Below are 72,089 nucleotides of genomic sequence, written 5' to 3' on the forward strand. Positions count from 1 at the left end.
CGTTACTATATGTTTTTTCTTTTTTCTAAAAACATCTTAAAATTTAAAAATGATCTTGTTTTTGTATTTTTGTTCACACATTTAGCAAACGACGCAGTCATAACGGCGGTATTTCTTTGCCATGTTTCGGCTAAGGGCGATTCTAGTAGTATGCATTCTGTTGAAGTATATTTGTAAACTTGATTCGGAAAAGGTAAACAACATATATGGACCCCGTCCCCCTACAGTTATATTACAAACTGTTGCATCTTTAGATCTCAAGACTATGCAAGGATCATGTGATCACCATATTGGCTTCCCTACTTATAATACACAGTGTAGAAGAATGAAAAAAAAAGTAATTAAGTTGCAAAGTATCTGTGGTTTATTTTCTAGTACAACATACATACGATCAACTTTTATTATTCCAACGTCCTTTACAAAATTTGGAACTTGTTGAGTGAACAATTTCACAAGACAAAAATATGAGTCAATTTTTTTGTCAATCCAACTTATTTAAACTACTAACATTGTGAAATACCCCTATGGTTATTTTACATTTCTCAAACTATTAAGCTCCGAGTTTTCCACTATTAACGCCATATCAAACTAATAATAAGTACATATGACTCGTCTTTTTGTGTCGCCCTTTATACGAAGAGGATCATTAGCCAATTCTTTTTCCTTGGGTACGTATCATCCAAGATACCAGCCAAGTTCCGTACTTTATATATACATTTTGTGTGTGTGTGTGTGCGTGTGTGTGTGTGTGTGTGTGTGTGTGTGTGTGTGTGTGTGTGTGTGTGTGTTACCCATCTGTTTTTTTTTACAGTAGTAATACTATATATGACCAAGCATTCAGTCGACATACGTCCCATATAACATTTTTGAATAATAGGAAGAAACTATATGGCTGTGGAATCATGTCTCCAACTCTGCATGCTGTCACACCTGTGTAACACTCACTGTCAAAATAATTTAAATATTATGGCATAATTATGTCCAGCTTGTTTGTAAGCTAGAAATATAGATTTTTTTTTCAGTTTGTAATTATGTTGTGCCTTATGTGCAGGGTTAATTCTATAATTGAAAGATACCAGAAGGTTAAGGAGGGCCAACAATTCATGAGTCCGAGCGCTGAGGCTAAGGTATAACTCCCGATCAGTATTTCTCAATAATTTAGCTAGTCATGTGGTTACTGTCTTCTTTTGAGTTCATCAAGCCCGTTCTTTGGATAGTTCTACTATACTTGAAAGTACATAGTCATCTTCATGCCATGTGGATGCCATGAGTGCATTTCTTAATCAATTGCTAACTCACCTTAGTTGTAGCAATGTACCTTCTCATAGGGTAACAAAGATGGAAATTAACAACAAGAGTGTACAATGATTACTAATGCGCAACCAACCATTAGGGAGGTCATTTCTAGATAGCCATATCCTGTTTGGAATGCCTTGGCTCCCCCTAGTAATTTTTCACTAGTGTCCAAAGGTACCCCAAACACTTTATCCTCTTTATCTTACCTTAATTTCGTCACTTGTTGAGGATTTGTTGTCCTAGGTGGTGGCACTATCGAGCTTCTCACAATAGTCAACACATTTTCATTTTTTATGCAACAATAAGGGTACAATGTCGTATCCCAATGTACACTTTCAGCTAATAAATTTTCAAGTTGGATTGATCGGAACCAAACCTCATTATTGATGAATTAAAAAATTTATTTAAAAGAAATCAACTTTTGGTTTGACAAACTAGAAACTTGTAAATATTTGAAATTCTACTTCGTACCAAAAATGGAGCCAAATTTAATCGTCCAACATAGTGTTTTTGTGCATCAAATCAAGCTTACTACAGGTTCCAACTTTTGCAAAACAAGTCAAAGGCTCCACACATTAAAGCCAAAAAAACCAAATCACCATGCTAGCTTATGCGATGGTGGTTAGCCGTGCTAGATGCTCTGGATGATAGCAGGGGAAGGGGCACAAGCCATCATGCACGATGGGGTTCGGTCAAGCAATGACGCAACTAGTACAGTGAAGATTAATGAGGTAGCAATGTGTGGTGAATGTAGTACAGTGAAGAGCCGTGATGCTCTTGTAGCTAGAAGATTGACTCGGGTAAATAAGATGATATGTATATCAAAGTATATGAGAGAAAACACCATCTTACTTATTTCTCTACAAAAAGCCGACTTTTGTAAACACCTCGATTGCTACATACAACGTCTTAGCACCAGATTCTCTAACGTGCTATAGATTTATAGTGCACCGGGTAGCAAGGATCACGACACAAAGAGGATAGACTTTCCTTCTCTAAATCTGAATGGATATCATTCCCAACATCTTACACGAAGGATCACAATATGTTACTAACGTCACTAGAAGGGCTAGCAATATTTATGTACATATTTTTGATTAATTATCTTTGCTTTTGCAATTCCACTGAATAGCTAATTCATTGTTTCGCCAAATTAGAATACACCAATTGCAGTATAGTTTATCTTTGTTCTATTTAAAATTCTAAAGCATAAACTATTGTTATATACATGATTGCTCATTAACAGTTTTGGCAAGCGGAGGCAGAGCGTCTGAGGCAACAACTACATAACTTGCAAGAGGATCATAGGTATGACAAGTAAAATTATATGATGTATATATCAATAGTAATTACGAAAGAAATAACTAATGGTTTTGCATCGGCAAAAATATTAAATTACGTACATTCATAGCCATGATAGGTGTAATATTCATATATACTCAGATTACAAGGGGGGCACATTTGCAATAAATTGCTAACAATTATTCCAGGCAGTGCCAGAGCATATGTCGATATACAAGTGTTTCCTCCAATTGTATTACTTCAAATTTAAAAGTAAGGCTGGAAAGGGATTAATCTATCATATTTTCAAAAATATATATCATATTTTTTATGACTCCTTGTATATCCGTAATTGAAAAAAATGTGCATTGTAAAATAATGGGCAGTCTATACTTGTATACTTTTTCAAAAGAAAAAAAGAACTTTTATTTGAACAACAATAAAATAGTGATAGAAAAAGGTTGCTCCAATTAAGAATTTCTTATATCAGAAGTTATACTAGTAACAACAGAATGCACTGTAAGGAGAAAAAAAACTACAAATTCTCTATTTTTATTTATAGAAAAGTGCACTAGCTAATGTATGTGTACCTTCACTAAACCGCTGCAGACAGTTGTTGGGACAAAATCTGCCTGGCTTAGGTTCGGAAGGCTTGAAGGATCTAGAGAATCAACTGGAAACAAGCATACATAACATTAGGCTAACGAAGGTAATGCTTAGTGCTCATAACCACTTTGCAGAGATCATGCAAAATATGCATGTAGACATCATGCATCAGCAGTGCCACTAACTGCACTGTTCTTTTCCAGGACCAACTTATGATTGATGAAATTGAAGAGTTAAACAAGAAGGTATGCTTTTACCATTGCGACACTAGCTACCACCATATTACAAGGCGGTGCGTTTTTCGTCTAAAGAGCCTAATGTTTTTGAACTGCAGGAAAGCCTCGTGCACCAGGAAAATATGGAGCTACACAAGAAACTGAACATCATTCGCCGACAGAATTTAGATTTGCAAAACAAGGTGCATGAGCATAAGAGTCCCTCCTTGCAAAAATAAAATAAAAGAAAGAGAGTTAAAAAGAGTACTCGATCCATATTCCACAAACATATCTTCCATATATGTGCATGTGTATTTGCCATATTGATTCCATTTTTCAGTTAAATGGCCAGGTGGAACTAAACGAGACAATTACAAGTTCTTCTTGCCAGTACAACATTGCTGCTGAGCTGATCCAGTTTGTGTGCAACTCAGCCATCCCCACATGCAGAAAGGGATGAGCAACCAGAATCACCAACTCTGTGGTACGGTAAAGTTTATGTTTTTTCCAATTTCTTTGCATCTGAAATTATTAATCCAAAGGAAGCACAGAAGCTGACATTATGAGCAACCTCTCCCTGCAATGCATGCAACAGTTTATAACTACCAGCTGATGGATTCATAAATAAGAGGCTGGAAGTTTCTACTACAAGGACGGCCAGATGGTCGAGGATTGATGTGCCAATTCTGTTCCAGAATCAAGTGTGGAAGTTAATGTTTCCATTGGGAGGGTTGATGTGCTATGTCTACCAATGCATTGTAAAAATAAAGTACCATTGGGAGATTTGCAACAGGCTCCATGTATTTATTTTTCATGTTATTAACAAAGCAACAATAATATGCTGTGTTGAATCCCGGATGCATAAACTTGCATTTAAATAAAAATAATGTAACGTAAAAAAAACATGGTGGTTAGAGTTCACTGTTGCAGGCAAAACCTTCTGCGAGATTAGGGGTACATATACATCAAAGGAGGTTCTCCATATATATACCAGGCATCTGTACATTACCATTTCATTTCAAAGGAAAACCATTCCTCCAACAAGGGAGAGGAAGTCAGCAAATGTTGCCATTTTTCTGCGTGTCATGAACAGTGAAGAAAATAACATGTTATAGCATTCTGAGCAATGACTCACTAAATAAATTGATGTACAATATCTCGCTAATAGCATGTTATAGTGTGATATAGCTAATAGCGTATTTTAAGGGCCACGCTATTTTGTCGTAGCACGCTATTTTTTCATTGGTCATGAATAGGAATAGGTGGTAGCTGAAAAGAGGGCTAATATAATGTGCACGCATGAAAAGTGAAAGAAGATCGATAGACCCTCTCACATGGTTCTAGCACATGACAGTGTACCTGTTGAGGCTCCGTGATCTGCTAGATGCTTTGGCACATTGATTTACCAACTGATGCTTTGGCAGTTAGGAGGTCACATGTGATGGCACATTTTCCGTACATCTGTTTCCGTGCTACGAATATAAGAACAGCTTGAGCGGTTGTTTTCGGATGCCGAGAGAGGATAGCAAATGAAAAAGAGAGGAATCTATCGCCATAGCACATTAATGATCTTGGTGATACCTTTTCAGTCTATCACGCGTTCGCTTTCACTTTCGCTTGATTGAGCACTAAACCACAACCTTAGAAAATTGGAATGCACTTTAATTTGGAGAATCGGCTACCAGAATCAGCATGACGCGCTTCCGTTATATGTTTTTCCACACGCCCTTATTATTTTCTCGGCCGGCCGGGTTCCACTTTTAAAACAATAACTGAACAGTAGAAGTTAACAGTTCAGCGGATGAATTAATCCACTTGTTCTCAAAGCAAGTATTGTTACGAATTTTTGACATATAGCTAGCCACACCTGCAAATAAAATAAATAATGAGGGGAGCCTTGATGAGAACTCAAATAAATAAAGAGGGGAACTAATCCTTCAAAGTAGAACTACCACACCACTTGTCTTCTCAAAAGTTAGTATTGACATATAACTACCACATCACGAATCTGACGTGCAAATAGACATCTCGCCATGAGTTAATTTCCAGCAGGCTGAATCATCAACTTCTGTTGTTCCTACTTTTCTCTCTATTTTTCTTTATCCCATTTTTCTCGGTCTATGATAAAAACTACTTCCTTGGTCCATAATAAGTGTTGCAGTTTTAAACTAAGGTTGAACTAATCTTAGTTCAAACTGCTACACCTATTTTAGACCGGAGGGAGTATATCTTATTGAAAATAAAATAAAAAAGATATGTTCCCGAAAAAAGGAAAAGAATATATATCATTCTAAAGAAAAAAGAATGAACCCCTGATGCGTGAAATAAATGAAATGAAATTAAGAGCAACATACGTAGACAATGGCCTACGAGGAACTAGATTAGAGCAATTCCCCTCTATATGTCCGGGCGGACAACCTGGACCAAAAGCAGCCACCCAACCTTATCAACAAACCCGTGCACTTTGTCCAACTGTCCTGCACCCCACATATACGACCCATTTGTGAGCCGGATATGAGGTGGTCCGGACGCGGTGGTTACGTCGGATCAGCCTGCATTGGCCCAACCCCACCTGAGCAAAACCCTAGCCAATCGCCTACTCATTCTCTTGTCTACTTCGCTTCCAGTCCTGTCCCCGTGTGGTCCCCTTCCTCCCCTCGCCACCATCCATCACCACCATGATAGGATTGTGTAGCGGCTCCTCCGAAGCCGACCCCATGGATTGGGATGCCTTGGTGGCAAAGTCGGACGGCGAGCTGTCCATCCGTGTTGCCCTCCGTCGGTAGCGGGTGGATAAGGGCGGAAGCTCTAGCCCCTTGCCCTTACTAGTGTGGCTCCTCCAACTACACACAAGATTGCGCCAGCTCATTGCGTTCTACACCCGCCCCAGTGACCCGGCATGGTTCTTGCAGCTCCCCAAGTGGGATACATGGGCAACTGGCGAGCCAGGTCAAATCTACCTGGTCCGTTTGCATCTTCTTGCTGATACACGCCGATTCCCCTACACTCTGACTCGTAGGAGGAGCTCGTCAGTGGCGTCATCCGCTGGTCCTTGACCACGGCTGAGACGCATTCCCTCCGCCGCCGGAGACACGAAAATGCGAAAACATTGTGGCTCAACATCGAGGAGTCTGAGCGGATCACGAAGGAGAAAGCGGTTGTTGCCACTAAAGTTGTCGGCCTCCCACGGGAGCAAACCAGCGCCACCTAACATCTATCTGGCTTCCCTCCTCATCTGACTTCTTCGGCTCTAACAACAACTGTAATGGGTTTCCATCCGCCAACTTTGATGCCCACTACCACAGCTCTGGAGACTACAAGGGGAAGGGCTCGGCGAGGAAGTGGTGAAATTTACGAAACTTAAAGTGCGAACGGATGACGGGCTCCAATGAGGACTTAAAAAAATATAGTTCTAAATCTAAAAAGAATCATTTTTATATACAGAAAATACATATATCACACGTTCATGGAATTTTTCATAACAATATACTTCCATACGTAGCATAAACATAAAAAAATACGTACATGAAAATGGGATTTTTTTTGTTGTTGTTGGACCAACGTTTTGTGTTTTGTGCAGCTTGCAAATCATAATATTTTTGAACAAAATTTTACAGATCCATCGCGAATATGTACAAGTTTTCTCAGATTTTGTTCCTTTTTAAAATTTTGAAATATTAGTTTTGAATCATTTGAAATAAAGTCCTCCAATGCACCCATCCTAAGTAACTGCGCACTTTGAAATTTATGCCTATCTACCCTACTCGTGTCTAGTCATAGACCGTATGAAGCTATCGAACTATCTATGTATTGTACTTCATATGTCTGGTTCTATATTGAACTTGCTATCAGATGAATGTTGTGTACTAAATTTTCTACGTTTGGTTGATCTACCGTGGATGGGGTTGTACAGATTTACGGATTTGGATATAAAAAAAACGATTGACGGCGCCCAGACGCGACCCAATTTGGTATGTTCGCTGGGAGATGATGCTCTCCTCCTGTCCAAAAATATCATTTTGAACGAACCAACCTGTATTTGAATGGTTAGGAGGACAATAGTATCCCTAGTCCACCAGGGTTCAAGTGCTAAACTTGACATTGGTGCTCGCATTATTTCTGTATTTATTTCAACCTTCTGGCGATGTTCGTTTGGTAGGCGGAGATATTCCGTCGACTTGTTTTTGTTTTTGCTTTTTTTGGCAAACTGCTTAGCTAGCTTTTCACACTCGACCGTACGCATACTTTATTTTATTGTTATTTCTCGTTAGGAGCATAGCGAAGACTTTCGATTACTGAGCTGCGGATTGCTTAAGCCTTAAGGTATCCAACTTGTCATATATTTAAAATTCCGGGGCAGATCAACTTTCCGTACATTATAAACTCTCTTGTCCCGTTGTACGACTTGAGCAACCTAGTAAGCTTCATGATGTTGTCTCTTACTTTCTATTTTACTTTAATCTTCATCTGCAGATATAACTATTTCTTTCTTCGTGGGGAGATCTGCAGATATAACCTATACTTTATGCCTGCGACAGGATTTCTGAACGGATGTACTAGTAGGGGTTGGACAAATTGTAAGGGCACCGTGAAGCCATGTGCATACGAGGCGAAAGGTAAATTTGATACAGAGTAACATATAGATAATGCGTGTAGAAAGCACGCCAAAGGCACACCCCCTTCAACAAATTGTAAAAAGGTATTAATATCCATCATCTTTTGAAAATTAGTGAGGTAGTATTAGCCAGCAAATTCGGAGGTTAAGATCCACTTGTACACCGAGACGGCGTCCAAATTCAGGACCTTAGAGCATCTCCAACAGACGCCCAACACGCGGCTCGCTAAAATCTGGTTTGCGACGCGCCCATGGCCAGGTTTGGCGCATCGCGCACCACTTGCTCCAACAGTAGCGCTAAACTGCAGCGCGCGCAGCTCCAGCAGCGCGCTAAAATGCAGTGCGCGCGAGCAGCCGACACACATATTTGTTCTTATTTTGGGCACAAATTTCATACATCAACACAAAACACATGGCATATATTGAATCACAAACATCATTCAACCAAGTTCGTGCCCAAAAGTTCATGCCCACAAGTTCAAATTCATTCCCACAACATAATTCAACCAAGATCAAAATGCAAACCAACACAAACGAAAGGCACAAGAATCAAGCCTGGTCCTCGTCTTCGTGTTCATCCTCATCTTCCTCCGATTCATCTGACTCCTCCGAAGACGATTCTTTCTCCTCCTCTTCATTGTTGCACGCTATATCCTTATCACGTGAAGCTCGGAAGGTGTTGCCAAGATCTTCTTCATGCGAAAGTGGCACACCGGCGCCTGGAGGTGCACCCATGCCCCCAATGAGAGACACGAAACTCATGCCACCCATGCCATCCATGCCACCCATGCCATCCAAGCCGCCCCGGAGGTGCTCCAAAGCCACCCATGCCTCTCATGGTCTCCATGGTAGCTCCAAAGCCACCCATGGAACCCATGCCGCCCATGGTAGCTCCAAAGCCACCCATGGCACCAATGCCACCGATGCCGCCAAGGCCACCGCCACCCATGCCGCCAAGGCCACCGCCACCCATTGTGCGAATGATGGCTCTTTTTTGGATCAAGACTTCTTCACGAGTAAGGTTGACATACTCCTTTTGTGCATCATTGAACAAAGATGTGTCCAAGAAGAACAAGTCTTCTCCCATTCCAACAACTTAGCTCACTCCTCCATGCCCACCTTCCTCTCTTCCAATTCCACTTTCCTCTCCTCGGCGGCCACCCTCCTCTCCTCGGCCGCCAACCTCCTCTCCTCGGCCGCGGCATCTTGGTTTCTTGCCATTTTCCTCACCTCGTTGGCTTCTCTTCTTGCGTTGACAATTGCTTCCATAGCATTTTTGATCTCATCATCTCCTTTTCTCTTCTTCTTTTCTTTTGCGTCTTTCTTTGTGCCATCTGGTCGTTTTGGCTTCTAGTATGAAACCGAGTTTGGGGTGGGGCTTCTCTTGCCATCTTCACTTGATGCATCCTCATCATCATCATCTTCCAAATCAATTGTTCGCTTGCGTTTTTTGCTCAAATCCAAATCATCAATATCCTCAGGCTTCTTCCATTTCTCATCATCCTTCAACACTTCATAGCAATGAGGCAAGGTAAATGGCCTTCCTTTCTTGATCTTCCCCTTCTTGGTCCTCTTCTCCTCTCCTTTGAACAAGTTTTGTGCAATATTTAACTACATGAAAACAAAACAAGTTAGCACAAGAAACACCAACAACAAGCATGATGTGAACATGAGGAATGATGGATGAAATGACACTTACCCTATCATCATCATTGGTGCCACTTGGGTTCAACTTGTCAACCGCTTTTTGTGCGGCCGCCCATTGTTGACAACCCCTATTGATGGTCGACCACCGGGAGCGAAATGATCGTGCGGAGCGGTCAATTGCACTCATGTTGCGAAGATCAAAGTGTTTTTTCATCCGGAGCCAATAAGCATCTCTACTTTGATCACTTCCAACGGATGGATCCCTCGACACGTCCAACCAAGTTTTGCATAGCACAACGTCTTCGTCGTTGGTGTAGTTGCCTCCTCTTCCTTTATGTGCGTCGACAATGCCCTCACCATCCTCATCCACCTCGAACTCATGGTCTTCAAAATGCATGTCATTGGTTTGAGACCAATGCAAATTGTTCGAGCCAACACCCATAGTTGACATGTATGCATCATCGTTCACACTACAAAGTATATAGAACAACGCAATAAGCTATATATATGTATCCATTCAAAAAATAAAGAAGGAAAAAAGTCGGGATTTTTTTACCTTTGGGTTATATCGTCGAACACATGGTGCGCGTCGGCCGCCGGCTCAACGAGTGAGCTCGCCGGCGCTTCGGTAGCCGCCGCGCTCGTCACACGCCCTGCAAGCTTCTTCCTCGGCACCTTCGAGGTGCCCGAGCCGTCCGCCGCATTGTTCTTCTTCATGGATGTCTTGCCCTTCTTCGGCCGTGCTGCATTTGGGAGCTTCGAGGGGGTGCACGTGGCTTCATCACGGCGGGCGCCGGCGCGACGCCACCAGCCTCTGAGGTCATCCGCGGCGGAATGAAGAGGCCGCGCGCGAGGCCGATGCTCGGAGGAGCTCCGGCGGAGGCGAGGCCAACGCTCCCAGCGCTAGGGTCTGCGGCGGCGGCGGTGGAGGGTTCGCGGCTGTAGGATGGGGTGAGGGGGTGGCGGCGCGTGCGTCCATCTGGTCATCTCGTCGGCGCCCGCGCGTGCGGGGCGAAGGTGGCGCGAGGGAGGGAGTGCGGCGCGAGCGCTCGTGTGTGCCGCTCGCGGAAGCGGGCGCCCCAAATATGCAGTGCGCGATAGCGATTCGGACAGCGCACCCAACTCTATATTCCGCGCGCGCGGTTATTGCGCGTCCGCTGGAGACACACTAGCGATTGCACGCACGCTAAAATGGACAAATTTACGGCGTGACGCTTGTTTAGCGCGGCTGTTGGAGATGCTCTTAGGCAGGCTCGACGGCGGAGCCCTAGCTGCGGCGTGCGTACAAACCTGCTGTTCTGCCCCGCAAGCTGTCCGTCATTAGTACTGGAAATAGATTGCATGGAGTGACATTTTAGATTGTTTGAGTTTTTTTTTTGGAAATACAGTACAAAGGTCCCTTATGAATACAGATGCATACCTTACTTCTATATAAGCATCTACGAGAGATTGAGCTGGCGGTTTATGAAATTGATAAAGTCACCACACAAGCCGGTAGATAGTATAGTTTACTTCCGCACCATCCCATGCCATGTTAAACAACATTTAAACTTGTCGTGTAGATAAACAAGATTGAACCATTTCTAAATGTGGAGTTTAGTAGATATGAAAATTAGATGCAAATCAAGCTTCACTTAACTTACTAGCGAATTGCATTGGATCATCGTTGTCATACCATATCTTCGCATTTCGTGAACATGCTGGATCTTCCTTGTAGTAGTAAGATTGCGAGGGTCCTCCCCGCGACTCCCGCTAGGGTTTCCCACCCGCCGCCGCCGCCGGCCGTCGGCCGCTCCTCCCCTGCCCGCTTCCCCCCCTCCCCCCTCCTCCTCCCCTTACCTCCCGCGGCGCGCCCGCGCGCGCCGAGGAGGATCCACTCCTGCGGCGGCCCTCGCCCCGCCTCCCTCCCTTCCCCTCCCCTCCCCCCCCCCCCCCGCCGCCGCCGGCGAGCTCCGTCGGGCAAAGCCCGGTGGGCATGGCGGCGGCGGGGCCACTCTTCCCCCTCCGCTTATAGGCGCCAACGCGGGGTGGCCCCTTCGAGTGGTGGCGCTGGTTGTCCGCGGGATCCAGCGGCGCGGCGGCGGTCTCGCTGGGGGGGGGGGGTGTCCTGCTGGTGGCGGCACTCCGACTCCCTTTGTTCCGCGCGTGGAGGGGCGGGTGCGTTACTCACGTCTCGGGAGGTGGCTCGCGGCCGGTCTCTTGCCTGATCCGGCCGAATCTGGTGTTGGGGGCCAACCGGCGGCGCGTGGATCCGGTGGTGCGTGCCCGGCGGCTCCGGTGCTTGGAGGTCGTCGGGCGACGCGGGTAGGGCAGTGGTCGGGCGTGGCCGCTGCTCCGGTCGTGGGCGCCGGCGTGGGAAGGTCTCGGTGGTGACCTCTCGGTGTAGTGGCGGCTTCATGGTGGCTCGACGGATCTGTCCGCGGCAGCGGGCGGCTTCTCTGGCGTGGGCTCGCCTGTGGTCGGGCCGTCTCGACCTTCACCCCATCTCCTCGTCGCCCGGGCGCTACTCCCATCAATGGGCTGGTCCTCTCCCGGCTGCGGTCCATCGCTCGTCTCGCGCCCGGTGCTGCAGGACCGAGCTCGTCTCGCGTACGATGCAGCAAGACCGAGCTCGTCTCGCGCACGATGCAGCAGGACTGACCTCGTCCCCCTCTCGATGCTGCGGGACCGAGCTCGTCTCGCGCTCGGGGCAGCAGGACGGGTCGGTGGATGCCAGTTCTGGCCGACCTATTGGGTCTCGACGCTGGGGGTGGCCCAGGGGCGCGAAAGGTGAGACCTTTCTGCTCGTCTCTTTCGTTGGGGTGCGGCGGGTCTCGGGTGAGGTGGTGTCGAGGTCTTGGATGCTGGGGTGGCAGCCCTGGTGGTGGTTGCGCGGTGCTCTTTGGGCAGAGCCCGTGCCTTGGTGCTGCCCGGTCACCATGGTCGTGTGGGCGGCGTGGTTGCCGGGGTGTGGCGTTCGGTGGCGGTGAAGGTTGGCCGAGGTGAAAACCTGCTCTATCTTCGGACGGACCGGCGGCGGCGAAGATCATTCCCTTCTTGAAGGCGTCATCGCGGCTCTCATTGCCTGTCATGCGGCTCCGGGGGAAACCCTGATCCTTGGATCGGGCGATGGCGGCGCTCCGGTGTCGTATCCTTCCTGAAGGCGCCGCCTTGGAGCGCATGGTTCGTCATATGTAGTTTCACCTCTTCGGGGCCGTAGTGCTAGGGGTGGTGTTGCTGTGCTCAGCGCCTATGTATCCTGTCCTGGGTGTGTGCGTGTGTTGCGGTGGCATGGTGTGTGTTTGTACTGGGTGCTTGTGGTTTGGTGATTTATATATAAAGCGGGGCGAAAGCCTTTTTCGGTAGTAAGATTGCATCAATTCTTATTAGTGTTGCTTTGATTCTTCGCAGATATTATTCAGAGGTGATGTGAGATTCGAAAATATCTGTGATGTACCAAGCGGGATTACAGGCAAGACTTATAATCACTCCATGTTCATCTTTTGAAAATTAGCGATGTAGTATTAGGATGTTGTAGTTCTGTTGCGATACATATCCGTATGCATAGCTTGATTTTGATACTCCAGTATATTGCCATGGTTGTACCTGTCCTAGCATGACCTCTTGTTTGTCCTAAGAAGCTTTCTTCAGCCTGCCCTGCTTAGTAAGCATGCTCATATTCTTGCTTATACGATGTTACCCTATTGCACCATGCTTTTGTTGGCTTCACCGTTAACCATGTTTAAGCATCTAGTGATCATGGTTACGCTAGTTGTGAAATGTGGTAGTAAATAGGATGGTAACAATGGGAGGCCCTACACAGTGTGTCCATCATTGTTTTATTACACTCGAGACGACCTAGGACTCGGGCTCTTTGGCACTTCATTCAAGACTGAGCGCGCCACAAACATGGGGCCCTCCGCGATGATGTCCCAAACTATAGACTTTTCTAGGGTCACAGATTGGTTTTCCGTAACACCCTGGATTTTGGCCCTTTCTTTTTCTTTTGATTTCCTTTGGATTATTGCTTTGATTTCTTGACTATGTGGTCTGGAAACTTGTGAAGGTCATATCTTCCTAGGTTCCAAAGTGGCTTGTGATCCTCAAAACCATCCCAAGCCCATGTCCTTTTCATCTTGGACCTATCATAGTATTCTTTTATTGGGAATATTCCTTTTTCTATCAAAGGAATAATCCTTCTACCCTAGGTTGTGAAGCAACCTATATTTCTGCCACTCCCAAAAATCCCAAACTAATTCTCATAAATTGTTTGGTTAATATCTTCCACAAATATGTGAAAATCCTCTATGTCAAAATCCTTCATTGCCATGTTCAAAAATATTTCACAAATAATCCTTTTCCTATTCTGCCCTAAATTGCTCTATGTGAAGTAAGTGCTATTTATGTTTGCTTGTTTGACCCCAAACTTTTTGGACACTCTTTGCTATCCATATAATTGCCCCATGCCAAATTCAACTTCATTTGCCGAGTAAATATTCATCAGCTATGTTCCAAAGTTTCTGTCCAAAAAGGAACTTTGTGAAGGAGGTACTAGCTAGGCTTGCCTAAATGAGTTGAAATTTTGACATGACCTCTATATGATCAAATGATAGCTCTCCTTCAAATTTGAGCTCATGTCATCCCTCTATGTGAGCTCATCATCAAATCTTGGTTTCTGGTCAGATTTTCAGTTTATGAAGCAACTACATTTTATATTACTTCGTTATTGCTGAAAACTTACCAGGGCACGCTCCTTCCCATATAAACCCTCTCCACCAAATTTGGGCTCATTTCATCTAGCCATTTGCCCTCTACTTTTTTTTCTAAAATACTGTCCAAATTGAAGCTTTCTGCAGCAAGTACCATTTTAGTATTTTCAAATGGTATGTAACTTTTACAGCCGCTTCATATTCTCATATAACTCACCTCCTAGAATATAGCTCAATACAATTTTTCATGAGAGTGCTACTACTTCATACTTTGCATTTCTGACCAGTGGGGTACATTCTACAGCAAGTTCTAATTATCTTCATCTAAATGAGCTGAAAATTTGCAGAGATGATCATCTTAGTACGTGATCACTCTCAGCCAAAGACAAAGTCTATATCTATGCCAATCCCCCTCACTGCACTCCAAAAACCTTACTGTTCCAATGTAGTCTTGCAAGCTCTGGTCACATCGGGAGCCCCCTGTGCTCGTTTCTTTCCTCCTTGGCATTCTTTGATGAATGAACAATCTTCCTGACATGGTCTAGCCGGCTAGAGGGCACCACGTGCGCTTGTTCATGCGGTGACTACGTGCCTAGCATGCGTGTTCTCGCGCTCTGGCAAACCATGTACGCTAGCCTGCGAGCTCTAGAGCTCTCCCGAGCCCTCCCTGTGCCAATATAAGGTTGCCCCGACCTCTTCCGCAACTCACCGCCCACTTCACTACCTCCCTAGACCACTGGAGCTGCCCCACTACTCCTCCATCCGCCGCAGTCATCGTCGGAGCCCGCTTAAATCCGGCCAACCCGAGTCCCCTCTCCCCCTCCCGACCTCACTAGTAGAAACCCCACTCGCTGGCGATCTTCCCCAGCCTCTTGCTACCTCTTGAGCAATGCGTTGGATTTCCCCGAAGAGGAGAGGATGATGCAACAAAGTAGCGTAAGTATTTCCCTCAGTTTTTGAGAACCAAGGTATCAATCCAGTAGGATACCATCCACAAGTCCCTCGTACCTACACAAAACGATAGCTACTCGCAACCAACGCGATTAGGGGTTGTCAATCCCTTCACGGTCACTTACGAGAGTGAGATCTGATAGAGATGATAAATAATATTTTTGGTATTTTTGATAGATAGATGCAAAGTGAAAATTAAAAGGCAAAGTAAAAGCAAAGCAAGAAATAAAGCGATAGAGATTGATATGATGAGAATAGACCCGGGGGCCATAGGTTTCACTAGTGGCCTCTCTCAAGAGAATAGATTTTCTACGGTGGGTGAACAAATTACTATTGAGCAATTGACATAATTGAGCATCGTTATGAGCATATCTAGAGAATGATCATGTATATAGGCATCACGTCCGAGACAAGTAGATCAAAACGATTCTGCATCTACTACTATTACTCCACTCATCGACCGCTATCCAGCATGCATCTAGAGTATTAAGTTAAAAACAGAGTAACGCCTTAAGCAAGATGACATGATGTAGAGGGATAAATTCATGCAATATGATAAAAATCCCATCTTGTTATCCTCGATGGCAACAATACAATACGTGCCTTGCTGCCCCTACTATCACTAGGAAAGGACACCGCAAGATTGAACCCAAAGCTAAGCACTTCTCCCATTGCAAGAACTACCAACCTAGTTGGCCAAACCAAAAAGGATAATTCGAAGAGACTTGCAAAGATAACTCAACCATACATAAAAGAATTCAGAGAAGATTCAAATATTGTTCATAGATAAGCTGGATCATAAACCCACAATTCATCGGTCTCAACAAACACACCGCAAAAAGAAGAAGATTACATCGAATAGATCTCCACGAGAGAGGGGGAGAACATTGCATTGAGATCCAAAAAGAGAGAAGAAGCCATCTAGCTACTAGTTATGGACCCGAAGGTCTGAAGTAAACTACTCACACTTCATCGGAGGGGCTATGGTGTTGATGTAGAAGCCCTCCGTGGTGGATGCCCCCTCCGGCGGAGCTCCGGAACAGGCCCCGAGATGGGATCTCGTGGATATAGAAGGTTGCGGCGGTGGAATTAGGTTTTTGGCTCCTGTTCTGATCGTTTGGGGATACGTAGGTATATATAGGAGGAAGGAGTACTTCGGTGGAGCAGCAGGGGGCCCACGAGGTAGGGGGCGCGCCCAGGGAGGGCGCCCCCCACCCTCGTGACCGCCTCTTTTGTTCCTTGGAGCAGTGTCCAAGTCTCCTGGATCACGTTCGGTGAGAAAAATCACGTTCCCGAAGGTTTTATTCCGTTTGGAGTCCGTTTGATATTCCGTTTCTTCGAAACACTTAAAAGGCAAAAAAACATCAATTCTGGGTTGGGCCTCCGGTTAATAGGTTAGTCCAAAAAATAATATAAAAGTGGAAAATAAACCCCAATATAGTCCAAAACAGTAGATAAAGTAGCATGGAGCAATCAAAAATTATAGATACGTTGGAGACGTATCTAGCATCCCCAAGCTTAATTCCTACTCGTCCTCGAGTAGGTAAATGATAAAAAGAGAATTTTTGATGTGGAGTGATACTTTGGCATAATTTCAATGTAAATCTTCTTAATTGTGATATGAATATTCAGATCCGAAAGATACAAGACAAAAGTTCATATTGACATAAAAATAATAATACTTCAAGCATACTAATCAAAGCAATCATGTCTTCTCAAAATAACATGTCAAAAGAAAGTTCATCCCCACAAAATCATATAGTTAGGCTATGCTTCATTTTCGTCACACAAAGATGTTCCCAACTTCTATACCCTCGATGACAAGCCAAGCAATTGTTTCATACTCAAATAATATCAAACTTTTTCAACCTTCACGCAATACATGACTGCGAGCAATGGATATAGCACTATGGGTGGAATAGAATATGATGATGGGGATTGTGTGGAGAAGACAAAAAAAGGAGAAAGTCTCACATTGACGAGGCTAATCAACGGGCTATGGAGATGCCCATCAATTGATGTCAACATGAGGAGTAGGGATTGACATGCAACGGATGCACTAGAGCTATGAATGCTCAACAAAAAAAACTAGTGGGTGTGCATCCAACTCGCTTTCTCATGAAGACCTAGGGCATTTGAGGAAGCCCAACGTAGGAATATACAAGCCAAGTTCTATAATGAAAAATTTCCACTAGTATAAAAAGACAACTTATGAGACTCACTACATGAAGAACAAGATGCTACTTTGAAGCATAATATATGAGACTCACTACATGAAGAACAAGGTGCTACTTTGAAGCACAAGTGTGGAAAAAGAGATAGTAGCATTGCCCTTTTTTTCTTTTTTTTTCTTTTGGGCCATTCTTTTTTTTTTGGCCTTTCTTCTTTTTTTTTTCTTTTTTTTCTTTTTGGGCAATGTTCTAACAATGATGATCATCACACTTCTATTGATTACAACATAAGGATTACAACTCGAAACTTAGAACAAGATATGACTCTATATGAATGCCTCCGGCAGTGTACCAGGATGGTGCAATGAATCAAGAGTGAAGTGTATGAAAAATAATGCATGGTGGCTTTGCCACAAATATGATGTCAACTACATGATCATGCAATGGCAATATGACAAAAGTAATGTATGTCATGATGATGGTGATGGAAGTTGCATGGCAATATATCTCGGAATGCCTATGAAAATGCCATGATAGGTAGGTATGGTGGCTGTTTTGAGGAAGATATAAGGAGGTTTATGTGTGATAGAGCGTATCGTATCACGGGGTTTGGATGCACCGGCGAAGTTTGCACCAACTCTCAAGGTGAGAAAGGGCAATGCACGGTACCGAAGAGGCTAGCGAAGGCGGAAAGGTGAGAGTGCGTATAATCCATGGACTCAACATTAGTCAAAAGAACTCATATACTTATTGCAAAAAATTTAAAAGTCATCAAAAATCAAGTACTACGTGCATGGTCCTAGGGGGATAGATTGGTAGGAAAAGACCATCACTCGTCCCCGACCGCCACTCATAAGGATGCACAAGCCAGGTATACACTTCATGTTTCAAATTTGTTACACAACTTTAACCATACGTGCATGCTACGGGACTTGCAAACTTCAACACAAGCATTCTTTGAATTCATTATCACCCAACTAGCACGACTTTGATATTATCACCTCCATATCTCAAAACAATTATCAAGCATAAAACTTATCTTAGTATTCAATTCACTCAAAAGAAAGTTTCACATATCTTGAATACCAAGTATATTAACATTAAGCAAATTATCATGCTATTAATGACTCTCACAATAATCTAAGTGAAGCATGAGAGATCAATGGTTTATTTAAAACAAATCCACCACCGTGCTCTAAAAGATATAAGTGAAGCACTAGAGGAAAAATTATCACACTCAAAAGATATAAGTGAAGCACTATGAGCAAAACTATCAAGCTCAAAAGATATAAGTGAAGCACATAGAGTATTCTAACAAATTCCAATTCATGTATGGCTCTCTCAAAAGGTGTGTATAACAAGGATGATTGTGGTAAACTAACAAGCAAAGATGCAAATAATACAAAACGCTCCAAGCAAAACACATATCATGTGGTGAATAAAAATATAGCTCCAAGTAAATTACCGATGGAAGTGGACGAAAGAGGGGATGCCTTCCGGGGCATTCCCAAGCTTTGACTTTTTGGTGTCCTTGGATTATCTTGGGGGTGCCATGGGCATCCCCAAGCTTAGGCTATTGCCACTCCTTGTTCCACAATCCATCAAAAGAATTCACCCAAAACTTGAAAACTTCACAACACAAAACTCAACATAAATCTCGTGAGCTCCGTTAGAGAAAGAAAACAAAGAACTACTTAAGGTACTGTAATGAACTCATTATTTATTTATATTGGTGTTAAACCTACCGTATTCCAACTTCTCTATGGATTATAAACTATTTTACTAGCCATAGATTCATCAAAATAAGCAAACAACACACGTAAAACAGAATCTGTCAAAAATAAAACAGTCTGTAGCAATCTGTAACTAACGCAAACTTCTGGAACTCTAAAAATTCTAACAAAATAGGAAGTCCTGGAAAATTTGTTTATTGAACAGCAGCAAAAAGAATCAATGCAAAAGCACGTTCCTGTGATTTAACAAAACTATATTCGTGCGCGCAAAGTTTCTATTTTTCAGCAGAATCAAATCAACTATCATCGTAGGTTATTCTATATGTTCTACTTGGCACAAACACTAATTAAAAGATAAAACCACATCCAAACAGAAACTAGATGGATTATTTATTCCTAAACAGAAGCAAAAACAAAAAACACAAATAAAATTTGGTTGCCTCCCAACAAGCGCTATCGTTTAACATGGATTATTTATTCCTAAACAGAAGCAAAAACAAAAAACACAAATAAAATTGGGTTGCCTCCCAACAAGCGCTATCGTTTAACGCCCCTACCTAGGCATAAAAACAAGGATATATCTAGGTATTGCCATCTTTGGTAGGCAATCCATAAGTGGCTCTCATGATAGATTCATATTGTAATTTTATTTTCTTTCTAGGGAAGTATTCCATGCCCTTCTTTAAGGGAAATTGGAATCTAATATTCCCTTCCTTCATATCAATAATTGCACCAATTGTTCTAAGGAAAGGTCTACCAAGAATAATAGGACATGAAGGATTGCAATCTATGTCAAGAACGATAAAATCTACGGGCACATAATTCCTATTTGCAACAATAAGAACATCATTAATTCTTCCCATATGCTTTTTAATAGTGGAAACCGCAAGATGCAAGTTTAGAGAGTAATCATCAAAGTCACGGAAATCTAGCAACTCACACAAAGTTTTGGGAATAGTAGAGACACTAGCACCCAAATCACACAAAGCATGAAACTCATAATATTTAATTTTAATTTTAATAGTAGGTTCCCACTCATCATAGAGTTTTCTAGGGATAGAAACTTTCAACTCAAGTTTTTCTTCATAAGATTGCATCAAGGCATCAACAATGTTTTAGGTAAAGGCCTTATTTTGACTATAAGCATGAGGAGAATCTAGCACGGATTGAAACAAGGAAATACAACCAATTAAAGAGCATTTTTCATAATTAAATTCCTTGAGATAAAAAATAGTGGGTTTAGCAACATCTCGGTTTTTATTTATTTCAATCCCACTTTCATCAATTTCATCATCAGGATCTAGAAACTCCGAATTCTTAAAACGCCTTCTAGGTAAGGAAGATCATCTTCAGTTTCATCAAGATTCATATTGCAAAACAAAGATTTAATGGGGGACACATCAATAACTTTTAGATCTTCATCTTGATTTTCGTAGGAATTGGAAGAACACGCTTTAATAAAGGCATCTTTGGAAGCACGCATCGTAGCGGTTCTTTCTTTGCACTCATTAATGGAAATTCTCATGGCTTTGAGAGACTCATTGATATCATGCTTAGGAGGAATAGATCTAAGCTTTAAAGAATCAATTTCAAGAGAAATTATATCAACGTTCCTAGCCAAATCATCAACTTTAAGCAATTTCTCTTCAAGCAAAGCATTAAAATTCTTTTGTGAATTCATAAACTCTTTAATACTACTCTAAAATTCAGAGGGCATCTTATTAAAATTTCCATAAGAGTTGTTGTAGGAATTTCCATAATTATTAGAAGGATTACTACGATAAGGCCTAGGATTAAAATTCCCTCTATAAGCCTTGTTTCCAAAACTATTCCTACCAACAAAATTCACATCCATAGATTCATTATTATTCTCAAGCAAACTAGATAAAGGCATATCGTTGGGATCAAGAGGAGTATTTTTATTAGCAAATATCTTCATAAGTTCATCCATCTTTTCACTCAAAACATTGATTTCTTCTATAGCATGCACTTTTTTACTAGAAGATCTTTCGGTGTGCCATTGAGAATAATTATCCATAATATTATCAAGCAATTTGGTAGCATCTCCTAACGTAATTTCCATAAACGTGCCTCAATCTAAAATATTTCTAGAAGCAAAATTCAATCGGGCTTAAAAATTTTGTATGATCATCCATAAATTCAAACCATGAGTAGGCCAACTGCGAAGCATCAATTTCATTCTTTCCCAAGATTGGGCAACATGCTCATGATTAAGTTGTTTAAAATTCATAATATCGTTCCTAAGAGTGATGATCTTAGCGGGAGGAAAATACTTAGAGATAAAAGCATCTTTGCACTTGTTCCAAGAATCAATACTATTTTTAGGCAAAGACGAAAGCCAAACTTTAGCACGATCTCTAAGTGAAAACGGAAATAACTTCAATTTGACAATATTGTTATGAGTATATTTCTTCTTTTGCATATCACACAAATCAACAAAATTGTTTAGATGAGTAGCGGCATCTTCACTGGGAAGGCCGGCGAATTGATCTTTCATAACAAGATTCAACAAATCGGTATTGATTTCACAAGACTCATCGTTATTAAGAGGAGCAATCAGAGTACTAAGGAAATCATTATTATTGGTATTCGAGAAGTCACACAATTTGGTATTATCTTGTGCCATGGCAACAAGTAATCCAACACACAAGCAAACAGAAAGGCAACAGAAAAAGGCAAACAGGAAAGAGAGGAGGAGATTCGGAAATAGAGGGCGAATAAAACGGCAAGGGTGAAGTGGGGGAGAGGAAAACGAGAGGCAAATGGCAAATAATATAATGCGAGAGATATGGATTGTGATGGGTACTTGGTATATTTGACTTGCTTGCCTGAGCCTCCCCGGCAACGGCGCCAAAAATTCTTCTTGCTACCTCTTGAGCACTGCGTTGGATTTCCCCGAAGAGGAGAGGATGATGCAGCAAAGTAGCGTAAGTATTTCCCTCAGTTTTTGAGAACCAAGGTATCAATCTAGTAGGAGACCACGCACAAGTCCCTCGTACCTACACAAAATGATAGCTACTCGCAACCAACGCGATTAGGGGTTGTCAATCCCTTCACGGTCGCTTACAAGAGTGAGATCTGATAGAGATGATAAATAATATTTTTGGTATTTTTGATAGATAGATGCAAAGTGAAAAGTAAAAGGAAAAGTAAAAGCAAAGCAAGAAATAAAGCGATAGAGATTGATATGATGAGAATAGACCCAGGGGCCATAGGTTTCACTAGTGGCTTCTCTCAAGAGCATAAATTTTCTATGGTGGGTGAACAAATTACTGTTGAGCAATTGACAGAATTGAACATAGTTATGAGAATATCTAGAGAATGATCATGTATATAGGCATCACGTCCGAGACAAGTAGATCGAAACGATTCTGCATCTACTACTATTACTCCACTCATCGACCGCTATCCAGCATGCATCTAGAGTATTAAGTTAAAAACAGTGTAACGCCTTAAGCAAGATGACATGATGTAGAGTGATAAATTCATGCAATATGATAAAAACCCCATCTTGTTATCCTCGATGGCAACAATACAATACGTGCCTTGCTGCCCCTGCTGTCACTGGGAAAGGACACCGCAAGATTGAACCAAAGCTAAGCACTTCTCCCATTGCAAGAACTACCAATCTAGTTGGCCAAACCAAAAAGGATAATTCGAAGAGACTTGCAAAGATAACTCAATCATACATAAAAGAATTCAGAGAAGATTCAAATTTTGTTCATAGATAAGCTGGATCATAAACCCATAATTCATCGGTCTCAACAAACACACCGCAAAAAGAAGAATATTACATCAAATAGATCTCCACGAGAGAGGGGGAGAACATTGTATTGAGATCCAAAAAGAGAGAAGAAGTCATCTAGCCACTAGCTATGGACCCGAAGGTCTGAAGTAAACTACTCACACTTCATCGGAGGGGCTATGGTGTTGATGTAGAAGCCCTCCGTGGTGGATGCCCCCTCCGGTGGAGCTCCGGAACTGGCCCCAAGATGGGATCTCGTGGATACAGAAGGTTGCGGCGGTGGAATTAGGTTTTTGGCTCCTGTTCTGATCGTTTGGGGATACGTAGGTATATATAGGAGGAATGAGTACGTAGGTGGAGTAGCAGGGGGCCCACGAGGTAGGGGGCACGCCCCCACCCTCGTGACCGCCTCTTTTGTTCCTTGGAGCAGGGTCCAAGTCTCCTAGATCACATTCCCGAAGGTTTTATTCCGTTTGGACTCTGTTTGATATTCCGTTTCTTTGAAACACTGAAAAAGGCAAAAAACAACAATTCTGAGCTGGGCCTCCGGTTAATAGGTTAGTCCCAAAAATAATACAAAAGTGGGAAATAAAGCCCAATATAGTCCAAAATAGTAGATAAAGTAGCATGGAGCAATCAAAAATTATATATACGTTGGATACGTATCACCTCTTCATTCGTCGCATGAGTCCTGGTGGCCGCACTTTCCCCAAGCTTGGCCACTGCCGCCGCTAACTTTCTCTGCGCGGCGCCGCCACTCCACCCTACCTCGACGCCGTGCTCAAGCCAGTCGAGTGCGGCGTCCCTCATCCGTCCCGCCTCTGCTTCTGTGGGGGGCAGGGTGAGGAAGAAAACAACCGAGCCAGGTGGGCCCCGCGTCGCCCCCGACCCCACCTGTCATCGGCCCAGGGCCGACCGAGTCAGAAGTAAGTGGAGACGGTTTCTGGTGAAATACGTTTTCTTTTTTAGGAACCGTACTCTGGTGTTCTTCGGGCCAAAATACGCTTTCTCAGTTCTCAAAGCTTATTCTCAGATAAGCGTTTTCTATTTTTCAGGCAGGGGCCTGTTTGTGAGCAACTTTTTACAGATTGGTCCCTAGACTTCAAACGTCCATATCTTCGCGACCATAACTCCGAATCAGGTGATTCCAAAGCCCACGTCTTCGTCTCGTCGAGCCCATTCTATTGGTATTATTTTTGTTATGTTGCCACATACACTAATGAAATTAGGCAATTTCCATCAGCCAGTTCTTTGCCGTCTGCTAGCGGACGACAAAGAAGGTCTTTGCCGTCAGCTTGCAAAAAAAATGAACGGGCAAAGAACTGGCTGATGGCTAAGATATTATTTGCCATTAGCCAGTTCTTTGTCGTCCGCTGGCAGACGGCAGAGAGGTTTCCCCCCACCTCTTTGCTGCCCGCTAGCGGACGACAAAGAGGTTAGTACCTAACATTCGACTAACGGCCCACCCCCATGCCTCCTCTCTCTTCCCCCATGCCATCTCTCTCTCCTCCCTTGATCCCCCACCGCAGCCGCTTGCCACCCCCATCGCCCCCGTCGCCCCGCCGCCCTGCACAGGCCGCCCGCCGACTGCTAAGGCCGCCCTGCCCCAGGCTGTCCCGCCCCCCGATCACCCATCGCCCCTGACCACCCGCCGCCCTGCCCAGGCCGCCCGCTGGCAGCCGCGGTCGCCCCGCCCACCTCCCCTGCAGCGGCCACTGGAGCCCCGCCATGAGGCAGGCTGCGGCTTCGGGCCCCTCCACTGCGTCGGGCACCTCCTCCACCGCCCCCCTCCTCCACCGGCCGCCCCCTCCCAAGGTGAGCTCGAGGCATTCTCTCTTTTTCTTTTGTCTTTTTAGAATTAGTTTAGGTTTAATTTAGTGTAGCGTTACTTTAGTTTAGGTTAATTTGGGGTTTTATCTGTTTTTTTAAGGTTTACGTTTAAATTTAGTTTAGGTTAGGTTAAGAAGAAAGAAGAAGAAGAAGACGACCTTTAAGCACTGGGTGCCTATATATATTTTCCTTTTGGTGAGCATTGTCATACAGGTAGTTGTATTGAAGAATGCGTCGAAAAAGGCAAATTTGACAATTTTGACCTCTGAATGAAATCAATTCACAGAATGAACTGGGTGTGAAACTATTTCACACCCCTGACTTTTTTGTGTAGCGCCCGCGACGCCGGTGCCACACCCTACGGTGCAACGCCTAGCTAGCGGGCGTTGCACGCCAGTCCACCGTGGCAGCCCTGGGCCCCGCACCCAGCTGTGCAACGCCTCGGTGCTAGGCGCCACACAATGTGAAGCGCCTAGCCGTCGGGCGCTGCACTGTGAGTTATGTCCAGGCGCGCGGCGGCCCTCTTCTCCCCCACCCACCCGTTGCAGCAGTTCCAGAAAGAAAAGAAGCCGTGGCGGCGGCCTTATCCACTCCCTCTCTTAATCCCCTCTCCCAAATCCTTCAAATCCGACGATTTGGTCCGTGGGTTTCGTCACCAATCCATCCTAGAAGGTACTCTCCTCCGATCCCCTTCTTTCTATCCATAGAAAATATAGTATTTTGAAGATTTGGGAAACCTTTGTTTGATTTGATTAGATTAGAATCTTACATGTATTATAATGTTGCATGTATTAGAAATCTTGTTTGTTTGATTTCGGGAACCCTAGTTTAGTTTATTTTGCGAAAAAATATGGTTGGATACATAGGTTGACATGTTATTTTTATGGAAAATATATTTGTATGAAGTAGGCCTAGTTTAGTTTATTTGTGTTGAACTTATATTTGTTTTGACAAGAATGCTTTGCATACATATGCTTTGAATTTTGCATCTAGTAAGCATAGTTAAGTTTATTTTTATTCGAAAGATAATTGTGTTGACAAGAAAGTTTTTTTTTAAATTGTTAGAATGGTTTGGCTTCTCGATAATCAATCAGACAAACAACACCGGTTGTATGCTTGATTTCGTTCCAGTTCATTCTGTGAATTGATTTTGTCCATAGGTTAAAATTGTCAAATTTACCAAAAAAACACTCTGACGCGCATGCATAGTGAGAGCAGATCCATCCTCCCGTGCACATGCGCAGATGCTTTGGCAGACAAGTACGTATTTTTTTCGTGCACAGAGCACCGAACCAAAGGCAAGCAGTTGGTTGAATGCACAACTAGCAGTTGATTAGGGCATCTCCAGCCGCACCCCCAACAGGCCCCCCAGGTCACTTTTTCGGCGCCGGCGCCGAAATAACGGCCCAGTCGCGCCCCCAGGACACCGAAAATTGCCGGTTCGGACCTTTTTTCTGCCTGGCGGTCACAGGCCGAACCCGGCGCGCTGGGAAGCCGTTGGGGGCTCCGACGCTAGGGAAAAGCACGCCTGGCCCACACCGATAGGGGAAAAGTCAAGGTTTTCTTCCCCCGACTCGCCTCGCACCCCCCGCGCCCTCGGCCACCACTAGCTATATCCCAGCGACGGTCGCCGGCCTACTCCGCTAGATAGCCATTCCCTGCCGGAAATAGCAGCGCTTCGCCGCGGCAGCCCCTCCGCAGCAGCTGGGCGTTTCCGGCCGCCGTTTCCGGCCGCGGAGGCACGGTTTAACGGCGGGTACACGTCCACAGAGCGCAAGGTGTTCGGCGTTTTGACTGTCTCGGTGATGGACTCGGATGAGGAGGAAGAGCTCGCCGCGCTGCTGGAGGTGGAAGCCGCGGCCGACGTCCAGGAAGAAGAGCATCTGATGGTGCTCGCCGCCCTCGCCCAGCTGCTGGCGAGCAATGAAAAGCCGCGTCGAGGTGGCTCGGCGCCGGGGCGGGTGAAAGCAAAGAACCGGCATCATCTGCAAGGCTACTGCATGCTCTACTCCGACTACTTCGCCGATGCTCCACTTCATGGCGAGAGAACATTTCGGCGCCGTTATCGGATGAGCCGAAAGCTCTTCCTCAGGATTGTGAATTCCATTCGGGAGTTCGACAACTACTTCAAGTGCAAGATGGATTGCACTGGCGCTCTTGGATTCACCTCCATCCAGAAGTGCACGACAGCGATGAGGATGCTTGCATATGGAGCTCCCAGTGATTCACTCGACGACTATGGGCGCATGGCCGAGTCCACCAGCATAGAGTGTTTCTACAAGTTCTGTCGGGCAGTGGTGGCAGTGTTTGGGCCACAATACTTGAGAACACCCAATGCGGAAGACACTGCTCGGATCCTAGCCCAGAATGCAGCAAGAGGATTTCTGGGATGCTTGGAAGCATCGACTGCATGCATTGGAAATGGAAGAACTGCCCATTTGGTTGGCAGGGGATGTACAAAGGCGCCAAAGGCGGTTGCAGTGTGGTGCTTGAGGCGGTAACCACACAGGACCTCTGGATTTGGCACTCCTTCTTTGGTATGCCAGGAACTCACAATGACATCAACGTGCTGCAGTGCTCTCCTGTTTTTGCCAAGCTCGTTGAGGGCCATTCTCCTCCGGTGAACTTCGAGATCAATGGGCACTAATACAACAAGGGGTACTATCTAGCTGACGGCATCTATCCGAGATGGTCGACATTTGTGAAGACGATCTCAAACCCTATGACAGGAGGCAGGAACGCCTGGTTTGCGAAGCTTCAGGAGGCTTGCAGGAAGGATGTCGAGCGGGCATTTGGTGTGCTCCAATCTCGATTCGCTGTTGTTCGGTACCCCGCTCAGACCAGGTCGAAAGATCAAATGTGGGAGATCATGACTTGCTGTGTCATCTTGCACAACATGATCATCGAGAGCGAGCAAGAAGACCCAGTGTTTGACACTGAACCATACTACAGGCAGGGTCCTCTAGCCGAAGTTGATCACCAGCTACCGGCAACTTGGACTGCCTATCTCAGTATGCGTCAGGAGATCCGAGACCCATAGGTGCATCATCAACTGCAGAAAGATCTGATTGAGCACCTATGGAGGCTCAAGGGGGACGCCGCGTGATGAAATACGAGTTTTTATTTGTTGAACTATATATTGAACTATTTGTTGTTGTAGTATTTTGTTGAAGTATTTGATTTTTCTGTGATGAAATATGTGATAAGGAATAATTGTGTTGATAATTGAACGCCGAGACACGGCGAAACCACGCCGAATATGGGCCTATTCTCGCTCATATGGGCCGTTTATTCGCCGAAATTGGGCTGCAAAGTGGGCCAATTTCGGCGCCTGGGGGCAAGCTGGAGGCGACGACTGGGCGCAAAACCGCCCCTAGTGCCGAGTGTATCGCCGGCTCGCCCCCAGGGGACGATTTGTATGCGTACTGGGGGGGCCAACGGCTGGAGATGCCCTTACGAGTCTGTCTCCCTGTACGGATCATCGGCGGCACTTATCTATGTACGGAGAAAAAAAGAAATAAATTACATGAGTGGATGATATGCAGCCGTACAGCTAGCAGTGGACATTTTCTCCTGGATCGATCGCCCTGGTAGCTCGATCCAGTATATTATAGGTTAATCAGTAGCAGATATGAACTGCACCAGATATGTCCTCCGCAACCATAGTCCAAAGTTGTTGCAGGAAGATCGAAAGCAGGGGAAAAGGGTCGGTCCATACCTAACTTTGCCAAGCCTTTCTCAGGAAATTGAGCCAAGAAAGGGTAAGCTTCGTACAATATTCCAGGATCACATGCACCATCTATGGCCCTTGGTCCGTGCATGATCCGACGTGTCATTTCACGATTCGCTGGGATGACGAGACCTGAGGCGGAGTGGGGTACAAGTACTAGCATAGTATACCCGTGCTTCTTTCCAAACGAAACCCAGGTGACCAACTCCTCATCTCTCCGCTAGTAAATATCTCCAGTTAGCCGGCCACGGTTGCTCTCTGCCATCTGAATCTCCGGTCGTACGTCATGGTCCGGGGAAAGACGGTGATCGAGAAGATCAAAAACACCACAAGCCGGCAGGTGACCTTCTCCAAGAGGAAGGGTGGGCTGTTCAAGAAAGCCAGGGAGCTGGGCGTGCTCTGTGATGCGCAGGTAGGGGTGCTCCTCTTCTCCAACACAGGACGCCTCTACGACTACTCCAACTCCAACTCCGGGTACGCTGCTGTTTATAGATCAGTCTTTCTGTCTGTCTCTCTATCTATCTATCTACATATCTATACAAACTTTCAATACTTTATGGGCTAATCAGCTAGATGTGTGTTTGTTTTAGTTCATATGTTCTATTGATCTATATATTGCCTCTTAGTTAATTTCGAACCTTTGCTACTGACGAGTGTGTGACCTATATGAGGCTGGATGTGTCTTCCTAGAAATACAAGATCCAAATACCCACTGTATTTCTCTCCTTTTTCTGAGGATGCTTGGTAATTTGGGCCAAAAATCTAGAACCGGGGAGCCAACTTTGCCTTAAGAGAACAGACATGCTAGATAGACTGATTTTGCAAACTCATCTCAAGCGACAGTTAAATAGTAATCTATATTAATTTAGGTCTCCATCACCCAATGTTTTGAGCCAAATTTAATCCTTTTCTTCATTCCACCCAAGAACCTTGGTTTTCAAGGACAGAATATGAAATTAAAAGACTTGATGCTTTTTTTGTATCTTGAATTCTTGATCAGTATTTTTCTCAATCTCAACTTTGTTACTACCTTACTGCTCCTAATTAGTTTTTTTGGCGATATTTTACTTTCCTACTTCGCAGAGCATAGCGAAGTCCACTCGTCTCCTTTCTCTATATTGACGATCGAGAGATGTCACCATATAGTAAAAGGATGAGCTGGAATTTCGCTTGCCTCACTTATATGAGATATAAGCAGGTCTGGTGGTATTTCTTGATATGTGTAACCTCAGTTAATTAAGCTTGTGGTTTCACAGTGTTATTTGCACTCAGAAGTTCTCATTCGTTGAGGAACCAAAACATCACATATTGAAGAAAACATTGTATTTTACGCACTTCGACTTCATAGTGTGCATGCGCCACTACAGAAATAATTAATGACACCATCTTATCTTCCTTTGAAGTATATTTTAAACCGGACATAAAAAAATACAACACATAATGATATTTTCTATTTCCCGCTCCAACTCTATAAATCTACATACTATTCACATGAGTCACATTATTTTCTTTGTCCAACTTATTTCTACTACTGACTTTGTGAAATACTTCTGTGGTTATTTTATGCTCTCACAAATTCTTAACCTCCAACCTTTCCTCCATTTTATCCCCAAATAATATTGACAAGTGCTTTTTTACGAGAGATTAACAAGTACTTTTGACTACCTTTTTGTGTAGGGATCATTAGACAAATAAACTCAAGGCACTAGTCCACACATCTTTCCTTTTCTATTGTCTGTTCCAACTTTTAACACCCTCATGTAGGTTCTCTGTATTGAAATGTAAGATACGAATATGTAAATATGTTTAATAATATTTAGGTTGATAATATGAAAACAACAAATATGATAATATCAAAATGTTACCCTTTCATTTTAGAAAAATAATATATGCACATACTATGCCAACACATTCATTGAAAACTGCACCCCATATCCATTGTATAACCATGGAAACTATGGCCGTAAAATCATGTCAGCATGCATTGGCACAAGTGTACCTCTCTTCAACAAAAACTTCACAAAGTGTGCATAATTATATCTTCCTCATTTGTAAGATAAGAGATTTTGCTTTTGTTTAATATTATAATATGTTATCTCTTGTTTACAGGATGAAATCACTACTTGAAAGATACCAACAGGTTAAGGAGGGTCAACAATTCATGAGTGCAAGCGCACAAGCTAAGGTATGACTTTTGATCAGTATTTCTCAATAAGATAGCTAGTCATGCGGTTTATGTCTACTTCAATGCTCATTGGGTCTGTCCTTCGTATACTTGTACTACCCCACCTTCATGCCATGCGGATACCATGCGTGGCATAGCTATCCAATTATGCCCCCCTAACTTTAGAAATATACCTTCTCATATGGCAACAAAGATGGAGATTAACATCAAGTTTCATGCCAGAATGAGCCCTCAACCACCTTATTCTTGATGTCTTTACTTGATGTGATTATCCATTGCCGGCACGTTGTCCTGGGCGCTGGTAGTAACGTGCTGCTGCCCAAAGTTGCTAGACCAATTTCATTCTACTATGTTATAACTTTGTTTCAAAATAACCAATAATTCAAAAAAGATCTATTGTTTTGGTGCACTCATATAATGCGTAGTATTATTTTTTACCGCAAAGTGCACTATTAGCTAAGGAATTTACAATACCGTTAGAAATCAAACTTCATGGGTTGCAAATATGAATTAACCAGGAAAATCAAATTTTGATTTTTCAAACTAGAAAATTGTAGATGTTAGGGCACATCGGAGTTAAGGGAGGCAGTGCTCTTGTTACTAAAGGATCGTCTTCTAAGCCAAGCGCTAGTCGGGGTGGGGGTGGAGTGGGGAAGTACCTATATGGGCCCGATCTTGAGCAAAGCAATGGTACAGGCTTTATTGTGAGAGTGGGATGTAAAACAAATTATACATAAAACCAATAACATATCATGTGTTGCTCTACAGACCACCGTCATTTGTTCAATGATATCTAAGGAGATAACATTTCCAACATCTTACACAAAGGACCATAATATGTTAATGATATCTAACGCACTCACTTGATCAATTAGTGAAACATATATGCATATTTAAAGATTGGTTCATGTTGCTTTTGCAATTCAATTGAATAGCTATTTCATTATTTCACCTATAATTTATCAAAACCCACGACAATATAGTTTGTCTCCGTTCGGTTGTTTTATTTTAAATTCTATAGTATAAATACATTATTCCAGGACATTGAGTATCTCTATATGTATGTGACTGTTCATTTATAGTTTTGGCAAGCAGAGGGAGAACGTTTGAGGCAGCAACTACATAACTTGCAAGAAAATAATAGGTATGCTAAGTAAATTTATATGAATGATGTTCTAAAACTAATTAAGAATGAAATGGATACTGATTTTTCATGTGCAATAATTTGAAATATCATAAACTCAAATCCTTAATAGATGTAATATTCATACTCAAAAAACAATAATTACACATTTGCGCTAATTTGCTAAACCATTTCAGGCAATTGTTGGGACAACATTTATCTGGCTTAGGTTTGGAAGACTTAAGTGGTTTAGAGAAGCAACTAGAAACGAGCCTGCATAACATTCGACTAGCAAAGGTAATGCTTAACGTTACCATGATCGTACATCTTTGTAGTGGCACTAATCATATTGTTCTTTCCAGGACCAACTTACGATTGATGAAATTGAAGAGTTCAATAAGAAGGTCAATTTGTGATTTCACCATTGCAACACTACTACCACCATATCACAGAGGGCGGCCCATTTTATTTCCAATTAGCCTAACCTTTTTTAACTGCAGGGAAACCTCGTACACCAAGAAAATGTTGAGCTGCACAAGGAACTAAATATCATTCATCAAGAGAATATATATTTGCAAAGCAAGGTGCGTAGGTATAAGAGAACCACCCATGCAAAATTAAAATAAGATAAAGGGAGTATAGAAGAGTACTCCTTATATAATACACAAACCTTGCATGTCTGTAAGTTGTCATGCATGTTCAATTCAATTTTTCAGCTAAATGGGCAGCCAGAAGCAAATGGGGCGATTACAAGTTCTTCTAGCCAGTGCAGCATTGCTGCTCGAGATGGTGCAAATCTAGTTCGTTTGGAACTCAGCAAACCACATCATGCGGAAAAGGATGAGGAACCAGAATCACCAACACTGGGGTATGGTGAAATTTGTGTTCTTTAATTTGTCTTTGCCTATTAAATTGTTAAGACAAAGTAAACATATGAGCTAACACAGAGGGCAACCTCTCCTATTCAATGCATGAAACAGTCTTTGACTACCAGCGGACTGATGGACGAGGCCAGAAGTTTCTACTAAAAGCTGAAAGGTCTTTCAGATGATCGACCGGAGTATTGATGTGGCTATTCTATTCTCAATCAAATGCTAGTTGTTGTTTCCAGTACGTCTACCCATGAATTGTACATATAAAATTTGATTGTGAGATTTGCAACTTGCTCCAGGTAATTTTCTTTTTCTTGTTCTCAAAATATGATAGTACTTGTGGCTAGCAAAGGAACGAGAACATCATTATTGAATCCCTAGACTCCATAAACATGCATTCATATCCATGTATACCAGTGGGTCGCACTTGTTATTTTCAAGGAACTAGCACACCGTGTCGGGTATACAATGTGCAAACCGGGTTGAGTTTGCTTGAGTACATTTTTCTTAAGAAAATTCCCAATTTCACCGCTAACAATTATAATATGACCAAGTGTACAAACACAAATGAATAAAAAGTTGTTCATCAACAAAAGTTCAATTGTTAGATTCCATTGGCTTGCAAAACCTACGACGATATTGAGATCATCATTATCATTGGAAATAACTATAGAAAATCACCACAAAGACAGGTTGTCAATTTTTCATGATTGCCATGGACAAAGGTTCATGGACCATTATTACATATTTAGAGGACTAGACATCCCAAAAAGATGAAAAGGCTCATGGCAGCGGCGACCCATGCAGGGGGCTGGTGGTGCGTCTAGGCGACTAGATGTGGTGGCTACGTGGTGGTGGTGGCATTCCACGATGGCCGGTGAACTTCTAGAATTTGATCGACCAGCGGCGGCATGTGGGGTTCCGAGCGGCGGCGCCTAGGCTGCTTGGCATGGCATGGTGTCTTGCCCCAGGATGCGCGAGGGTTGGGCGTGAGGCTGTGGCGGTGGGGTGTGCTATGGGAGACGGTGGTGGATCTGCCTGCCTGATTTGGTGTGGGCGGCCCTCTGTCCGGCTGTTCGTCAGCGGCGTGGGCTGGACTTCTCTGGTGGTCTCGGTTGCTAGGGGTGGTTCGGCAGCGGTGTGGTGTAGGCGACGCATCTGGCTTGGGCGAGACGACATGATTGCGGGTCCCGGCTAGATCTATGGCTATGGGCGCTGCTCCGGCATAGTTCGCTTCGTGGCGTGGACCCAGGAGTGGTGTCGTTGCCGTGCTCAGGCTCGTCAGGATCTTGGTGATGGCACCAGTCAACGGCGCGGCCTCGCGGCTCGAGCGGTGGTGGCTGCTATTTGTCAATGGGGTGCGGGCGGTGGTGGCATCCTCCCCTCTCCTAGGTCTGAGCCTACAAAGCGTGAGGTGCTCACGTGACCGAGGATGGTTGGGTCCTAGGGTTCGTTCTCGGGCGGGCTAGATCTGGGCTTGAGGCGGATCGGAGCTTCCGCTCCGGGTAGCTGTGGATGGGCATGGTCCAGGTGGCGGTTAATGGTGGCATTCCCCGTGCTCACCCGGTAGCGATGGGGTGCCGCGGCTGTTGTGTTTGGTGGCGGTGCAATCCGGGCCGTGGATTCTTCGGCGTGCGGCATGGATCTGATTCGTGCTGGTGGACGGCGTCTGGCATGTAGGTACGAGGGGTTGAGTAGGTCTGCGTTGGTTTCCTTCGTGTTGTGCACTTTGTGTCTGCTACTTGCTCATGGAGCCGGTCCGAGTTAGGCTCTTCGGGTGTTGCCATGTCATCGGACGGATCGGCTGCGGTGATCATCGGCTTTGCGTCGTTCGAGGTGCTCGACGGCGGCCGTCAGCAGTCAGTAAGTTGCATACAGGCGGTCCACCAGGACCTAGAAGGGAGGCAGGTGTGGGCGCCTCCTACTATGGAACGAAATGTTGGGCTAGGAACGAAATGTGGTCCCTTTCACTCCTACAAATGTGGCAGGGGGTCATGACGTGGATCGCTGGTGGTGTCCGGGGCCATGGATGTCGGGGCCGTGGTCTCGGATGGTGAGCCTCGCGGTTCGCTTTCCAGTAGACTCCGTGGTGGTGGTCGTGACTCTACTTCTTGGTTGTGTGGGCAGCAAGGGGTGGAGTGGTGGGAGGCTCCGGTAGTGCCCAGATCTGGTGTGGATGGGCGGGCCCTCATGGAGATGTTGATCGGGACTCCCCTGGTGGCCGGCGAGTGTCCGAGCGAAAGCTTCTCGCTATCTGGCGCTGGCATCGACGGCGCTTGTGGGTGTTGCTTGCTTCTTAGAGTCGTCGTTGTGGGTCTCGTTATGCCAGGGCTCCAGCTGAAAACCTCTGTCAGTTTTCTTGGACTCGGCAACAGCGACGCTTCGCGCTGTCACCTTTTTTGGGGCGTTGTCGTGGAGCTCAAGAGTCTTCGGTCGGGTCTTGACGAGATGTTAGTTTGCTCTAGGTTATTCTTGTAGTTCTTGATCTACTTTGTAAGAGGGCATCCTCATCATTGGTATCATTCGACCGTATATTTTTTTATGTTACTTTATCTATAACGCAGGACGAAAATCTATTTTGAGATATCTACCTGTGGATATTGACACGCCAAAGGAACACGCACGTACACAGCGGCCGGATGGCATGAACACAACGCACGCACACGAAACTTGGGTGATGGCCACGGGGTGTGACGCTCCTGTTGAATACTTTATTGCTTCACGGTTGGTTGATTACAAGCGGTAGCGCTGCACTTATATAAACATATCTTTATCTACTAATAAACCAGCGATCGCCGTCTCTCGTGGTTGTTTTGCGAAAAAGCCCCTCGATTTATAGAAAATCAACCCACAGTCCCTGTTTTAGTGGCACCCTGAGAAAACATTTTACTTTTACAAAAATAACCCTGTAAACCCGCTCGGGCCCGAACCGAACCGTAGCGCCGCCCGCAGCTCCCTCCTGCCCTCGCTCCCCTCACGCCCGCAAGCCGCGTCGCCGGCGACCCACACCTCCGCCACGCCCCGCCGCCAGCGACCTTCAGCCGCTCCAACGCCTCACCCCTTTCCCTTCTCCTCCTTCCTCTTAGTCTGCTCTCACCTCTCTCCCTCTTTCTCGCCGAACATGGACCTCCAGGAGGGCCATGGCGCCACCGGCCCTCAATCTTGCCGGATCCGGCGGCCTCCACGCCAAATCTGCCATAAATGGATCCACCCCGGCCAGATCCGCCCGGATCCGACCGGGCCCCGCCATCGTCGCCACCGGAGCGCCGCCCCGCTCGACGTGCAGCGCCACCGCTGCCTGTCCCAGCCCACGTCTGCATGAGGATGACGCTCGTCCCGCTCACTCACATCACTCGCTCTTCTGTCGCTTTGTCACCGCCCACCCGTGGCTCCACCTTGAGATCAGCCCCGACGCCACCGAGCTCCCCTGTGCTCGTTGGGCACTCGCGGTCCTAAATTTGGCTGGTTTAAATTAAGTTGGAAGAAAAGGAAGGGGAGACACGCAGGAGGAGCTCGCCGGCGGCAGCGCTTGCCCCGGGCGCGGGGGTGATTAGCCGATGCGGTGGTGGCCATGGGCGCCGGTGGCTGGAAGAGGTACAGAGGAGAAGGGGCGCAAGAGGGAGAGAGATGATAGGAAGGGGAGGGCTAGCGGGCTTGTGAAGGTCGACGGCGGCGAAGTTGATGCCCGTGCCGTGGGGGAAGCGGATCTTGGCTGGGGAAGGGAGGGAGAGGAGTGGCGGTTGCACCCGGTGCGGCGGCGAGGGGAAGTAAGCGCGAGGTCAGAGGCGTGGGAGCATGGGAGGTCGCCCCCTGGGCAGGTTCGATCTTTGGCTCTGCAGCTGTTAATTTGATATATAGCCCAAAATTGAAGTGTCACTAATTGTTATATTTAGGTCTGCATGTTTGATCCAGTTTCTGCATTCTTGATCGCCATGTTTTTATTTGAAAAATCTTGAGCTGGAATTCGTTTGGTGCCATGTGTATTGGTAAACTGAAATATGTAGAGCCCTATTCGGTACTGATGTTTATAGAAGCCTAGCATTGCTGGGGCATAGGAAGTTCTAGCTTCACTCACTGACGATCCTTTCCAGCTTCGGGTTCCCGCTTCAATGTTGTGCCGCACTCAGAAAAACTTTGAGTTCTTTCCGGGACAAGTCGCTCTGTTTCTGCCTCCTGAATGCATAAATTTTCTTAGTCGTTAGATATTGCCACTCTAGATAATTTGGATGGAATATGAATTTCATGGTGTGATATCCTATCATCTTGCAGACAAGGCAAACACCAAACCATGCAATTCTTTTTCTACTCTGACATCCGTACCATGTACACACCAGCTAATAGGGGAATCAAATCGTGTTTAATTCCAACAATTACCCCCTAAACATGATGTAGTCATGTCACAGCTTGGACACAGATCATTCGTCGCATCTCCAAGAAGTTCTCTCGATTCAAAGCTTTGATTAGGATGTCCACTAGTTGATCGTCGGTGCAAACGTGGTTGGCCTTCAACTTACCTTCTTCCACACAGTTCTTTTTATAGTGATACATTATATCAATGTGCTTGCTCCTTTCACGCCGCACTGGATCCTCGCGCAGAAAAGTTGTAAACCCGATGTCAATGTTAAGCACCAGTTGTTCCGGATCTCGATTCATGAGATCGCCATGTAACCTCCCTAGCCACACACATTGAAATGTCGCGGCGGCAACAGCAATATACTCCGCTTCATCTGAAATCGATGACATAATTTTCTTGTGATAGCGAACTTACTATGCTTTCATCGAGGAAATATGCCACACCCAAGGTATTTTTACTGTTGTCAACAACTACTGTCGTGTTGCTATCATTGTAGCCGAGAAGCTTCACCATCTCCTTCTTCTCCTCTACCGCATAGAGACAACCGAAGTTTGTCGTCCCTTTGATATATCTAGTATATGCCTCATAGCTGTCCAATGTTCCGTAATGAATGCTTCCATGAAGCGACTCATAGTCCCAACATAATAGGCTAAGTCTGGTCTTGTGTTCAAGAGAAACCTCAAACTTCTGACCAAACTTCTTGTTGGGGAACGCAGTAATTTCAAAAATTTCCTACGTACACGCAAGATCATGCTGATGACATAGCAACGAGAGGGGAGAGTGTTGTTCACGTACCCTCGTAGACCGTAAGCGGAAGCATTATGACAACGCGGTTGATGTAGTCTTACGTCTTCACGATCCGACCGATCCAATTACCGAACGTACGGCACCTCCGAGTTCAGGACACGTTCAGCTCGATGACAATCCCCGGGCTCCGATCCAGCAAAGCTTCGGGGATGAGTTCCGTCAGCACGACGGCGTGGTGACGATGATGATGCTCTACCAGCGCAGGGCTTCACCTAAACTCCGCGACGATATGACCGAGGTGGAATATGGTGGAGGAGGGCACCACACACGGCTAAGGAACGATCCGTAGATCAACTTGTTGTTGTGCCTAGAGGTGCCCCCCTGCCCCCATATATAAAGGAGCAAGGGGGGAGGGCGCGGCCGGCCTAGAAGGGGCGCGCCAAGGGGAGTCCTACTCCCACCGGGAGTAGGACTCCCTCCTTCCTTGTTGGAGTAGGAGAAGGGGGAAAGAGGGGGAGAGGAAGGAAAGAGGGGCTGCACCCCTTGTCCAATTCGGACCAGAGGGGGGCTGTGCGCCTCCTTCCTTTCGGCCTCTCTCCTCAATTCCCGTATGGCCCAATAAGGCCCATATACTCCCCGACGAATTCCCGTAACTCTCCGGTACTCCGAAAAATACCCAAATCACTCGGAACCTTTCCGAACTCCGAATATAGTCGTCCAATATATCGATCTTTACGTCTCGACCATTTCGAGACTCCTCGTCATGTCCCCGATCTCATCCGGGACTTCGAACTCCTTCGGTACATCAAAACTCATAAACTCATAATATAACTGTCATCGAAACCTTAAGCGTGCGGACCCTACGGGTTCGAGAACTATGTAGACATGACCTAGAACTATTCTTGGTCAATAACCAATAGCGGAACCTGGATGCCCATATTGGCTCCTACATATTCTACGAAGATCTTTATCGGTCAAACTGCATAACAACATACTTTGTTCCCTTTGTCATCGGTATGTTACTTGCCCGAGATTCGATCGTCGGTATCTCAATACCTAGTTCAATCTCGTTACCGGCAAGTCTCTTTACTCGTTCCGTAATACATCATCCCGCGACTAACTCTTTAGTTACAATGCTTGCAAGGCTTATAGTGATGTGTATTACCGAGAGGGCCCAGAGATACCTCTCCGACAATCGGAGTGACAAAACCTAATTTCGAAATACGTCAACTCAACATGTACCTTCGGAGACACCTGTAGTACTCCTTTATAATCACCCAGTTACGTTGTGACGTTTGGTAGTACCCAAAGTGTTCCTCCGGTAAACGGGAGTTGCATAATTCTCATAGTTACAGGAACATGTATAAGTCATGAAGAAAGCAATAGCAATATACTAAACGATCAAGTGCTAGGCTAACGGAATGGGTCATGTCAATCACATCATTCTCCTAATGATGTGATCCATTAATCAAATGACAATACATGTCTATGGTTAGGAAACATAACCATCTTTGATTAATGAGCTAGTCAAGTAGAGGCATACTAGTGACTATATGTTTGTCTATGTATTCACACATGTATCATGTTTCCGGTTAATACAATTCTAGCATGAATAATAAACATTTATCATGATATGAGGAAATAAATAATAACTTTATTATTGCCTCTAGGGCATATTTCCTTCAGTCTTCCACTTGCACTAGAGTCAATAATCTAGTTCACATCATCATGTGATTTAACACCAATATTCATATTTGTATATGATTAACACCCATAGTTCACATCGTCATGTGATCAACACCCAAAGAGTTTACTAGAGTCAATAATCTAGTTCACATCGCTATGTGATTAACACCCAAAGAGTACTAAGGTGTGATCATGTTTTGCTCGTGAGAGAAGCTTAGTCAACGGGTCTGTCACATTCAGAGCCGTATGTATTTTGCAAATATTCTATGTCTACAATGCTCTATACGGAGCTACTCTAGCTAATTGCTCCCACTTTCAATATGTATCCAGATTGAGACTTAGAGTCATCTGGATCAATGTAAAAGTTTGCATCGATGTAACTTTTACGACGAACTCTTTTATCACCTCCATAATCGAGAGACATCTCCTTATTCCACTAAGGATAATTTTGACCAATGTCCTACTCTTAGATCACTATTGTACTCCCTTGCCAAACCAGGGCAGAGTATACAATAGTTCTGGTCCATAGCATGGCATACTTTTATAGAACCTATGACTGATGCATAGGGAATGACTTTCATTCTCTTTCTATTTTCTGCCATGGTCGGGATTTGAGTCTTACTCAATTTCATACCTTGCAACACAGGCAAGAACTCTTTCTTTGACTGTTCCATTTTGAACTACTTCAAAAAATTTATCAAGGTATGTACTCATTGAAAAACTTATCAAGTGTCTTGATCTATCTATATAGATCTTGATGCTTAATGTGTAAGAAGCTTCACTGAGGTCTTTCTTTGAAAAACTCCTTTCAAACACTCCTTTATGCTTTCCAGAAAATTCTATATCATTTCCAATTAATAATATGTCATTCACATATACTTATCAGAAATGTTGTAGTGCTCCCACTCACTTTCTTGTGAATACAGTTCTTTCCAAAAGTCTGTATAAAACCATATGCTTTGATCAACTCATCAAAGCGTATATTCCAACTCCGAGATGCTTGCACCAGTCCATTGATGGATCGTTAGAGCTTGCACATTTTGTTAGTACCTTTAGGATTAACAAAACCTTCTGGTTGCATCATATACAACTCTTCTTTAATAAATCCATTAAAGTGTAGTTTTGACATCCATTTGCCAGATTTCATAACATGTGACAATTGCTAACATGATTCGGAAAGACTTAAGCATCGCTACAGTTGAGAAAATCTCATTGTAGTCAACACCTTGAACTTGTCGAAAACCTTTTTGTGACAAGTCGAGCTTTGTAGATAGTAACACTACTATCAGTGTCCGTCTTCCTCTTGAAGATCCATTTATTTAACATGGCTTGCTGATCATCGAGCAAGTCAATCAAAGTTCATACTTTGTTCTCATACATGGATCCTATCTCAGATTTCATGGCCTCAAGCCATTTCGCGGAATATGGGCTCATCATCGCTTCCTCATAGTTCATAGGATCATCATGGTCTAGTAACATGACTTCTAGAACGGGATTACCGTACCACTTTGGTGCGAATCTTATTCTGGAAGACCTACGAGGTTTGGTAGTAACTTGATCTGAAGCTTCATGATCATCATCATTAACTTCCTCACTAATTGGTGTAGTAGTCACAGGAACAGATTTCTGTGATGAACTAATTTCCAATAAGGGAGCAGGTATAGTTACCTCATCAAGTTCTACTTTCCTCCCACTCACTTCTTTCGAGAGAAAACTTCTTCTCTAGAAAGGATCCATCTTAGCAATGAATAACTTGCCTTCGGATCTGTGATAGAAGGTGTACCCAATAGTTACCTTTGGGTATTCTATGAAGACGCACTTCTCCGATTTGGGTTCGAGCTTATCAGGTTGAAAACCTTTTTTCATATAAGCATCGCAACTCCAAACTTTAAGAAACGACACCTTAGGTTTACTGCTAAACCATAGTTTATACGATGTCGTCTCAACGGATTCAGATGGTGCCCTTTTAACGTGAATGCAGCTGTCTCTAATGCATAACCCCAAAAAAATAATGGTAAATCAGTAAGAGACATCATAGATCGCACCATATCCAATAAAGTGTGGTTACGACGTTCGGACACACCATAACGTTGTGGTGTTCTAGGTGGCGTGAGCTGTGAAACTATTCCACATTATTTTAATTGAAGACCAAACTCGTAACTCAAATATTCGTATCCGCGATCAGATCGCAGAAACTTTATTTTCTAGTTACGATGATTTTTCCACTTCACTCTGAAATTCTTTGTACCTTTCAACTATTTCAGACTTATGTTTCATCAAGTAGATATACCCATATCTGCTCAAATCATCTTGTGAAGGTCAGAAAATAACGATACTTGCCACGAGCATCAACACTCATTGGATCGCATACATCGGTATGTATCATTTCCAATAAGTTAGTAGCTTGTTCCATTGTTCCGGAGAACGAAGTTTTAGTCATCTTGCCCAAAAGGCACGGTTCGCAAGCATCAAATGATTCATAACCAAGTGATTCCAAAAATCCATCTTTATGGAGTTTCTTCATGCGCTTTACACTGATATGACCGAAACGGCAGTGCCACAAATAATTTGCACTATCATTATTAACTTTGCATCTTTTGGCATCAATATTATGAATATGTGTATCACTGCGATCGAGATCCAACAAACTATTTTTATTGGGTGTATGACCATTGAAGGTTTTATTCATGTAAACAGAACAACAATTATTCTCTGACTTTAAATGAATAACCGTATTGCAATAAACATGATCAAATCATATTCATGCTTAACGCAAACGCTAAATAACATTTATTTAGTTTTAACACTAATCCTGAAAGTATAGGGAGTGTGTGATGATGATCATATCAATCTTGGAACTACTTCCAACATTCATCGTCACTTCCCCTTCAACTAGTCTATGTTTATTCTGTAACTCCTGTTTCGAGTTACTAATCTTAGCAACCGAACAAGTATCAAATACTCAGGGGCTACTATAAACACTAGTAAGGCACACATCAATAACATGTATATCAAATATACCCTTGTTCACTTTGCCATCCTTCTTATCCACCAAATATTCAGGGCATTTCCGCTTCCAGTGACCATTTCCTTTGCAGTGTAAGCACTCAGTTTCAGGCTTTGGTCCAGCTTTGGTTTTCTTCACGGGAGTGACAACTTGCTTGCCATTCTGCTTGAAGTTCCCTTTCTTTCCCTTTGCCCTTTTCTTGAAACTAGTGATCTTGTCAATCAACACTTGATGCTCCTTTTTGATTTCTACCTTCGTCGATTTCAGCATCACGAAGAGCTCGAGAATCGTTTTCGTCATCCCTTGCATTATAGTTCATCACGAAGTTCTACTAACTTGGTGGTGGTGACTAGAGAATTCTGTCAATCACTATCTTATCTGGAAGATTAACTCCCACTTGATTCAAGCGATTGTAGTACCCAGACAATCTGAGCACATGCTCACTAGTTGAGCGATTCTCCTCCATCTTTTAGCTATATAACTTGTTGGAGACTTCATATCTCTCAACTCGGGTATTTGCTTGAAATATTAACTTCAACTCCTAGAACATCTCATATGATCCATGACGTTCAAAACGTTTTTGAAGTCCCGATTCTAAGCCATAAAGCATGGTGCACAAAACTATCAAGTAGTCATCATATTGAGCTAGCCAAACGTTCATAACATCTGCATCTTGCTCCTGCAATAGGTCTGTCACCTAGCGGTGCATTAAGGACATAATTTTTCTGCGCAGCAATGAGGATAAACCTCAGATCACGGATCCAATCCGCATCATTGCTACTAACATTTTTCAATACAATTTTCTCTAGGAACATATCAAAATAAACATATGAAAGCAACAATGCGAGATATTGATCTACAACATAATTTGCAAAATACTACCAGGACTAAGTTCATGATAAATTTAAGTTCAATTAATCATATTACTTAAGAACTCCCACTTAGACAGACATCTTTCTAGTCATCTAAGTGATCACGTGATCCAAATCAACTCAACCATAACCGATCATCACGTGAGATGGAGTAGTTTTCAATGGTGAACATCACTATGTTGATCATATCTACTATATGATTCACGCTCGACCTTTCGGTCTCCGTGTTCCGAGGCCATATCTGCATATGCTAGGCTCGTCAAGTTTAACCTGAGTATTCTGCGTGTGCAAAACTGGCTTGCACCCGTTGTAGATGGACGTAGAGTTTATCACACCCGATCATCACATGGTGTCTGGGCACGACGAACTTTGGCAACGGTGCATACTCAGGAAGAACACTTCTTGATAATTTTAGTGAGAGATCATCTTAAAATGCTACCGTCAATCAAAGCAAGATAAGATGCATAAAGGATTAACATCACATGCAATCAATATAAGTGATATGATATGGCCATCATCATCTTGTGCTTGTGATCTCCATCTCCGAAGCACCGTCGTGATCACCATCGTCTCCGGCGCGACACCTTGATCTTCATCGTAGCATTGTTGTCGTTTACGCCATCTATTGCTTCTACAACTATCGCTACCGCTTAGTGATAAAGTAAAACAATTACATGGCATTTGCATTTCATACAATAAAGCGACAACCATATGGCTCCTGCCAGTTGCCGATAACTTCGGTTACAAAACATGATCATCTCATACAATAAAATATAGCATCACGTCTTGACCATATCACATCACAACATGCCCTGCAAAAACAAGTTAGACATCATCTACTTTGTTGTTGCAAGTTTTACGTGGCTGCTACGGGCTTAGCAAGAAACGTTCTTACCTACGCATCAAAACCACAACGATAGTTCGTCAAGTTAGTGCTGTTTTAACCTTCGCAAGGACCGGGCATAGTCACACTCGATTCAGCTAAAGTGAGAGAGACAGACACCCGCCAGCCACCTTTAAGCACGAGTGCTCGCAACGGTGAAACCAGTCTCGCATAAGCGTACGCGTAATGTCGGTCCAGGCCGCTTCATCTCACAATACCGCTGAACCAAAGTATGACATGCTGGTAAGCAGTATGACTTGTATCGCCCACAACTCACTTGTGTTCTACTCGTGCATATAACATCAACGCATAAAACCTAGGCTCGGATGCCACTGTTGGGGAACACAGTAATTTCAAAAATTTCCTACGTACACGCAAGATCATGGTGATGACATAGCAACGAGAGGGGAGAGTGTTGTTCACCTACCCTCGTAGACCGTAAGCGGAAGCGTTATGACAAAGCGGTTGATGTAGTCGTACGTCTTCACGATCCGACCGATCCAAGTACCGAACGTACGACACCTCCGAGTTCAGCACACGTTCAGCTCGATGACGATACCCGGGCTCCGATCCAGCAAAGCTTCGGGGATGAGTTCCGTCAGCACGACGGCATGGTGACGATGATGATGCTCTACCGGCGCAAGGCTTCGCCTAAACTCCGCGACGATATGACCGAGGTGGAATATGGTGGAGGAGGGTACCGCACACGGCTAAGGAACGATCCGTAGATCAACTTGTTGTTGTGCCTAGAGGTGCCCCCCTGCCCCCGTATATAAAGGAGCAAGGGGGGAGGGGGCGGCCGGCCTAGAAGGGGCGCGCCAAGGGGAGTCCTACTCCCACCGGGAGTAGGACTCCCTCCTTCCTTGTTGGAGTAGGAGAAGGGGGAAAGAGGGGGAGCGGAGGAAGGAAAGAGGGGCTGCACCCCTTGTCCAATTCGGACCAGAGGGGGGCTGTGCGCCTCCTTCCTTTCGGCCTCTCTCCTCCATTCCCGTATGGCCCAATAAGGCCCATATACTCCCCGGCGAATTCCCGTAACTCTCCGGTACTCCGAAAAATATCCGAATCACTCGGAACCTTTCCAAACTCCGAATATAGTCGTCCAATATATCGATCTTTACGTCTCGACCATTTCGAGACTCCTCGTCATGTCCCCGATCTCATCCGGGACTCCGAACTCCTTCGGTACATCAAAACTCATAAAGTCATAATATAACTGTCATCGAAACCTTAAGCGTGCGGACCCTACGGGTTCGAGAACTATGTAGACATGACCTAGAACTATTCTTGGTCAATAACCAATAGCGGAACATGGATGCCCATATTGGCTCCTACATATTCTACGAAGATCTTTATCGGTCAAACCGCATAACAACATACTTTGTTCCCTTTGTCATCGGTATGTTACTTGCCCGAGATTCGATCGTCGGTATCTCAATACCTAGTTCTATCTCGTTACCGGCAAGTCTCTTTACTCGTTCCGTAATACATCATCCCGCAACTAACTCATTAGTTACAATGCTTGCAAGGCTTATAGTGATGTGTATTACCGAGAGGGCCCAGAGATACCTCTCCGACAATCGGAGTGACAAAACCTAATCTCGAAATACGTCAACTCAACATGTACCTTCGGAGACACCTGTAGTACTCTTTTATAATCACCCAGTTACGTTGTGACGTTTGGTAGTACCCAAAGTGTTCCTCCGGTAAACGGGAGTTGCATAATTCTGATAGTTACAGGAACATGTATAAGTCATGAAGAAAGCAATAGCAATATACTAAACGATCAAGTGCTAGGCTAACGGAATAGGTCATGTCAATCACATCATTCTCCTAATGATGTGATCCCATTAATCAAATGACAATACATGTCTATGGTTAGGAAACATAACCATCTTTGATAAATGAGCTAGTCAAGTAGAGGCATACTAATGACTATATGTTTGTCTATGTATTCACACATGTATCATGTTTCCGGTTAATACAATTCTAGCATGAATAATAAACATTTATCATGATATGAGGAAATAAATAATAACTTTATTATTGCCTCTAGGGCATATTTCCTTCACTTCTATGTTATGTTGGATCAACCACGGGTGATTTCCTCTTCTTGCTCTATGCAAGATGATGCTCCACTGGAATATTAATTGGATTGTAATCTTTCATGCCAAGCTTTCGAGTACCTTCCATGTGATGCCTCCTGATGTAGGGTGACGCCCTCCGGCTTCTGTTCTACCTTAATCCCGAGGTAGTAACTCAATAGCCATAGATTATCCGTCTTGAAATGCTCCTTCGTTTGCAACTTGAACTTTGCAATCACATCTTCATCTACTACACTATTCAATAGGCCGTCAACGTAAATGTCAACTAGTAGACCATCCCTTCCTTTAAATCTCTTGTACATTGGATGTCATTGTGGGTCTTTCTCAGATCCAAGAGAAATCAATGTCCGATCAAGTTATCTCCTTCTAACTCTATGTTATGAAATGTTTGGAATGGCAATGCAGGGAGTGAGATGGCGATGAGAAGTGTCACTAGACGGGCAAGTCAACGAAATGTAATATTTGAAATGGCAAGGTGGATGGTGAGATGGCGATGAGAAGCGTCGCTAGGCGGGCAAGTCGGTGAAACAAAATGTTTGGCATGGCAAGGTGAATGGCAAGCTGGGTGAGATGGCGACAAGAAGCGACACTAGAGGTGCAACGAAGCATGATGAAGACGGCCGATCAGGTGGTCTGATTTGTGTACTCTCGGATTTTTGCGACACATGTATAGCGCATACGCTCGCGTGAATTATGCCCCGGTCCCCTCCATTATTTTTTATGATTATTATTTTTTTGTTTGCGATGAGAATCCAGTTGTTTTTACTAGGTTTTTCTGTTGCTCAAGCAGCTAGATGTACGTGCACTAAGCAGCTACTTAGCTTTTTTTTTTGTTTACTGTAATCGGGCCACGTACACCCGGATGAAAAAGACAAATGGGAGCATGACGTCTCACTTCGCCGAGAGTTTCGTCTGCATTGCCTCCATGTCCGTGTGCTAATCGTGTTTTTGAGTTCCGGTTGATCTCGAGAACGAAATATACGCGGCTTCCTTTTCATGTCACCTCTTGTACGTACACGCTCCCAATCGGACTCCTACACCGACCCTGCATGCAACACGCTCACGACTGGATATATAGGTGAATCGGGAAGGCTGCTGGGATCCACCAGAAGTTTCACCGCTCGCCGACGTCCGTGAAGAACAAGAACCAGATCAGCTAGCAGCACCCGGTCAATAGCATGGCAGCAACGGAGGCAGTCAATGGTGCTGCTCGCCCGCAGGTTGTGCGCTGCTATGGTGGCGTGGTGGCATACGGGTATGACGACGAGTACGACCACGGCATGGGTTACGCGCCCCCTCAACCCGGGAGCGGGGTGGCGGCGAGGCCCAATCAGTACGTCTACAATGAGTACGACGAGGACTACAAGGTGTTTCCTGCGCCCGGTCCGGGCACTGTGATCGAGTCCACCGGCCATGGCTACGTGATCGTGCCGATGAAGACGACGTGTGACGACAATGATGCGGTGCCGCCGGTCTACGATGGTCTGTTCGCGTCTGTTGCAAGGCTTGCCGCTGTTATGTCCAGAATCTCCAAAGCAACTTAGAGCCGGATGAAAAGATGTAGTGACGAAATTTATTTCTTATTTTGTTAACATTTTTGCGCCGGGTATTACTTTGAGTGGTCGATGGATCAACAAAACTAGTACGCACTTTCTATAGCTTTTCATCGTATCCATAACTTGTAGTAATCACTTTGCTAGTTTTGGTAAAAGAAAATGTTGCTCCGCTTGCCACATCCATTAACATGTCGTGTTTGCCAAGTGCTTTGCTTCGAGGGCGCGCTACAAATATTTTTCCACATGGCAGTCCTCATTCATCGTGGTGTTGCCCTGTTCCGGCGCCAAGGGACTCAGCAGATGTTGCTTCGCTTGCCACGTCCATTAACGTGTTGGGTTTACCGAGTTCACTATACACGGCACTCGACAAAGCTTTTTAAATATGTTTGCCGAGTGCCATTGAAAAAGAACATCGGCAAATTAATTTTGCCAGGAGGCATCAAGCCAAGTCGGCGCCTGACGAGTGTGCTTTCTCGAATGTCTTTGACGCTTGGCGAAATTGGATATTTCAGCAGTGATTAGGTTCCTGGGACACAGCATAACTCCTCCCGGGCTCAGCTGCGCCTGTGCTGACGAAAAAAATCAAAATAAATACTAGAAAAATTCAAAAAATGCAAACTTTTTTGTCTGACAGATAATTTTATGCATGAGGTCCTCTCCAAATTTCAACTCATTTGGACATTTGAGCAGCTCTCGGCAAAATCCGGGTCTGTCAAAAAGTTACTGTTCATGCACTATTTTAACCCGATTTGTCTTTTTTGCCTAGAGCTGCTCATATGTTCAAATGAGTTGAAATTTGAAGCGTGCCTCACGTATCAAATTATCGACCACAAAAATGTTTTTTGGATTTTTTTTAATTTTTTTAGTATTTGTTTTAATTTGTTTTCTGACCGGGAGCAGATGAGCCAAAGCACCGAGTTGGATTTCCGATAGGAAATCATATCTTGTAGACAAAGGACTTTTATACGTCACGTGTAGCACATGTGTACCGTGGATCCATGATCATAGCTAGGCTTATCGTAACCCTAAAAAAGCTGGCTGATCCTGGTACTAAATACACTGTATAAAACAAAATAGTGAATCGGTAAATCCATGATCCGAGCTATGATCGAGTACTACTAGGATTCGGCCACCGAGTACGTTCCGGAGGCGTACATCTCACGTTAGCCATGGTAGAGTTGAAAGTGAAATATATAGTACTAGCTTATATAAAATCACTAATTTGACACCCCTTCCGTATTCTCCGTTTGTCCAGCCGCCGGACATGAAGAAGAATTCTGCTACTTCGGCGGCGGTGCCTACGACCAATAAGAAGGAAGCCGAGGCAGTTCCCACGGCCATGAAGATGAGGGCAGCCAAGAGGCGTAGGTCTGATGGGACCGCCGGACGCAGGGCACTGAAAAGGCCATGCGATCTCCCGAAGCTCACCCAGGGCGATCTCATCAGCAGCCTTCCTGATGCCATCCTTGAGGCCATCATCTCCCTCCTCCCCATCAAGGACGGCGTTCGCACGCAGGCCGTCGCCCGGGGATGGCGTCCGCTGTGGCGCTCCGCGCCTCTCGACCTCGACGCCACCGACATCTGCTCCAACAAATATAAGCGCATATCTGTCATTTCCGGCATCCTCCGCAACCACCTTGGCCCTGCCCGTCGCTTCACGTTCGAAAACATCTGCCTCCACAAATCTAAAAAAGGGTATGCCAAGGACGATGCTGAGGTCGAACGCTGGTTCCACTCCCGGTGCCTCGACAACCTTGAGGAGCTTGATATCAGCTTCCGGCTGTTGGGTAAAGCAGGCGTGTCAAGGAACCGGTACCCGCTGCCATCATCCGTGCTCCGCTTGGCACCAACTCTCGTTGTAGCCGGAATCGGCGTGTGCAGGTTCCCAAGTGAAATTGCACGTTGTGTGAACTTTCCCCTGCTCCGGCAACTCACTCTGTGGAGTATTAGCATCTCGGAGGAAGCCTTACATGTGCTGCTCTCTGCCTGCCATGTTTTGGAGACCCTATTTCTGGAGGATATTCGTGACGTCGATTGCCTTCGTGTTAGCTCGCCAACTCTCAAGATCATCTGGTTCAGTGCTACTCACTTGGGGAGACAAGAATTGGTTATTGAGGACGTCCCTCACCTTGAAAGGCTACTTTGTCCAGCCTTGGATGGTGAGACTATTCGAGTACATAAGGCGCCTAAATTGAAGATATTGGGGCCTTTGTCACCCCACGTTTCCAAAATCGAGATTGCAAACCTAATCTTGCAGGTAGCAGCACCACCCTTAATTATTGTCTCTTGCATGGAGCAAATCCTAGACGATGCAGAATTGTTTCTAATGTCCATGCATTGTTTTGTTCAGGAAACGATGCCACCCAGCAGCTTGAGCCATTCGATATGCACTGTGAATATTTTGGCTCTCAAGTTTGCTGGCCCAGATTTAAATGCGGTTCTCAATATCCTCCGGTGCTTCCCCTGCTTGGAAAAGCTCTATGTCATTGTAAGTGACCCTTTTCCTCGCTTTAAATGATAAACAAATACTTGATTCTCATGTATTCTAGTCTACTACTAGTTAGGAACTACTTTAACATATATCTGTTGTGCCCTTTCGCAGTGGGACGAAACCTTAAAGGTAGAGATGATCGACATGCATCAGTATGAACCCCTAAATCCAATCAAATGCCTTGAGAGCCATCTCAAAGTACTGGTGTTGAATAATTACATAGGCGACGAGGAAGATATTGGCTTTGCCAAGTTCTTTGTTTCGAATGCGAAAGTCGTAAAAGAAATCAAATTTGGAGTGTCTAATGAGATTGGCAACGATAGGAAATGGATGAGTAATCAAAAGTCACGCTGCTAGAGGTCGAAAATAGAGCTTCTCAAGACGTTCGATTGAGATTCAGCACTGGTTATTCTCACTTGGGGACCTATGTGGATACAAGTGACTTACCAATTGCTGACCCCTTCGACTGTCGTTTTAACTTTGCCAATGGGGTAGATCAGACGTGGCGGTTCCATTCTATATCCTTGTGAACAGTAAAATAAAAAATAAATACGGATGGTTTGTGCTCTCAAAAGAAGAGTATGGATGCAACCACGTTTATTGTAGTGTTCGTCAGCAGTGTATGCTTGTGTAAGAAAAAATGCTAGTTCCAATCAGCGTGTCATGCTTGTGTTAAAGACTGAATTGTCCATCCTTTATTCGCCAAAAAAAGAAGACTGAATTATCCTTTCTTTTTCGCAAGTATATATGAGTTTCTAATACTGGTGAGTTAAATATTATGCTGGAACATTTGGAAAACAATGAGCTCCCTCGTCTTCAACTCCATGAGCGAGAAACTCGATGTTGTTCTCAAACGTTGTACCGAGGACGCCCGAATAACATTTCGAAGAAATTGATGTTGTTCTCAAACGAGTATATGGTGCTTTCGTTGCTCATCTGCTGTAATTAAGGCTACCTTGGTAGCAGCCTGGTGTGATGCGCTTGATTAACCTTGAACTCTTTTTCACCTTTTCTTTTCTCTTATTTTTTCACTTGTGTCTTTTTGCGCCTTGTAACCGTTTGTCATTAATGTTCAGTCTGGTCTCAGGCCCGCCATGCTCGCATAAGTTCAACGTAGTACTATTAATTATATATTTCCCTCACACCCCTGGTCCCTATTGACCAATTGATCGAGTTGTTATAGTGGTTAAAGTATATGTGTATGCACTAACAATCATGTGTTATTATTAGATATTGCGTGAATAGATTATTATGGAAAGTACACGGGGAGACCACATTTCATAGCGAGGTTTAGTGACTAGTGCCTCCATTCACGTGCCATGAGAGTATGGGTCTTTCTCTCTGTGTACTTAAATCGACAAATCAACGACAAGCTTGTTATGGTATTAGACGCATCTTGACCACTACGACAGCCTACACCGATTACGTGGTCACTTTATGATATTCTATTTAGCCCATACAAGCCTGCTGTGAATACACGACCGACCCATATGCCATATCCACATGTGAGTTTGGTGGAAGAGATACCAAATGGTCGTCCTCCAGTTGCATTTTTGTACATGCAACTGGTCCGACTCGATTGTACTAAGATGTCGTACATGCATGTGTTCGAATCTCTGCAAAATTATCTGGGTTCGCCAGAGCCCTATTCAGGCTTGGTTTTACATTACTGTCACTTTGTTGACGATTGTCTCACGTGAATGGGACTCCCGACCAGCCTAAGTCCTGGAAAGAGCATTCTTCGACAACCTCACTGAAAGCCCACATATGCCATTCCAGCCAAGCAGAACGGCTAGAGTGTTCATACCCGTATAATGTCTTGTTGAAATCTACCACACAAAGCCAAGCAGTGTGTTCGATTGCATGAATAGTCCTCATGAATCTCCAACTATGATGTCTATTTTCTGCCCTTGGAGCACCATAGAACCCCGTAAATCTCCACCTGGGAGAACTATCATCCACTTTCCGCACCATTCCATCAATATGGCTGGTACTATAATTTTTTAGTTCAACTTTCACCTCTCTTGACTAGAATAGACCGATGTCACCACTCAATCCATCACTATCAACCGCAAAAATCCTGCAAATCCCAACTGTCCTTGCAACACTTCCACCCTCTTAGCCCTAATTTTGGTTTCCGTTACAAAGAGTAGGGCAGAAACTTCGTGTTGCACAATTTTGCACAGCTCACGAACCGCCTCGGGGTTCCCAAGCCCCTGGCAGCTCCATCTTAGACAACTTATTGCTCCCGGCAGGACTGCTCCGTGGTCTCTGTTGAATTCTCAGGTGTGGGCTTCTTCTTCTTTGGATCCCTTTCTAAGACACTACCGTATTCCTTGCTCACATCTTTGCTTCTTTTAGGATCACTGTGACTCCCCTTATCCTCTCCAACAGTAAGAAGTTGCTTCTGCACATATACAACTCATCCACAGCAGTGCCTAATCTATGTCGTGGTTGTAATTGTCGTCGTATCCGTATGCCACCGCACCACCGTAGCAACGCACCACCTGCGGCCGAGCGGCAGCATTGCTTGCCTCCATTGCTGCCATTCTACTGACAGGTGGCAGCTAGCTCTAGTTCTTCTTCTTGACGGTCGTCCGCGAGCGTTGAACGACTGCGCAACAGCGATTGCAACTTCTTGTGGATCTCAGCGGCCTTCTCGATTCACCTATATGTCCAATTGTGAGCATTTTGCACGCAGAGTTGGCATAGGAGCCCATAGGGACACACGTATACAATAGCGGTGACTTGAAAAAGGAAGTCAGGTATACTTCGTTCTCCAAATTAACCGTACAATAGTGGTGACTTTCATGCTACTTGAGAACCCGTATATAGAGAAAATTGAAGCTACGACTAGTTTGGCGCGTGTGTGTATCGAGATGAGTTTGTTAACCTTGTAAACCAGTAAAGTCGAGACTAGGAGACTGCTAATGAGACAGTATACTGCTGAACAGCCCAACTGGATTATAGATCTGGTGATAAGATGTACAACTGAGCATGCAGAAATAACAATAAAATCTTAGTGATGTACTACAATTGAACAACAAAATAATAACATCCATGACACTAAGAAATTCCTATCTTGGCCCTCCGAAAAAAAATTCTTCACAAGTTGACTCAGAGCTTGGGGGTGGGGGAGGGGGCAATGCCCCCCCCCACCCCCTTCAAACTATATATTGCGCTATGATTATACGTAAAGATTATTGGAATTGCTTATTTTCATCCGGATGAAAATTATTCGCTTTCATCCTTTTTGAGCCGTGCGTTCTGTGCGTCCTGATTCGTTTAATTTTCATTGTAATTTCAGTAGTGTGCGACTTGCAGTGTTTTTCTCTGAATTTTTCCAGTTTTTTAGTGCTCCTTTTAGTGATTTTTGCAGTGTAACTTGCAATGATTTGTACTGCTATTTTCCAGTATTTTTTAGTGTTACTTAAAGCAAAGTAGTGTGAATGTGTATGCTCATCCGTGCAATTTCATTGAGTTAGTCTCATGCTAAGTCATTTTGGTATATATTTTCAGGAAAACCCCTTCAATCTGTGCATGTACATTCATGAAATCTAATTCAGAATTTTCAGGAATTACATTTTCTTAGTGAATTTTACACTGTAATTCCATTTGGATTTACAGTGTAATTCTCTAGTGTACTTTAGTGGTTGATTACAATGTAATCCTTGGTGGAATTTCAGTGTTATTCTTAGTGGATCCTTGGTGCATTTGTACTGTAATTCTACCTGATTTACAGTGTTATTTTCACTGTACTTCTCAATGGATTTGCAATGTTTTTAGTGGGTTTTAAATCGTAATTTTAAGTCAATCTTCACTGTAATTCTTAGTGCTCTTGTAATGTAATTCTTTAGTTGATTTATAGTGCATTTCATCAGTGTATTTACATTGTAATATTAGTGCTTTTTGCAATGTATCTTAGTGGATTTTACAGTGTATTCACACGTAATTCTTATTGTTTTTACTATGTAATTCTTATTAGTGATTTTTGCATTGTATATCGTATGGGCCTTGTCTTGCAACCATTGATTGCGTTTAGATCATTTTATTTGTTTTCATAGATTTTATTTTTTGTTGTAATGCTTGATGCTAATCCTAGTTTATTTTTTTGCAGGGTGTTGTATAGATAGTGCTTGATAAAGTGTAATTTATTTTCAGTTTATTTGTGTAATTTATTCCAGCGCTGAGGAACTGAGCAAATGTTTCTCCGCTTGCCACATCCATTAACATGTAGTGTTTGCCAAGTGCTTGCTTCGAGGGCACGCCACAAATGTTTTTCCACATGGCATGTCCTCATTCATCGTGGTGTTGCCCTGTTCCATCGCCAAGGAACTCAACAGATATTGCTCCGCTTGCCACCGCCATTAACGTGTTGTGTTTACCGAGTTCACTCTACACAGCACGCGACAAAGCTTTTCATATATGTTTGCTGAGTGGCTGTGGAACAGAACCTCCGAAAATTAATTTTGCCAGCAGGCATCAAGCCAAGTCAGTGTCTGGCGAGTGTGCTTTCTCGATTGTCTTTGACGCTTGGCAAAATTGAATATTTCAGTAGTGAGTAGGATCATGGGACACGGCATTCCTCCTCCCGGGCTCAGCTGCACCTGCGCTGACGAAAAAAATTAAAACAAATACTAGAAAAATTCAAAAAAAATCAGTTTTTTTTGTGTGGTAGATAATTTTGTGCATGAGGTCCCCTCCAAATTTTAACTCATTTGGACATTTAAGCAGCTGTCAGCAAAAAAGACAAAACCGGGGTCTGTAAAAAAGTTTACTGTTCATGCACCGTTCTGACCCAATTTGTCTTTTTTGCCTAGAGCTGCTCATATGTTCAAATGAGTTAAAATTTGGAGCAGACCTTACGTATCAAATTATCTACCGTACAAAAAATGGATTTTTTATGCTTTTTTGTATTTATTTTAATGTTTTTTTTCTGACCGGGAGCAGATGAGCATGGGCGCCGAGTTGGATTTCCGATAGAAAATCCTAGCTAGGCTTATCTTAACCCTCAAAAAAGCTGGCTGATCCTGGTACTAAATACACTGTATAAAACAAAATAGTGAATCGGTAAATCCATGATCCGAGCTATGATCGAGTACTACTAGGATTCGGCCACCGAGTACGTTCCGGAGGCGTACATCTCACGTTAGCCATGGTAGAGTTGGAAGTGAAATATATAGTACTAGCTTATATAAAATCACTAATTTGACATCCCTTCCGTATTCTCCGTCTGTCCAGCCGCCGGACATGAAGAATTCTGCTACTTCGGCGGCGGTGCCTACGACCAATAAGAAGGAAGCCGAGGCAGTTCCCACGGCCATGAAGATGAGGGCAGCCAAGAGGCGTAGGTCTGATGGGACCGCCGGACGCAGGGCACTGAAAAGGCCATGCGATCTCCCGAAGCTCACCCAGGGCGATCTCATCAGCAGCCTTCCCGATGCCATCCTTGAGGCCATCATCTCCCTCCTCCCCATCAAGGACGGCATTCGCACGCAGGCCGTCGCCCGGGGATGGCGTCCGTGTTTTGATTTTCGGTTTGAGCTTTTTTTCGCCCTAGTCCGAGATGGCCGAATTTCGGCCATTTCCAAAAATTTCGGCTGAAATTTGACGAAATTTTGACTGTAATTTGACTTAAATTTGACCAAAATTTGTCAAATTTGAGCAATTTCGGCCTACATATACTTTTCGCCTCAGGCCGAGATGGCCGAAATTCGGCTGAAATCCACTTTTTGCGGCCGAAAATCAAAACAGTGGATGGCGTCCGCTGTGGCGCTCCGCGCCTCTCGACCTCGACGCCACCGACATCTGCTCCAAGAAATATAAGCGCATATCTGTCATTTCCGGCATCCTCCGCAACCACCTTGGCCCTGCCCGTCGCTTCACGTTCGAAAACATCTGCCTCCGCAAATCTAAAAAAGGGTATGCCAAGGACGATGCTGAGGTCGAACGCTGGTTCCACTCCCGGTGCCTCAACAGCCTTGAGGAGCTTGATATCAGCTTCCGGCTGTTGGGTAAAGCAGGCGTGTCAAGGAACTGGTACCCGCTGCCGTCATCCGTGCTCCGCTTGGCACCAACTCTCGTTGTAGCCGGAATCGGCGTGTGCAGGTTCCCAAGTGAAATTGCACGTTGTGTGAACTTTCCCCTGCTCCGGCAACTCACTCTGTGGAGTATTAGCATCTCGGAGGAAGCCTTACATGTGCTGCTCTCTGCCTGCCATGTTTTGGAGACCCTATTTCTGGAGGATATTCGTGACGTCGATTGCCTTCGTGTTAGCTCGCCAACTCTCAAGATCATCTGGTTCAGTGCTACTCACTTGGGGAGACAAGAATTGGTTATTGAGGACGTCCCTCACCTTGAAAGGCTACTTTGTCCAGCCTTGGATGGTGAGACTATTCGAGTACATAAGGCGCCTAAATTGAAGATATTGGGGCCTTTGTCACCCCACGTTTCCAAAATCGAGATTGCAAACCTAATCTTGCAGGTAGCAGCACCACCCTTAATTATTGTCTCTTGCATGGAGCAAATCCTAGACGATGCAGAATTGTTTCTAATGTCCATGCATTGTTTTGTTCAGGAAACGATGCCACCCAGCAGCTTGAGCCATTCGATATGCACTGTGAATATTTTGGCTCTCAAGTTTGCTGGCCCAGATTTAAATGCGGTTCTCAATATCCTCCGGTGCTTCCCCTGCATGGAAAAGCTCTATGTCATTGTAAGTGACCCTTTTCCTCGCTTTAAATGATAAACAAATACTTGATTCTCATGTATTCTAGTCTACTACTAGTTAGGAACTACTTTAACATATATCTGTTGTGCCCTTTCGCAGTGGGACGAAACCTTAAAGGTAGAGATGATCGACATGCATCAGTATGAACCCCTAAATCCAATCAAATGCCTTGAGAGCCATCTCAAAGTACTGGTGTTGAATAATTACATAGGCGACGAGGAAGATATTGGCTTTGCCAAGTTCTTTGTTTCGAATGCGAAAGTCGTAAAAGAAATCAAATTTGAAGTGTCTAATGAGATTGGCAACGATAGGAAATGGATGAGTAATCAAGTCACGCTGCTAGAGGTCGAAAATAGAGCTTCTCAAGACGTTCGATTGAGATTCAGCACTGGTTATTCTCACTTGGGGACCTATGTGGATACAAGTGACTTACCAATTGCTGACCCCTTCGACTGTCGTTTTAACTTTGCCAATGGGGTAGATCAGACGTGGCGGTTCCATTCTATATCCTTGTGAACAGTAAAATAAAAAATAAATACGGATGGTTTGTGCTCTCAAAAGAAGAGTATGGATGCAACCACGTTTATTGTAGTGTTCGTCAGCAGTGTATGCTTGTGTAAGAAAAAATGCTAGTTCCAATCAGCGTGTCATGCTTGTGTTAAAGACTGAATTATCCATCCTTTATTCGCCAAAAAAAGAAGACTGAATTATCCTTTCTTTTTCGCAAGTATATATGAGTTTCTAATACTGGTGAGTTAAATATTATGCTGGAACATTTGGAAAACAATGAGCTCCCTCGTCTTCAACTCCATGAGCGAGAAACTCGATGTTGTTCTCAAACGTTGTACCGAGGACGCCCGAATAACATTTCGAAGAAATTGATGTTGTTCTCAAACGAGTATATGGTGCTTTCGTTGCTCATCTGCTGTAATTAAGGCTACCTTGGTAGCAGCCTGGTGTGATGCGCTTGATTAACCTTGAACTCTTTTTCACCTTTTCTTTTCTCTTATTTTTTCACTTGTGTATTTTTGCGCCTTGTAACCGTTTGTCATTAATGTTCAGTCTGGTCTCAGGCCCGCCATGCTCGCATAAGTTCAACGTAGTACTATTAATTATATATTTCCCTCACACCCCTGGTCCCTATTGACCAATTGATCGAGTTGTTATAGTGGTTAAAGTATATGTGTATGCACTAACAATCATGTGTTATTATTAGATATTGCATGATTAGATTATTATGGAAAGTACACGGGGAGACCACATTTCATAGCGAGGTTTAGTGACTAGTGCCTCCATTCACGTGCCATGAGAGTATGGGTCTTTCTCTCTGTGTGCTTAAATCGACAAATCAACGACAAGCTTGTTATGGTATTAGACGCATCTTGACCACTACGACAGCCTACACCGATTACGCGGTCACTTTATGATATTCTATTTAGCCCATACAAGCCTGCTGTGAATACACGACCGACCCATATGCCATATCCACATGTGAGTTTGGTGGAAGAGATACCAAATGGTCGTCCTCCAGTTGCATTTTTGTACATGCAACTGGTCCGACTCGATTGTACTAAGATGTCGTACATGCATGTGTTCGAATCTCTGCAAAATTATCTGGGTTCGCCAGAGCCCTATTCAGGCTTGCTTTTACATTACTGTCACTTTGTTGACGATTGTCTCACGTGAATGGGACTCCCGACCAGCCTAAGTCCTGGAAAGAGCATTCTTCGACAACCTCACTGAAAGCCCACATATGCCATTCCAGCCAAGCAGAACGGCTAGAGTGTTCATACCCGTATAATGTCTTGTTGAAATCTACCACACAAAGCCAAGCAGTGTGTTCGATTGTATGAATAGTCCTCATGAATCTCCAACTATGATGTCTATTTTCTGCCCTTGGAGCACCATAGAACCCCGTAAATCTCCACCTGGGAGAACTATCATCCACTTTCCGCACCATTCCATCAATATGGCTGGTACTATAATTTTTTAGTTCAACTTTCACCTCTCTTGACTAGAATAGACCGATGTCACCACTCAATCCATCACTATCAACCGCAAAAATCCTGCAAATCCCAACTGTCCTTGCAACACTTCCACCCTCTTAGCCCTAATTTTGGTTTCCGTTACAAAGAGTAGAGCAGAAACTTCGTGTTGCACAATTTTGCACAGCTCACGAACCGCCTCGGGGTTCCCAAGCCCCTGGCAGCTCCATCTTAGACAACTTATTGCTCCCGGCAGGACTGCTCCGTGGTCTCTGTCGAATTCTCAGGTGTGGGCTTCTTCTTCTTTGGATCCCTTTCTAAGACACTACCGTATTCCTTGCTCACATCTTTGCTTCTTTTAGGATCACTGTGACTCCCCTTATCCTCTCCAACAGTAAGAAGTTGCTTCTGCACATATACAACTCATCCACGGCAGTGCCTAATCTATGTCGTGGTTGTAATTGTCGTCGTATCCGTATGCCACCGCACCACCGTAGCAACGCACCACCTGCGGCCGAGCGGCAGCATTGCTTGCCTCCATTGCTGCCATTCTACTGACAGGTGGCAGCTAGCTCTAGTTCTTCTTCTTGACGGTCGTCCGCGAGCGTTGAACGACTGCGCAACAGCGATTGCAACTTCTTGTGGATCTCAGCGGCCTTCTCGATTCACCTATATGTCCAATTGTGAGCATTTTGCACGCAGAGTTGGCGTAGGAGCCCATAGGGACACACGTATACAATAGCGGTGACTTGAAAAAGGAAGTCAGGTATACTTCGTTCTCCAAATTAACCGTACAATAGTGGTGACTTTCATGCTACTTGAGAACCCGTATATAGAGAAAATTGAAGCTACGACTAGTTTGGCGCGTGTGCGTATCGAGATGAGTTTGTTAACCTTGTAAACCAGTAAAGTCGAGACTAGGAGACTGCTAATGAGCCAGTATACTGCTGAACAGCCCAACTGGATTATAGATCTGGTGATAAGATGTACAACTGAGCATGCAGAAATAACAATAAAATCTTAGTGATGTACTACAATCGAACAACAAAATAATAACATCCATGACACTAAGAAATTCCTATCTTGGCCCTCCGAAAAAAATTCTTCACAAGTTGACTCAGAGCTTGGGGGTGGGGGAGGGGGCAATGCCCCCCCCCCCCACCCCCTTCAAACTATATATTGCGCTATGATTATACGTAAAGATTATTGGAATTGCTTATTTTCATCCGGATGAAAATTATTCGCTTTCATCCTTTTTGAGCCGTGCGTTCTGTGCGTCCTGATTCATTTAATTTTCATTGTAATTTCAGTAGTGTGCGACTTGCAGTGTTTTTCTCTGAATTTTTCCAGTTTTTTAGTGTTCCTTTTAGTGATTTTTGCAGTGTAACTTGCAATGATTTGTACTGCTATTTTCCAGTATTTTTTAGTGTTACTTAAAGCAAAGTAGTGTGAATGTGTATGCTCATCCGTGCAATTTCATTCAGTTAGGTTCATGCTAAGTCATTTTGGTATATATTTTCAGGAAAACCCCTTCAATCTGTGCATGTACATTCATGAAATCTAATTCAGAATTTTCAGGAATTACATTTTCTTAGTGAATTTTACACTGTAATTCTATTTGGATTTATAGTGTAATTCTCTAGTGTACTTTAGTGGTTGATTACAATGTAATCCTTGGTGGAATTTCAGTGTTATTCTTAGTGGATCCTTGGTGCATTTGTACTGTAATTCTACCTGATTTACAGTGTTATTTTCACTGTACTTCTCAGTGGATTTGCAATGTTTTTAGTGGGTTTTAAATCGTAATTTTAAGTCAATCTTCACTGTAATTCTTAGTGCTGTTGTAATGTAATTCTTTAGTTGATTTATAGTGCATTTCATCAGTGTATTTACATTGTAATATTAATGCTTTTTGGAATGTATCTTAGTGGATTTTACAGTGTATTCACACGTAATTCTTATTGTTTTTACTATGTAATTCTTATTAGTGATTTTTGCATTGTATATCGTATGGGCCTTGTCTTGCAACCATTGATTGCGTTTAGATCATTTTATTTGTTTTCATAGATTTTATTTTTTGTTGTCATGCTTGATGCTAATCCTAGTTTATTTTTTTGCAGGGTGTTGTATAGATAGTGCTTGATAAAGTGTAATTTATTTTCAGTTTATTTGTGTAATTTATTCCAGCGCTGAGGAACTGAGCAAATGTTTCTCCGCTTGCCACATCCATTAACATGTAGTGTTTGCCAAGTGCTTGCTTCGAGGGCGCGCCACAAATGTTTTTCCACATGGCATGTCCTCATTCATCGTGGTGTTGCCCTGTTCCATCGCCAAGGAACTCAACAGATATTGCTCCGCTTGCCACCGCCATTAACGTGTTGTGTTTACCGAGTTCACTCTACACAGCACGCGACAAAGCTTTTCATATATGTTTGCTGAGTGGCTGTGGAACAGAACCTCCGAAAATTAATTTTGCCAGCAGGCATCAAGCCAAGTCAGTGTCTGGCGAGTGTGCTTTCTCGAATGTCTTTGACGCTTGGCAAAATTGAATATTTCAGTAGTGAGTAGGATCATGGGACACGGCATTCCTCCTCCCGGGCTCAGCTGCACCTGCGCTGACGAAAAAAAATTAAAACAAATACTAGAAAAATTCAAAAAAAATCAGTTTTTTTTGTGTGGTAGATAATTTTGTGCATGAGGTCCCCTCCAAATTTTAACTCATTTGGACATTTAAGCAGCTGTCAGCAAAAAAGACAAAACCGGGGTCTGTAAAAAAGTTTACTGTTCATGCACCGTTCTGACCCAATTTGTCTTTTTTGCCTAGAGCTGCTCATATGTTCAAATGAGTTAAAATTTGGAGCAGACCTTACGTATCAAATTATCTACCGTACAAAAAAATGGATTTTTTTTATGCTTTTTTGTATTTATTTTAATGTTTTTTTTCTGACCGGGAGCAGATGAGCATGGGCGCCGAGTTGGATTTCCGATAGAAAATCCTAGCTAGGCTTATCTTAACCCTCAAAAAAGCTGGCTGATCCTGGTACTAAATACACTGTATAAAACAAAATAGTGAATCGGTAAATCCATGATCCGAGCTATGATCGAGTACTACTAGGATTCGGCCACCGAGTACGTTCCGGAGGCGTACATCTCACGTTAGCCATGGTAGAGTTGGAAGTGAAATATATAGTACTAGCTTATATAAAATCACTAATTTGACACCCCTTCCGTATTCTCCGTCTGTCCAGCCGCCGGACATGAAGAATTCTGCTACTTCGGCGGCGGTGCCTACGACCAATAAGAAGGAAGCCGAGGCAGTTCCCACGGCCATGAAGACGAGGGCAGCCAAGAGGCGTAGGTCTGATGGGACCGCCGGACGCAGGGCACTGAAAAGGCCATGCGATCTCCCGAAGCTCACCCAGGGCGATCTCATCAGCAGCCTTCCCGATGCCATCCTTGAGGCCATCATCTCCCTCCTCCCCATCAAGGACGGCATTCGCACGCAGGCCGTCGCCCGGGGATGGCGTCCGCTGTGGCGCTCCGCGCCTCTCGACCTCGACGCCACCGACATCTGCTCCAACAAATATAAGCGCATATCTGTCATTTCCGGCATCCTCCGCAACCACCTTGGCCCTGCCCGTCGCTTCACGTTCGAAAACATCTGCCTCCGCAAATCTAAAAAAGGGTATGCCAAGGACGATGCTGAGGTCGAACGCTGGTTCCACTCCCGGTGCCTCGACAGCCTTGAGGAGCTTGATATCAGCTTCCGGCTGTTGGGTAAAGCAGGCGTGTCAAGGAACCGGTACCCGCTGCCATCATCCGTGCTCCGCTTGGCACCAACTCTCGTTGTAGCCGGAATCGGCGTGTGCAGGTTCCCAAGTGAAATTGCACGTTGTGTGAACTTTCCCCTGCTCCGGCAACTCACTCTGTGGAGTATTAGCATCTCGGAGGAAGCCTTACATGTGCTGCTCTCTGCCTGCCATGTTTTGGAGACCCTATTTCTGGAGGATATTCGTGACGTCGATTGCCTTCGTGTTAGCTCGCCAACTCTCAAGATCATCTGGTTCAGTGCTACTCACTTGGGGAGACAAGAATTGGTTATTGAGGACGTCCCTCACCTTGAAAGGCTACTTTGTCCAGCCTTGGATGGTGAGACTATTCGAGTACATAAGGCGCCTAAATTGAAGATATTGGGGCCTTTGTCACCCCACGTTTCCAAAATCGAGATTGCAAACCTAATCTTGCAGGTAGCAGCACCACCCTTAATTATTGTCTCTTGCATGGAGCAAATCCTAGACGATGCAGAATTGTTTCTAATGTCCATGCATTGTTTTGTTCAGGAAACGATGCCACCCAGCAGCTTGAGCCATTCGATATGCACTGTGAATATTTTGGCTCTCAAGTTTGCTGGCCCAGATTTAAATGCGGTTCTCAATATCCTCCGGTGCTTCCCCTGCTTGGAAAAGCTCTATGTCATTGTAAGTGACCCTTTTCCTCGCTTTAAATGATAAACAAATACTTGATTCTCATGTATTCTAGTCTACTACTAGTTAGGAACTACTTTAACATATATCTGTTGTGCCCTTTCGCAGTGGGACGAAACCTTAAAGGTAGAGATGATCGACATGCATCAGTATGAACCCCTAAATCCAATCAAATGCCTTGAGAGCCATCTCAAAGTACTGGTGTTGAATAATTACATAGGCGACGAGGAAGATATTGGCTTTGCCAAGTTCTTTGTTTCGAATGCGAAAGTCGTAAAAGAAATCAAATTTGGAGTGTCTAATGAGATTGGCAACGATAGGAAATGGATGAGTAATCAAAAGTCACGCTGCTAGAGGTCGAAAATAGAGCTTCTCAAGACGTTCGATTGAGATTCAGCACTGGTTATTCTCACTTGGGGACCTATGTGGATACAAGTGACTTACCAATTGCTGACCCCTTCGACTGTCGTTTTAACTTTGCCAATGGGGTAGATCAGACGTGGCGGTTCCATTCTATATCCTTGTGAACAGTAAAATAAAAAATAAATATGGATGGTTTGTGCTCTCAAAAGAAGAGTATGGATGCAACCACGTTTATTGTAGTGTTCGTCAGCAGTGTATGCTTGTGTAAGAAAAAAAATGCTAGTTCCAATCAGCGTGTCATGCTTGTGTTGAAGACTGAATTATCCATCCTTTATTCGCCAAAAAAAGAAGACTGAATTATCCTTACTTTTTCTAATACTGCTGAGTTAAATATGATGCTGGAACATTTGGAAAACAATGAGCTCCCTCGTCTTCAACTCCATGAACGAGAAACTCGATGTTGTTCTTGAAGACAAACAAGAAAGATTGAAGTGAAAAGGATGTTTTCATTGATGTTGTGTTCAGGTTTATATATGTCCTGAACAGATGCTTACAGCGTCGGTTACATGATTCCCGTCGTTTCAGAAAGGCATGACGACGGTTTGAGAAGACATGACGATGGTTCGCTATCTACTTCGTCTGGACAACGCTAGGATTCTAACGACCTGTTAGAATATACTAAGGAATATGCTAACTGCCTATTTAGCCTAATTTTAATGCTAATTAATTCCTAACACTCCCCCTTGGATAGCGTTGTTATTAATCTTCATTGTCTTAAGAATCTTCATATATCCTGAGTGTGGAAAGTCTTGAGTTCTCTTGATCCTTGATCTTACAACTTTGAGAATCTTTAATCTTGTATTATTTATATCCCTGTAAGAAAATATAAGAGGATCTATAGAAAATAATATATCATTAGTATACTTAATCACTTATTCAAAACTACATAAAATCCGTTAAAAACTCATAAGTTTAGTTCTAGGAAATTTCTCCCCCTGAATTTTGCAAATTTCGTAGTCGTCTCATTCCAATGCCATGAATGCATTTTTGAAACGCTGCTCCTGGTAAAGACTTAGTGAACAAGTCCGCAACATTGTCACAAGATTTCGTTTGTAAAATATTAATCTCTCCATCCTTTTGTAATTCATGAGGAAAAAATAATTTTGGAGAGATATGTTTTGTGATATTACTTTTAATATATCCCATATGCATTTGAGCAACACATGCAGCATTATCCTCATATATAATGGTTGGTGATTCTAATGAACCAATACCGCATGATGTCTGAATATGATTTATTACTCTGCGGAGCCGTACACATTCTCGTGAGGCTTCGAATAATGCAATTATTTCAGAGTGGTTAGTGGAAGTTGCCACTAATGTCTGTTTTGTTGACTTCCATGAAATAGCAGTTCCACCATGTAAAAATACAGACCATGTTTGTGACCTGGCATTATGGGGATCAGAAAGATATCCAGCGTCACAATAACCAATCAGGGTCATGTCTTGATTTTTCCGATAGAATAAACCAAGATCTTTAGTACCTTGTAAATATCTGAAGATATTCTTTACTCCTGTCCAATGGCGTTTTGTTGGAGCTGCACTATGTCGAGCCAGTAAATTTATGGCAAAGGCAATGTCTGGTCTAGTACAATTTGAAAGGTACATTAGTGCTCCTATGTCACTGAGGTATGGAAACTCAGGTCCTAATACCTCCTCGTTATTATCCCATAGTCTAAAAGGATCCTTGTTCATATCAAGGGATCTGACGACCATAGGTGTTTTGGATGGATATGATTTATCCATGTTGAATTTTTCCAAAATTTTCTGAATGTAAGCGGGTTGATAAACAAGTATTCCTGAGGGAAAATGCTCAAGCTGTATACCTAAGCAGAATTTGGTTCTTCCCAAATCTTTCATCTCAAATTCTGTCATTAAATGATTGCGTGCTACAGTTATATCTGATGCGTTGCCAATGATGTTGATATCATCAACATATACTGAGATGATGCAAAAGCCCTTTGAGGATTTCTTTATAAATACGCATGTGTAATCATTGTTATTCGAGTACCCTTTACTGAGAAGGAACTCACCGAGTCGGTTATACCACATTTTACCCGACTGCTTCAAGCCATAGAGTGACTTTTGTAGTTTTACACAATACATGTTGCGATTTGTATTCGGATTCGGAATTTTAAGTCCATCAGGAACTTTCATATAAATTTCCGCATCGAGTGACCCATATAGATAAGCGGTCACCACATCCATTAACTGCATTTGTAGATTCATTCGTACTGCCAAAGATATTAAGTATCGAAATGTAATTCCATTCATTACAGGAGAATATGTATCATCGTAGTCGATACCGGGTCTCTGCGTAAACCCTTGAGCTACTAGTCTCGCTTTATATCTCACCACCTCATTGTTTTCATTCCTTTTTTGAATATAAACCCATTTAGCTCCCACAGGGAAGACTTTATGAGGAGTAGGTATTATTTTAGAAAATACCTCTCTTTTATTAAGCGAGTGTAATTCTGCCTCAATTGCTTCCTTCCATTTAGGCCAATCCGAGCGCTTGAGGCACTCTTTCATAGATTTTGGCTCTGGATCCAATTGAAGGGTTTCAGCAATTTTCGGGGAGAAGTATGTGTCGACAACTGTAGTGCTTCTATTGTATGTTTCTCCTGAATCAATATAATTTATGGATATTTCATTAATTTCTTCAGGCTCCGTATGATTTCCCATAGAAACGGAGGCTGATTGTTTCGATATCCCAACATTATAATTTGTGTGCACATTTATGTTGGATTCTTGATGATGAACATCAATTTGGTGTCCATCAACTTGAGGTTGATTTGCATTTACTGTCATAGATTTTGATTTTGTTTGTTTCCGCGGGGGCTTTAGAGAAGCATTTTCCCCTATGACCAGATTTCTCCCCCTTTTATTTGTAATTGGGAGTTGAGTAGTTTTATTTGGTACCTCTACTCGTTCTGGTGCATTAACTGCGGGGATATAAGATTTAGTGACACCTTTGTGATCAGTAAATGCGTCTGGCGGGTTATTTGCAAAGTGTTGTAAATTTATAATTTTCTGAACTTCAGATTCATATTCTTTAGTACGTGGATATAAGGACTGAATGCCTGTTACATTCCAATCTATTTCCTGGCAGTCTTTGTGGTTTGTTTCTCCCCCTAATGCCGGGAAATGGTCCTCATCAAAAATTGAGTCAGCGTACCGAGCTGTGAACAGGTCCCCTGTTAGGGGTTCTAAATATTTTATAATTGACGGAGAATTATATCCCACATAGATTCCTAATTTTCTATGGGGTCCCACAGAGGTATGCTGCGGTGGTGATATCGGTACGTATACAGCGCAACCGAATTTTCGCAGATGGGAAATACTTGGCTGATTGCCACGTACTATTTGAAATGGGGAAGTTTCATGATATGTAGTTGGTCTGACTTGCATCAGATCTGCGGCGTGTAAAACCGCATGTCCCCAACAAGAGGTTGGTAAATTGCAATTCTATAATAGTGGTCTAGCAATTAATTTTACTCTTTTGATTAAAGATTCAGCCATTCCATTTTGAGTATGAACATAGGGTACTGAATGTTCTAGATGGATTCCTAAAGCCATACAATAATCATTAAATGCACGTGAACTAAATTCAGCAGCAGTATCCATTCTTATTGTTTTTATCCTGTGTTTAGGATGATTTTCTCTCAATTTGATAATTTGAGCAATTAATTTGGCAGAGGCATGGTTACGTGTGGATAATAGACACACATGTGACCATCTAGTAGATGCATCGATGAGCACCATGAAGTACCTAAATGGTCCGGATAGAGGTTGAATTGGACCACATATATCTCCTTGAATTCTTTCAAGAAAATTAAGCGACTCATCTTTAACTTTAAGATAAGATGGCTTAATAATTAATTTCCCGGTAGCACAGGCGGTGCATACAAAATCTGATGATTTGGGAAATCTTTTAATTGGTAAATTATGACCAACAAAATTACTTATAATTTTTCTCATCATACCTATTCCAGGATGACCAAGGCGATCATGCCAAGTCTTGAATTTATCAAGATTTTGAAAAATTATTTGTACGCAACATAAGGTACGGGTTTTATGTATGTAAAGTATAATCCGGATGAAAATGAAGGGAATTTTTCAAGAGTTTGTTCCTCATATCCGTTGCTTTTTGTTAAAAGCAAATATTCTTTGTTATCCACCTCTATTGTTTTAAGATGGAAATTGTTAGATCGGATAACTTTGAAACTTATAAGGGTACGTGCAGATTCAGGATACAAGAGTGCATTCTGAATTACGATAGTTGTGCCCATAGGGAGTGTGAATGTGGCTCTTCCTGAACCAATAATTGCTTTGTTACTTCCTGTTATGGTCATAACATTTTCCTTTCTCTTAGTAAGAGTTTGGAAATATTTTGCTTCCCTTAGAATTGGGTTAGTGGTAGCACTATCCACTAAACATAACTATTCTTCCATCGGATTGTTCCCGTTAAAATGCTATAGATAGAAAAAGAATATTTTAGAATAAATTTATTTCTATTCATATATTCATTAAATTACATACATAATATTCATATTACAATCTCAAATATAAAATTCATTACAATATTATGTCTGATTCACATAATGCAATATACATAGTCTGAAAGACTTTATTCTACTTATTGTTATATAATATATAACGTCTTGTAGTATTTAAATAGCTAAGTGACATCAATTTGTTTATGGAGATTAACTGAGGTCTCCAAAAACATCTTGGGTGTAATCCACAAGCATGTCTTCATAGAGGATGAGGTCGTCCTTTGGCTTGTATACTTGAGTAGCATTTTGAGAAGGATCAGCTTGAGGGTTATCTTGAATGGCGTTGAAGTGAGCTTCAGCTTTATTTCCATGTACTTGTTTGCCTTTTCCTCCATACTTCATGTATAGATCCACAAGGTGCTTGGGAATTCGGCATTGATTAGTACGATGATTCATGCATCCACACCTTTGACAAGTTTGAGAGTTGTCATTTTGATCATTTTTCTTGAAATGACCTTTCCCCTTATTTTGACCGTTGGTCTTTTGACCATTGTTCTTTTTCCATTTTCCCTTGAATTTCTAGAAGTTCCTTTTATGGTTTCCAAATTTACTAGTATAATGAGCATTAGCATGTGCTTCAGGGATAGGCATGGCACTCGTTGGGTGAGCATTGTGATTCTTCATGAGAAGTTCATCATGCTTCTCAGCCTGAAGTAATGTGTATATGAGCTCAGAATACTTTGTGTATTTCTGTTGACGATACTGCTGTTGCAATATCCTCATCGAGGGATGGAAAGTGCATAAAGTTTTCTCTATTAAATCTGCATCTGAAACTTGTTGACTGCAAAATCTTAGTTTGGAGTTATTTTTATGCACGGCAGAATTATATGCACCAACAGACTTAAAGTCCTGAAACTTTATAAGAGACCATTCTCTTTGGGCTTCCGGCAACATTACTGCTCTTTGTTGGTCATATCTCTCCTTGAGGGAGTCCCATAAAGCTAAGGGATCCTCCTCCATCAAATATTCAATTTTTAAATCAGGATGGAGATGGTGCCTTATGTAGTGCAACGCTGCATACTTTACCACTTGAGGTATTTTTGGAGCATTTTCGGGGGGTGCAACAATGCAAGGACCGAGGCTACGTCCACTTAAGAATATTTTCATATCCATGGCCCATGATAGATAGTTACTTCCATCTATTTGTAGTTCTTGGAATTCTTTCTTATTGATGTCGGCCATATTTCCTGCATGTATGGTCATGCATTTGATTAATTCTACTTGATAGTAAAATTTATTTTGGTAAATAACAAATATGTTCTAGAGGAACACTTATAATTTGTAAGCCATATATGTGTATATCATCGAATTTTGATATATTTGAAAGAGCACTATGGAGGCATAAAAAAATGCCTCTGAGTAATAAGCAAACTGTAATATACAGTAGAGATGCCATTACTGTGTGATTGCACAAATATAATTCAAGATAATCATATATTTTGTTTGGCCTTTTTATCTCATATTAATGAGAGAATATTGCATGAAAAAATATTTTTTAAATGCAAAATAAAATTCTTGTACCAAATAACATGTTATAATATACTAAAACAAATATTAATAAACATGCCATATTACAGATATAAATGGTTGTAAGGGCTACGGTATAGATTTACAACACCATATAGATCTCCAGTTAGGAAAATACAAACTGGGAGTACGTCTAATTAGTAGTCCCTCCGTTTCTTTTTAGTCTGCTTATAAGGTTTGGTCAAAGTCAAGCTTTGCATAGTTTGACTAGCTTTATATTAAAAAATATCAACATTCACAATATGAAATCAATATTTTCAGATGCACCATGGAATGTATTTTCATATTATATAATTTAAGTATTGTAGATGTTCATATTTTTTAATATAAATTTGGTCAAACTTTGTGTAGTTTGACTTTGACCAAAACTTCACGGAGTAAAAAAACAGCGGGAGTACGTCTAATACAAATTGGATTATATTAGTACTACACATCACTAGTGGCAGGAGACGTGGCCTGTTTTGGTCCATGGCCTGTGTCGGCACCGCTTGGAGCATTCTGGTTAAAAGGGGATCGACCAGAGGACAGATAAGGTACGACACCAAATGTCTCCACTCCCAAATCACCAGTGTGCTTGGCCCTGCTCCTCGCCGGTGCCCACGGCCGGCTCCATCAGTGGCGGAGCGGCCCTTCCGCATAGGAGGAGGGGAGTTGAGGGGCGGCCTCGTGGCTCGTGGGGGCGGGGATCCGCGACGCCACGGATTCCAGTGGGGCAAGCAGCCATGGCGGACGCAAGGCGGCGGAGTAGCACACGGGCTTCCGGCGAGGGTGTCGGGAGTGCTGACGGCGGCGGTGCTTCCTGGTGTTCTTCCTCCTCCACATCTCGCGTTGGGAGGTTGAGGTCTGGGAACGCTGGGAGAGCGACCGTCGGCACAGCAGCCTCCATCTCCTCCGTCTTCACCTTCGGCACGAGGTTGATGACGAGCCGGGGCTTGAGCGCGTCCAGAGGGGCTGCAGCCGGCGGGGAGGAGAACTCCGGCAGTGGATCGTAGCCCGGCGGGTTGAAGTGCTCTGGGTCCTCGTCGGATGGCGTCGGGGACGGGAGCCTCGACCCATAGCCGTAGGCTGGGCAAGAGTACATCAGCGGAGGCGGCGCCGAGAGTTCCTCGTCGGAGAAGTAGCGATCTGGGTCATCGACGAGTCATCCGGCGCCTTGTCCGGCAAGCATCCACTCCATGGGCGCGTACACCGGCGGAGGAGGCGGCAGTTCCGCGGCATCCGTGGTGATGTTGGAGGCAGAGGCATCATCCTCGTACTCGATCCTGGCTCCTGCAGCAACCTGTTCGTCGACAGCGTTTGGTGCGGCAACAACCTCTTGGGGCATGACCAGGACGTCTTCCCTGGGCGCATCCACCCTCGTACTCGGTCGTGGCGCTCCAGGGAAGTTGCTGCGGTGCACCCGACGGTGACCACAGTGAAGGCACTGGCGATTGGCATGGCGGCGAAGGAGGCCACCTCTAGAACCATAGCGACGAAGAGGAGCACGGTATGGTGCATTGCGGCGGCGGAGGCCGCCATTCCTGTTTAGGCGACGCTGATGGCGGTGGCCGAAGTTCTGGCGACGAGTAGCAGCCGGACAAAAAGTACGGTGAGGAAAACGGAAGCCCCGGCGTTCCCTGGCCACAAATCGAGCGAAGGCGAAAGCAAGGTCCGGCAGAGAACCCATCTCTTCTCACCTTTCTTTCTCTCCTGTAGCCTATTCTCTGGTTCGAGCAGTGCTGATGACGTGAAGAGAAACAACAAAGATTGAAGTGAAAAGGATGTTTTCATTGATGTTGTGTTTAGGTTTATATATGTCCTGAACAAATGCTTACAGCGTCGGTTACATGATTCCTGTCGTTTCAGAAAGGCACGACGACGGTTTGAGAAGACATGACGATGGTTCGCTATCTAATGCGTCTGGACAACGCTAGGATTCTAACGACATGTTAGAATATACTAAGGAATATGCTAACTGCCTATTTAGCCTAATTT

The 72,089-nt window shown here is 43.7% G+C and overlaps 4 protein-coding genes across 5 annotated transcripts in view; all 4 read left to right on the forward strand.

Moving 5' to 3' along the window:
• LOC123086061 (MADS-box transcription factor 23-like) overlaps positions 1–3,858 on the forward strand; it is a 5,727-nt gene extending 1,869 nt beyond the window's left edge. Inside the window, exons 2-7 of the mRNA XM_044507756.1 lie at positions 1,052–1,127; positions 2,543–2,604; positions 3,187–3,286; positions 3,387–3,428; positions 3,518–3,601; positions 3,739–3,858. Coding sequence (XP_044363691.1) covers positions 1,052–1,127; positions 2,543–2,604; positions 3,187–3,286; positions 3,387–3,428; positions 3,518–3,601; positions 3,739–3,858 — 484 coding nt within the window. The remainder of the gene's footprint in view (positions 1–1,051; positions 1,128–2,542; positions 2,605–3,186; positions 3,287–3,386; positions 3,429–3,517; positions 3,602–3,738) is intronic.
• Positions 3,859–28,494: 24,636 nt separating this feature from the next.
• On the forward strand, positions 28,495–33,120 carry LOC123086067 (MADS-box transcription factor 23). Of its 2 annotated transcripts, XM_044507766.1 has the most exons (8): positions 28,495–29,003; positions 30,639–30,714; positions 31,797–31,858; positions 32,035–32,134; positions 32,200–32,241; positions 32,338–32,421; positions 32,554–32,705; positions 32,818–33,120. In XM_044507766.1, the coding sequence occupies exons 1-8, from the start codon at positions 28,816–28,818 to the stop codon at positions 32,822–32,824; spliced, it is 711 nt and encodes a 236-aa protein (XP_044363701.1). In that variant the 5' UTR covers positions 28,495–28,815; the 3' UTR covers positions 32,825–33,120. The 2 variants fall into 2 exon arrangements, with proteins under 2 accessions (XP_044363701.1, XP_044363708.1); XM_044507773.1 differs by lacking the exon at positions 32,818–33,120 and having other exon boundaries at positions 28,774–29,003; positions 32,554–32,730.
• Positions 33,121–49,180: 16,060 nt separating this feature from the next.
• On the forward strand, positions 49,181–50,764 carry LOC123076704 (putative FBD-associated F-box protein At5g22720). The gene is made up of 3 exons (XM_044498821.1): positions 49,181–50,173; positions 50,267–50,404; positions 50,519–50,764. Exons 1-3 carry the CDS (start codon positions 49,181–49,183, stop codon positions 50,762–50,764), a joined length of 1,377 nt encoding a protein of 458 aa, XP_044354756.1.
• An 11,615-nt stretch (positions 50,765–62,379) lies between these two features.
• On the forward strand, positions 62,380–63,960 carry LOC123076714 (FBD-associated F-box protein At5g60610-like). Its single transcript, XM_044498830.1, has 3 exons — positions 62,380–63,369; positions 63,463–63,600; positions 63,715–63,960. The coding sequence occupies exons 1-3, from the start codon at positions 62,380–62,382 to the stop codon at positions 63,958–63,960; spliced, it is 1,374 nt and encodes a 457-aa protein (XP_044354765.1).
• Positions 63,961–72,089: the final 8,129 nt, after the last annotated feature.

The sequence above is a fragment of the Triticum aestivum genome, chromosome 1B (assembly GCF_018294505.1).
Source record: "Triticum aestivum cultivar Chinese Spring chromosome 1B, IWGSC CS RefSeq v2.1, whole genome shotgun sequence".
Taxonomy (NCBI): Eukaryota; Viridiplantae; Streptophyta; class Magnoliopsida; order Poales; family Poaceae; genus Triticum; species Triticum aestivum.

Bases quoted from the DNA above. Each gene is read 5' to 3' on its own strand.
- LOC123086067 (XM_044507773.1), top strand. From the start codon at position 28,816: ATGGTCCGGGGAAAGACGGTGATCGAGAAGATCAAAAACACCACAAGC. The intron at 29,004-30,638 runs GTACGCTGCTGT...TCTTGTTTACAG, and splicing joins TACTCCAACTCCAACTCCGG to GATGAAATCACTACTTGAAA. The intron at 32,422-32,553 runs GTGCGTAGGTAT...TCAATTTTTCAG, and splicing joins ATATATATTTGCAAAGCAAG to CTAAATGGGCAGCCAGAAGC.
- LOC123076704 (XM_044498821.1), top strand. From the start codon at position 49,181: ATGAAGAAGAATTCTGCTACTTCGGCGGCGGTGCCTACGACCAATAAG. The intron at 50,174-50,266 runs GTAGCAGCACCA...TGTTTTGTTCAG, and splicing joins TTGCAAACCTAATCTTGCAG to GAAACGATGCCACCCAGCAG. The intron at 50,405-50,518 runs GTAAGTGACCCT...GCCCTTTCGCAG, and splicing joins TGGAAAAGCTCTATGTCATT to TGGGACGAAACCTTAAAGGT.
- LOC123076714 (XM_044498830.1), top strand. From the start codon at position 62,380: ATGAAGAATTCTGCTACTTCGGCGGCGGTGCCTACGACCAATAAGAAG. The intron at 63,370-63,462 runs GTAGCAGCACCA...TGTTTTGTTCAG, and splicing joins TTGCAAACCTAATCTTGCAG to GAAACGATGCCACCCAGCAG. The intron at 63,601-63,714 runs GTAAGTGACCCT...GCCCTTTCGCAG, and splicing joins TGGAAAAGCTCTATGTCATT to TGGGACGAAACCTTAAAGGT.